This window comes from Lycium barbarum, chromosome 1 (assembly GCF_019175385.1).
Source record: "Lycium barbarum isolate Lr01 chromosome 1, ASM1917538v2, whole genome shotgun sequence".
NCBI classification, from domain to species: Eukaryota; Viridiplantae; Streptophyta; class Magnoliopsida; order Solanales; family Solanaceae; genus Lycium; species Lycium barbarum.
The window spans coordinates 142,160,805-142,232,893 of NC_083337.1; the positions used below are offsets into that span (position 1 = coordinate 142,160,805).

The following is a 72,089-nucleotide window of genomic DNA, read 5'->3' on the forward strand; positions in this document are numbered from 1 at the left end:
GGAGCGGAAAGTAGAGAAAGAGAAATTAAAAGGGATGAAGAAAGTCACTTTTGGAATGGTTAGTAACGTAAATTAAAAGGAATAATGGTTAGTCATTACGTATAATTACACAGAATAATTGACATTAATCATAAAGAATTAGGAAACCAAAATATTTACAGTTATTATGGAGAAAGGGAAAAAAAAGACAATGAGAAAGCAAAGGGACGTACTGATGAGGGTTTGAAGAGCTTTAAGATCTAATCAATATGAAGTAAATTATTCAACATTGAATGGATAAAATGAGTGATTAGTTGGAAGAAAAATAGGGAAAAATAAAGAAAAAGCCAAAAAAAGGAGAAAAAAGATAAATAGAAATGGAGGTCATAGAGAGGTGCCACATCACCTTGTCTATGCCTAGCTTTATATTATATATAGATTGGATTGGATTCAGAATTTTTAATTTCGTAGATCAGCGAATAAAAATATTTTTTTCTCTCAATTTTTTATTAAATGAAAAACGATAGAAAAAATTAAAGATCAATGATTTGAGGGATAAAAATTAAAGACTAATCTGTATAAAGAACAATCCGCGCAAAAATTGTAACTAATCGAGAATTTGGCATTTCATGACATGACCCAAACAATAATATTTGCATTTGGTTTTCAAGTTGGAATTGCTAAGTATTTTTGCACCTACTATCTTGCGGGAAAGTATTAAGAGTGGCGTATCCTAACTACTGTTAGATTATTGTGGTTAGCAGGTTATAGTTAGCTTGTATACCCTTTTTTCAATTTGTATGATGCAGTTTTTTTTAGTCTGTTCTGAACAAAACGACACATTTATATATATAATTAAAAAATAATTAAATTTAAAGTTCTTTTTACTATTCACACAAATATTTATAGCGTGTTTAGGTCATGAACTTTAAAAGACTTTCTTTCTTAAATTTAGTGCATGTAAATATTTAACTTCATCGAGTGTTCACACCAAATAAATTCAAGTACTTACTGTGGTTAGGTGATTTAATGAAGTGAAAATATAAATTAACTAACCATGAATAATTGCTAAAGACTGTGTATAAATACATATCATGCATTTATTGACTTGATGTAAATATCCGGCGCAAATAGATTTTTACTGTTAAAGCGTATCACATAAAATAGAATAGAGAGAGTAATTAACTGATTAATTATTCGCAACTTAGTTACAAGGTAGCTAGTAGTATTTTTGGGATCCAGCTCCCCTCCAATAGGGGATCTGTCCGGTTGCTGCAGTGCTACCCTAAATAAGTTACACGTGTCCTTTTAATTGTTCAATGGACCAGATTCATTTCGCTAACCCAGATATTAACTATGGTTACATATATCTCTAACTTCCATCTTTCCTTCTCAGCGCAAGTAAAACCTTTTCCTTAGCTATGCAATCTCTTTGAAAAGTAAAATAACAAGACGATGCAGACTGCTCACACAATATCACTCCTTTTCTTAACCACTATTTTCACAAAAAAAGACAATACAGTTCATCCCAAATCTCTCTATAAGAAGAGGAGAACAAATCTAAAAGATGCACTTGGGTTTAAAACATTTTAAAAATCTTAGTAAGGAGAGTGTATTCAACTACTCTAAAGCTTAGTTTTGGCAGAAATGGAGATCCGACAGAGCTTTGTTGTCTTCTTCGGTACAAAAAATTCAACTTGGAGTTTCTTAGAACTATAAAAGCCAAATAGAGGACCCAGAGAAGGCACGAAAATTGAAAAGAAGAAAAAAATGGTTGATGCACTTGGATGCAGAATTTGGGGTTTCTCATGAAATCATAATTTTTTTCTTGGGTTTTCTTTTTCTCTTATTGTATTCATAATTATATTCTTCAATTGAGACTACTCACTCCGATTCAACATTTTTCCTCTGAGATTCTCTCTATTTGTTCCAATTATTTGATTTACACAATTAAATATTGCATCTACCTGCTCTGTTTTCTGGATAAATTTGGGAGCTTGGGATGTCTATCTTGGTAGCAGCTAAAGGTAAAGGAAGAGAGGAGAGAGAATTATTGGTAACTGTAGTTAATACTCTGTATTAGTTATTGAGTTAGCAAAATGAATCTGGTCCATAAAACAATTATAAGGACACGTGTAACTTATTTAGGATAGCACTGCAGCAACTGAACGGATCCCCTACTGGAGGGGAGCCGGATCCGTATTTTTGGGTGGCAAGTACACGTGTTAAGTGCAAAAGCATTGTATAGTTCATTAATGAAGATTGAGCTCCCGTTTGCAAGAACTTCCCAAATATATTCTCCTTTTCTCTCTTCAGTTCTACTTCTCTTAGCCCTAATCTATGGTGTTTGAGATTGCAAGTTTGGGGTGTGTTTGGTGGAGGAAAATATTTTGTATGTTTGATATAATTAAAAAATTTGGAGAATATTTTCTTTGAAAGACAAGTTACTTAAAAATAAGAAAATTTGATTTTCTTGGAAAAAGTTGGAAAAATAAATTGCGCATACCATTTCACATTAATTAATTATCTTCTCCCCACGTCCCAACACATCCCGCCCCACCCCCCACAGCCCATAAGCCCCATCTCTATTACCACACACCTCCATCCCCCATCCCCCATCCCCATATTATGCTAGTCTAGATTATAACAAAATATTTTTTGTACAGTATCTTTTCCTTACTTATTGTACATCCAAAAAAAAAAAAAAAAACCGTTCCAAATTCAAGAAATTATTTTTCATAGAAAACATTTTCCTTACCAAACACAACATTAGATTTGTGTAAATTTTGAAGAAAAAAAAGACATTTCTTACTTTGTTTGTCCAAGAAATTAAAAAGAAAATGCAATTCGTCCCTTACAATTTCTAGCTACTAATTATTTATCTTCACTCTCCTCCCTCTCCTCTACAAAATTATTCTTGTTTTTACAGCTCACGTAGTCCATTTGTATTTTGACAATTATGATTTATTCAATAGTGTGATTAATTAAAATTTGTTAATTAGAGGGTGTGTTTTTTTGTAAAAAAAATATGGATGTTAATATTATTCCTCACTCGACCTGTTTTTATTAAGCACGGAGTTCAATTTTTTATTTTATCATTTTATAATTAACCCGTTATTAACTTGTCCACATTCAATATGACCAATCCATTTACTAAATACTACATGTCACATGTGGGGGCAGTGCTAGAGTAAAGTAGACAGGTTTGATCAAATTCAGTAACTTTGATTTGATACTTGTATGTCTTAAAACATATATTGAATATTCATATGTATTATAAATTCTTAATTTAGAACTCAACAATTTATTAAAATTAGAATCCACATCCTACTAGCTTCAAATAATCAAATCATGCCCCGCGTCTAAACACATGCAGGGCTATTCCTCGACATTATGTTTGTATAGCATGTTTATGTAGAAGACAAGTTCAAATTCTCTTCGTACTTTATTAGGATGTTAGCTTAAGCAATTTTTATGTGATTTAGTAGACGACTCTTAAATGAAAATGACTGGTCGGTGGTCTATTTTCATTAGCTTAGCCTTAGTACGTCCTTTTTCTTTCCACACTGTGGTTTTGAAATTGCTGATTTTTTTAGTGTTTTTGTTGACTAATCTGTTTTCCTACACGTAAACTTTGGCTTCTGTTTATTGAAAATGTTACCACTATAGTACTTAATTATGTAAGGTTCTCTCCGCGTGACACGCTAGTCATCTCCTTAAATAGCCATTTATGAGGTGTTTGGTCAAATTTTTGGGAGAAAATAAGTGCTTTTGGGGAGTAGCAGAAGCAGTTTTTCAAAAGCTAAAAAAAATAGCTTTTGTCCAAAAGCACTTTTTTGAAAAGTACTTTTGAGAAAAATACACATAGAAGCACTTTTTAAAAGCTTGACCAAACACTAATTGCTGCTCAAAAGTACTTTTTAAATTAATTGGTCAAACGCAAACTGCTTTTAGCCAAAAGTACTTTTTAAAATAAGCGGTTTTTAGAAGCTTGGCCAAACAGTATATTAGTCAATGTTCAATTCTCATTTTGTATGTATGTTGTCGCTAACATGAAATTTCACCTGGACCTACTATCGTGTCATGTTTCTCATACTCTCTTTAAATGTAATCTACTTCTTCATCACTCCAAGTTTTTCTAGCACAACACATACATGATATTAAGTTAATAATTTCAACAAAATAATTTAGACAAATACAAAATGTCTATGTTGGCTTTTAAATTTGTCACGCCGATTCAACATATGTATACAAAACATATGGAGATCAAGGTATCAAATACTGCCTTCATCAAACTGCCCGACGACGTTCATGGAAATCAAATACATCTCGAGGAGGTCTTTCTATGTTTGAGAAATACGTTACTCATAGCCCTCGAATTACGGAGAAATGTTAGGAGAGAAAAATCAAGGGAATAAACAGGTTTATACTCACAATATTCATCAATAAAATTTGTTTCTTCATATTTTGTGTGTGGTTACAATTTATTTTTCGCACATTAAAATTTTGTTGCAAACAACGATGCTATAGATTTAATTATACATAATTCTAAATATTTTAAATTGTTTTTTGTTATTGTAGGACTACTGGTAACATTATTATATGCAGAAACGGTTATCAGAAAACTGTAAATTGCATGATCAGTTAAACAGAGAATACCATGGGCTCTACATTTAGTTGCCCCATCATTTATTAATTTGACACACACTACACTCTAACAAGTAACATTTATATAGTCACGTCGTTGTGTCCTATTACCCCGACATCCCGAGTATTCTATTTACACTTCCCATTACGTGTTTTAAAAAATGAATTCTTCTTTTCGTGTTTTAGGTTTTACTCATTTGTCAAAGTAAATGCATCTTTCTCTATCACACAGCTCTTCCAAATATATTGCATAATAGTAGTTGTCATACACGATTACCTCATGGAAGAAAACTACCGCGGTGCTGCTGACTCAAGATTCAATGTTCTTGAATCTTGCGTGTCCTCAACTAATCAACTTCCTTCGGTTTGCTTAAAAGTGATAAACTTATGCCACGTGAAATAAAAGGAATAGAGAGAAAATTATTTTTGGTCACTCAATTGATGAATTTTGATTGTGGTTTGAAATAATTAACCTTTTAGGCAATTAAAATGTTTGCTTGATCTTAGAAAAGTCTAAAATACTTAACTTTTAGTCAATTAAAATATGCGCTTTTGATATTTTTATGTAGGAAATATGTTATATTTAAATTATTTTAAAAGTATATACCTTTCAAATATTCTTTGCTTTGTTTCTCTTTTTTTTTTTTTTTTTTTTTTTTTTGTCCCTCTTGCTAGTATGTCGTTATTATTTTCCTTCTAACCCTACTTTGATTTCACTCTCTTGAGCCGAAGGTCTATCGAAAGCAGTCTTTCTACCTCACAAAGGTACATAGGAATAAGATATGCGTACATCCTATCCTTTTCAGACCTCACTTGAGAGATTATACTGGATATGTTGTTTTTGTTATTGTTGTATCCCTTCAAATATTAATTAGTAAAGATACAAGTTTAACATTAAAAAAATAGATTGTTTTAGAAGTATATTAATTACCTTCAAATTAATATTGCGTAACAATACAAGTTTAGTATAATATTATGAATAAGAGGATGATGGAACGGTAACTCTGAAACATTATGAAATACTCATAAACAAAATGATCAAAATTGCACATTTTAAGTAATTAAAGATTAAATTACTTAATAGGATATTATAACGATTAGAATTAGATTGACTATTAATTTGATGAATCAAAAGTATTATTAACCCGAAGGAAAATGTCTTCTTTTTTAAATTATTACACGAGGGTAGGGAAAGAGGATTACAACGTAGGAATTTGAACCTTCACCAATAAAGTGAGAGTTAGTTCAGGTAGCCAGCCAACTGAGCTACTAGATGTTAGAAAAATAATATTTTCTATTTAATATCTCAAAAATAACATATTCTTTACTTTCTTAATATTTATTTTGTTTTAATGTCAGTCAAATATTTTATTGTTCAAAACGTTTCTGACTACATTTAATTAGCCTTAATAGCTTAGCTTTTATTATGAGAAATGTTTATTGTTGTCATATGTTAGTATTTTGACAAAGGCATATGATCATATTGAATAGGCCTTTAATGGCTTTTATTTTTGATACGTTTTAAGTCTTCAAACGTTCAGATTTTTGCTATTCCTTTGACTATAAATTCTGAAGTTTGTTCACTGAAATATAAAAAGAAAAAAAAAAAAAAAACTAAGAGATACAATTTCATCTTCTCAATTTCAATGTTATACTGGGTTTTCTACTGTTGTAAAATCTTTGTTAGATTATGGCTCATAGTTTTGTACTAGAAGAGCTTGTTGAATCCTGGGGGATACACCCATACCGGGTGAAATATCCTTAAGGACAGTGCCATTAGCATGCCTCAAGCTACGAAGAATTCTCTACAATTGTTCGTGATCAAGCATTTTCCTCAAGTGTAAAAGAAGTTCATACAAGTGTTCGTGATGAAGAAAAGTTCCTACACGTGTTCGTGATGAAATATTTTCCGTAAGATTTCCAACACTAGATCTCTACCCAAAAGAATATATCCGGTCCAACCTCCAAAACGAAATTAATGAATACATATTTTATGAGTGAAGCTTGATAAGTTTTTTCTTTTTGGTAATTGAAGTAAGTTGGTGCAGCGCTTTCACCTCTTATTTTTATTTTTTTCAAAAGACTCCTGACTGCTTGAGTCACACGTCGAAACTGAAGTTCACTGTTTATCCTTTTAGGGGTATTTCAGTAACCATAACATCAATCGTTTACACTAGCAGTAGTAGTTATCCATTGGAGGTTCAACATCCTAAGTATAGTGTTTCAATTGTAGTAGGAAAGCCGCCAATGAGAGAAACTAATTAATGAAAGTTAGGATAGGATAGCGGTAAAGAAATAAATATAGTATACAACTAAAGAAAGAGAAGTACAAGCTCACCCACTAAAGTGCCCACTTTGCTTGCAATCTCTTTTGCCATAAAGTGAAAAATAATGATGACAAGAGCATAAAACTTGCTAGAAGTTTTTAATTGCTCACTTTTACAATGTGAAATTGTCAGTGAATAGTATTAAAGAGAGCCCCATCAAATTCCCAAGAAGATCAAATATCAGGAAGAGCTTTTGGTGCTGTGGCGGAGCTAAATTTTTTATTTGAGGGTTAAAAAATGTGAAGAAATAAATACACAAATAAGCTAAAAAAAATTAATATTTATTATATATATATAAAAAATAATTTTAAACTTATATACAGAGTATAACTTTCAACCGATCCTTACATGGCTACCCCCCTGTTTTCATGCACTTGCTTGAATCAGGCGGGGCGCACATTCTGTGGCAAGTAGTGTTAGCAAATAGCAAGAGGTTCTACTTGATTTTCTTTTATTGAAAATTTAAATTGTAAAAATAGAATGAGAATAAAATTTTAATTATATATAAATCAATAAATATCTCTGAAATGAGAGCCTTTAAAAAAAAAAATTGGGCATATTTAATAAGAAGAAAACTATTTTCTACGCAAAAGATTTTGTTGAAAAATATTTTCCCGAAAAATAATTTCTTATGTTTGATACATAAACTAAAATTATTATCTCAAAAGTAAGTATATAATTTAGCCAAATATTCAGAGAGGTGTGGGTGGGGTTGGAGTGTGGGTGTGGGCAGTGGCGGAGCCACATAGAGCCGAGGGTGTTCATCCGACCCCCCTTGGCTGAAAAAAATATTATTTTTATAAGGTTAAAATTATTTTTTATGTATATAGTAGTAGATGTTGAACCCTCTTAGGCTTCTTTGTATGTTTACTATTTTATATTTTGAACCCCTCGATGGAAATCCTGACTCCGCCACTGGGTGTGGGGTGGTTGAGATGGAGTTTAAGGGGTAGGGGTGAGGATGGGTTGAAGAGTGGGGAGAAGACAATATGGAATGCTATTTTTTAAATTTAATCTCCGTTAGAAAAGTTATTTTTCTCATTTTTAAACAATTTATTTTTTTAGAGAAGATGTTTTTCAAAATTTTAACCAACCAAACATGAGAAAATTGAAAAGAAAATATTTTCCTCCATATCAAACACACCTAGAGGCGAACGGACTTTTTTTTGGGTGAAGGGAATTCAAAGTTTATTTCAGATTATTGATTCAAATCCTAAAGATGGCATTTTAGTATATATTTTTAAAATCCTCTAGTATATATTTTTGGCTCCAAAACAGCGCCATTAAAGCATTCAATTTCATAATTCTTTTGAAAATCGTTTGTAGCGCACATTGCTAGAATATTATTCAGTTATTTTGTAATGGATTTTTTCCCCATGTCTGAACGTAAAAGTGTATATATGCTTTAATAAGGTTTTGATTCTATTTCATAGATTAAACTATATATAAGACCGAATAATAATTTTTTATATGATATATTAGTGTAATTTAACCTGTTACAACAAATTCATTTATTCTGGCCGGGTTACCAATAAATTCTATAAAATAGAGTTATTTCCAATTAATTTTAACTGATCTGATTTTCTAAATTGTGTTTAGTTTTGATATATATCGGTAATGCATCTCAAAGAATAATGATAGTCAAAGGAGCACGACTTAATTGAAACACAAGCTTAATATAGTCTATTTTTTTTATAAAAGTTGAATTCCTTTTATGAAATTTCTAGCTCCGCAACTGGGACGAGATAAAATAGGCAAACATGGGTGGTCTTGTGCCCAAGCCGGTTGAAAAATGCATTTAAACTGTAAAACGTAAATATTTTTAAAGTGATGTAACAGAATCTAGATTTAATTAACGAATGAAGATCCGACTACAGTCAAAGCAACAAAACTGTTGAGCTATTTTTTCTCGTGTAAAGCGTGCATGTTTTTGTAGAGGAATTGAGCAACTTGTGATTCATATTTATGGATGAATACGCATCTCTATTTTTGAAAGGAAAAAGGAAATATGAATGTACAGTCCCACTTTATAGATATGCAATCTAATAAAGCACCGACACAATAAAGTTTGGGAGAGTACCTAACAAAGTGTATAAAAATATATGCACCAAAGGTAAGAACCTCATGGTTAATGAAGTGGTTCATAACACCACATGAGCTATAAGATCTTATGTTCAAATTTAAGCAGAGAAAAAAAAAAGTGATTTATTCTCATCTGTCAAAGTCTCGGCAAATAAATTTTTTATGTATTTGTGCTAGACATGAATTGTGTTGCATATTATGGGGGGTTTTTAAAACCGATGTAAAAAAATGGTGTAATTACTCAGTTTTTTAATTTGTTTTTGTAATTTACCTTGTAGATTAGTTGAGGCAGACATTAGTTGATCCGAACATCACAGTTATTAAAAATATATATATCAGACTATGATTATAAGGCTAGAAATGTATAAAATTCAAAATTCAAGACATGTTTTAAAATCTCTTTATAGATGGATAAAAACTTATTCGTAGCCGATATTTACACAATACCAATCTATATATAATATAAAACTATGCATAAATAAGGTGATGTGACACCTCTGTATGACCAGCATTCATATTTATCTTTTTATCTCTTTTTTTTTGCATTTTTTTCTTCATTTGTCTATATAATCTACTGATTAAATTGACTAACAGAGCCTTAAATATTTTTGGACAATAAATCCCAAGTAACAGCTATTTGAGTCAAAAATTATTACACACGTTCAGACTCCTTTGTGGAGAATAACTGCTCCATTACCTGCCAATATTAAACCTCCCCATTCATTAGGAAGTTTAAAAGTGACAACAGCTTTGTTTTGTTAGGCAAATATAAGAGGAGAAATTCCACAGCTTAATTCACTCATGTTTATTCCATATTGAGTCATGGAATGATACTGATGCTTCTTTCTATTGAGTTTTGATGCAGATTGGTACACAAACCAATCTACAAGAAGGGTGTGGAGCTTTTGTGCTGTGCCAATCTAGGGAGATGACAAATATGACGAAATTAGAGAGTGATCAGTGTACATAAGTTAATATGTGGACTTTTTGTTGATTCTGTACATACATGATAGAGGACATATGTGGACCTTTTGTTGATTCTGTACATACATGATAGAGGACTTATTCTGTTCATATCAGAAGTAATATAAAGTTAAATAACTATGGTAATTCCACAATAATTATGTGAGAAAATATGCTTTCTTCGTCATATCAAAATTATTCTCCTGTTGATTTTTTCCCTTTTTCTTATGCTTCGTTTTTTTTTTTTTTTTTTTTTTTATATTATCACAACTAAATTCTTCTCTTAATTTGGTTGCCTAAATCTATGTTGTATTCAAAGGTTCCTTCTTATTTTTTTATTTATTACGTTATTCATTGTTAATTGAGATGTAACAATCTATTTTAAAAAAGATTCTTCTTATATATGATATGATATAGCCACTTTTCTTTGGTTTCGAATGAAGTAGTTTAGATCTTCATTTTTTGTGCTATGCCTTAAAGGTACTATATCTATGATCATCTCGACCTTTAAGATATTCGTAATCCCATCTTTTATGATAATTTATAGGTGTAACTGATGAGGTATTGAAAAATAGGAGAAGCGATTTTGACAAAATTCGATTATGAAAATTTTAGGTTGGAGATGAGAAATTGGAAATAAAAATGCCGAGAAGGAGGAAGACAATTTGAAAAAGCGGAAATTGTAATAATGGTGAGAGAAAGAAGAGAACAAAAGGAATAAGGGGAAAAGAAGGCCAAAAAAAAAAAAAAAAAAATGAAGGAAGAAAAGGAGAACGTATATTTTTTGTTTGCAATAGAATGGAATTGCATCCATTATGTATTCGCTATATGATCATATTTTTCCCTTTTGCTCCCTGAAATGCTTTTATTTTTGACGAGAAAATAGACAAAAGAATATACAACCTACTAGCTATAAGAAACAATAGAACTTAAATAACTTATATTAAAAATTAATAGGAGTACATACAAATAGAGAATTTACTCGATATGTTTATATGTCAAAACTCAAGATTTATAAATTTTGTTAGTTATTGGCATGATTGATTTAAATTCGTTAGTGATTACCCAAGACCTAGGGATGAGTTGATATGGGAAAAAAAATTAAAAAATTTGTAATCTATTTTTGTGATTCAATATCAAGAAATCATACTGCAACCATCAATGATGATTATGTTTATTTTCCTATATTTTTTAAATATATCCAATTACCTTTATGCATGTGCAGCTCGAGTATAATTTTTAAATTTTGAGTTTTATATGTATATTCATCTTTCATCGAGATACAAAATTAGGCAAGTTAATATATGAAAATTACATCAGATATATCTCTATTTATAAATTCCTGGTTTTACTTCCTTTTTTCGCGATAATAGGTCATGAACAATGCATCAAACTACGAATCCCATTTATTTTGTTAATAGAAATTAATAAATTGTAAATGAAGTCTATCATTCTCATTAACTCTTTCTTTTCCTTTTTAATTTTTTTAACCGCGCAAAGTGCGGACAAATTTACTAGTAAATGTGTATAACACGTGATTGTACTTAGACTTTTAATACTTAACTGTGGTTAGATGCGACTGACTTGAGAAAATTGGAGCAAATGGAATTTAAGTCCTAGGTTGATGATGTGAAAAAGAGCTTGTTGATCACAACGGGTAGGAATTACTTTATTTCGGGGAGCTTACGAAAGATGAAGTATCAGAAAGGAAGATAGAACAACTCTTGCGTCGAAGGTCTAATAATTGGACCACCACTTACTCAAATCATATGATATTTGAAGTTTACTGTTTAATTAGAGTACTATATTTCAGACTTGATCGATTCGGTAATAGTGGGTAATTTGTCGTGGAAGTAGATAAAGAGCCGTTTGGACATGGTTTGAAACGATGGTTTGAAACCATGAGATAAAATCATATTTGGACATGCAATTTAGATTTCTTAAGTTGTATTTTTCTTATAGATATAAAAATCACAAGTTGTGAAAACTATCAAAATATTCTCAATTCTTATACAATCTTACCAAATGAGGAAGTTATAGTTCATAACAAAATTAATACGCTACTAAAAGGCCTTTCTAAAAAATACAACATCAATTAATCAAACTTTAGTTCAATAAAAAAGATAATTTAACATGAATAGTAATGTAACTACTCTTTAACATAATCCTCCACATGGTAGACATAAATAAAGGTTGGTAAATTGTTGGTGGGAGTAATTGTTAAAAATATCTACCAACTTATGAATCTTTTTTTTTTACAAAATATAAACTTATGGGTTAAGTTTTATATTTAATTTCTTTTTGAAATAACCATTGTTTGAAACCATGAGATGAAACGCATACAAAGTAAAGGGTGTGTTTTGTGTGAAGAAAATATTTTCAATTTTTCATATTTGGTTGGTCAAAATTTTTGGAAAATATTTTCTAAGAAAGCAAGTTCCTTAAAATAAGAAAAATGACTTCCCTAGTGGAATTAGGGAAAACAAGTGTTCACCCCCATAGCCCATCCATAATATCAAATAAATCATTTTTGTCTTTGGTAACTTACCAAGGGCTATAGTCATAGTGATCCTCCTATTCAACTACTTCAACCATTTCCGAGCACCTCATATCTTTTTTCGGGGCGTCCCTTTTCAATAGTTGATCCTTCCAAACGGATTCCATTTAGCCTCGACTGTTTAATAAATCTCACAGGAAATTCCAAGTTGGCTACGTCGCGTCTATGCTTACTATTTTTTCCGTTTGGGAACCTTGGAAAGTCTCATCCCACCACCTCGACACCTTACCCCCACCGTTCACCCCATAATGTTTGCCTAGATTATATATTCTAACAAAATTTCTACTTATGTACCAAACACAATAAATAAGAAAATCACATATTTTCCAAAAAATAATAACATTAGATAAAAATTTCCATGATTAAAATTTTCCTTCGTATACCAAACATACCCAAAAAGTTCAAAGTGAAGAATTTTATGTACAATATATTTTGTTTAGTACTATTTGTTTTCAAATATTTGACACTACCTGCTAGCTTCAAGATTGAAATGAGTTTTGACTAATATATCATAAATGTATTCGTTCCCCATTTTTATATTCGTATATGCCTTGTACTGTAGTATTTTTTAGCATAATTTCTAAATAATTGAATTTTAGTTTAAGAAAATGAATTTCCTCTGGAAATTATATTGGTTACAATGAACCTTGGTAAGAGAAAGGAGTCGTCAAGACTCAAGAAATTTGGTTGAAGAGAGTAATTGTTCGGTAGATGCTAAAATAGATAGTAGTACTATATAATTTATTTTAATGTGAGGTTTATTTTAAATTATATTAGTGCTAATTGTTCTTAAAGTTCTCTTTTCGAGTACAAAAAAGAATAAAGAGGCTCAATACATGAAGTCAAACCTTTTAATTTTATGGCATAAAAATGCTCTTACCATTAGCCAAGTAAAGCAAATGTGGAAAAAAAAAAGAAGTAAAGCATGTATGCTCTTGAACTATTGTAAATAGAGCAATTATATCATTCATTTAGTTTTTGGCACAAAATAGGAATTTTCTAGTTACCCAAGTGGAATATACATATATATATATATATATATATATATATATATATATATATATATATATGCCTTTCTAATTAACGACTTTCACATCAAATGTAAATTAGTATAAACTAATTTTTTTTTTAGCTTCACTTGACGTTATAAGAGCATTTTTGCCTAAAAGTAGATGAAAGACATAATTGTTCTATCTCAATAGTTCAAGGACATTTTTAGTCCTTTTCTGTTTTATTTATTATATCTTAATTCAAACATCAATTTTCTAGTCTTTTTAAAATAAAATAAGATGATTAAAAATACATAATATCATTATAAATTTTACTATAATTAAGAATATCCAGTAGAATATAAAAAGTTAAAGCTAAAAAAGTTAATTAACTTTGCAAATTTTGCAGACTAAGTTCTTCAATCATCTATTGAAACATGGTCGGAGGTGTCTATAGGGTTGTGTGGGATGGTCCGGGTTCCTCCACTTTTAATCTGAAATTTCGAGTTCAAGCTTTGGAAATTAAAAAAAATCTCGTTAGAAGTGTTGTCCGGGCCCAAAATGAATCCTGCAACGCGCTATTCGAATTTAATCTGACTCAAATGCAATTACAGGACATAAAAAATGGTCGGAGGTGTAAAACATGTGGTATGTTGAAATCAAGAATCGGAGGAATTGTGGAGAAAAAAAATTGCAGGCGCTTCTCGTCGTTCTCATTTTGTCAACCATAATAAAAGGGCGCTTTTGACATTTGAATCGAATTGAAAAAGGAAAGAGATTAGCTAGCAGCTAATTAGGGAGCCCACGAGTACCATGAGGGACATTCTTATTTTCTACAATTTAATTAATCCGAGTAACATAAATGCACAATTACTCAAATACCGTCCATCTTTTTCATCATACTGTAGCCATTTCCCCACTAGGGTTCTTAGTTGTAATTAAAGAAAACATTTAGCCTCAATATGAAACCTTATCCTCTATAAATAATCAAGCTGATCAATTCTATCCACTAGTTCACCTTTTTGTCCCCCTTTTCTCTCTCTAAAACATGCAGATCGGAACAACGCTTCCAAATCTTCATCTTTTTCGGGCAAATGCAGTTAACTTAAAGTGCAATGGTTGTCCAATATTAAACACTGCAGTTAATGCACAAACTGTAAAAACACTCTCATCATCATCATCATCATCATCTACAGAGATGACAAAAAAACACATTTCCAATCTTGAAAAGCTTCTATTAAAGACAAACCCACTTGATTCAAATTCAAACCCAGTAGTTGAACAATCCAGTAATGAGTCTTTAGAAAAAAGGAGAAGAAACTTGTTGGAAGGGCTTAATTTGGCTAATATTTGGCCTGATGAGATGAGAAAAGCTGCTGAAGAAATGTCCCCAAGGCATTTAAATAGACTAAAGAGACTATTGTCATCTAAATCAATGGAATATTCTCCTAGAAACAATCTTGCTAATCGATGGAAGGAATATCATGGTAGCAATAATTGGCTAGGTCTGCTTGATCCACTGGACGAAAATCTCCGAAGAGAATTAATTCGATACGGGGAGTTCATCCAGGCAGCTTACCACTGTTTTCATTCTGACCCCGCCACGTCAGCAGAAGAGTGTCCGTCCGAGAGACACGTGGCGTTGCCGGATAGGTCGTACAAAGTGACCAAGAGCCTCTATGCAACTTCGTCTATTGGGTTGCCTAAGTGGGTGGATGACGTGGCGCCTGATCTCGGATGGATGACTCAGAGGTCTAGTTGGATTGGTTACGTGGCGGTGTGTGATGACAGGAGTGAGATTCAAAGAATGGGGAGGAGGGATATTGTTATCGCGTTACGGGGTACTGCCACGTGTTTAGAGTGGGCGGAGAATTTTCGGGACTTGTTAGTGGAACAAAATGCCGATGATTCTGTTGAAGGAGTAGTACAGTCTAAAGTAGAATGTGGATTTTTGAGCTTGTATAAAACAAGTGGTCATCGAGTTCCGAGTTTAGCTGAATCAGTAGTTAATGAGGTGCAAAGATTGATTGAACGATACAAAGGTGAGCCTTTAAGCATCACTGTTACTGGACACAGTCTTGGTGCGGCATTATCCCTTTTAGTAGCGGATGATTTAAGTACGTGCGTACCGGATGCACCGCCCGTGGCGGTGTTTTCCTTCGGTGGCCCACGAGTAGGCAACAGAGGTTTTGCAGATCGTCTTAACGATAACAACGTTAAGGTGTTACGTATCGTGAATAATCAAGATGTGATCACTAGAGTTCCAGGCATGTTTGTGAGCGAAGCGCTCGACAAAAAGCTTAGAGAATCGGGTGCGGGTCGTGTTTTAGAGATGTTAGATTGTAGGATGCCATGGGCATACTCACACGTCGGGACTGAATTTCGAGTTGACACAAGAATGTCACCCTTTTTGAAGCCTAACGCGGATGTTGCATGTTGCCATGATTTAGAGGCGTACTTGCATTTGGTGGATGGATTTACGGCATCTGATTGTCCATTTAGGCCTAATGCCAAGAGAAGTCTTGTGAGGCTGCTAAATGAACAAAGGTCTAATTTTAAAAGACTTTACACTAGCAAGGGAAAGGATTTGACTATCAGTCTTGATAGAGAACATAATTTCCCTAGGTCTAGTTGTTTGCCTAGTCCTTCATCATGATATATATATTAGCAGGGGATGTATATTTCATGTACAAAAGAAGTAAGAGTAACAAGAAGTATATGTTTTCGACATACTTGCTTTTCTCCTTCTTTATCTTCTTCAGCTTCGAATAACTTAATTAGTATGTAGGTTTTAAGTAAAATATCACTAAATGCGCAATAAAGAAGACATGGAAAGACTAATAAACTGATTGATATGGGGGAAAACGAGTTTATGCCTTTTTTCTCTTTGAGCGAGAATATATAAGGATTAATTAATAAAAGTAATAACACCGATAAACCGGAAACTTTCCAAGTACTACCAATGTATTATGGAGTATTGCTAATGACTGGTGGATCTCATCAAATAATTTGACTGATCTCCAATTGAAAAATTTCATACTAGAGATGCATGTGAAAAATATTTATTCTATTTTCTAATGAAAAATGTGGATAGAATTTTTCAAGTGGGAGACATAAACCTTTATCCTCTTTCATGAAATTTCATAATTTATAGTATGTAGGAACTTTATACTTTTTTCTTTAATGTGCATTTTAGTTATTCCGCCTTAATTTATTTTCATATATTTAGTTGAGGATATATTCCATATTTTTCAAAAGTAAATAATTTACAACCATATATTATACATAAAAAAATCTGGAACTTAATTAAGCAACTTATATTTTGTACTATATATATTCACAATTTATTGGAGGTTAATGATAATTTTGAAATACAGATAGTACTGTATTTGTAATTGAGTCATATTAGAAGCACGCTTAAACTACACTCATTTGCACTTAATGAAGCTTTAAATCTTAATTATTTACATCTTAGTCATTGTGTGCTTGATATGTAAATAAGTGATTTTCTTACTTACTTTTTGTTATTTGGGAGTTAGCAAAAAATATTGTCCCACGAACATTTATATATAATTTAGGCAAATGGTTATGGTTAGAGTGAAATGGAGAGATTGGGAGTGGGAGGTGGAAGTGGTCTAAGTGGAGCGGGAGGGGGAAACAATGAGTGTGCAACATTATCTATGGAACTTGTTTTTCTTATTCCCAATGCCAAAGTTATTTTTCTGATTTTAAGAAATCGGTTTTCGTAAAACAATGTTTCTCAACGCATTTTGATCAATCAAACATTAAAAGATTGAAAAATATTTTTCTCTATATACAAAGCACATCTTAAGTGCTTTTGTCTTAGGTCAAAATCTTAATCATTTGAATCTCAATTAATCAAGTTTCTATTTTACAATCACTTAATGAGTTTGAATATATAGTACATTCCGAAAGATTAAGACCTATCTTTCATCACAATTATCAATCGCGCGCGATCCACATCATCAACCACCGACATTAGCACTATTGTCAACTATCAACACCACTAACTGCTATCCACGACCACACAACAATCACCACAATCAGCCAACATCACTATCAACCACCATCATGATCAGCACCATGACTACCACCTATTACTATATACTATAAGTTTTAAAGGTTACTTTATTGGTATAATATTGGATTAGTTAATATTTTATAATTTTATAATTATTAATTTTAAATGACGACAATTTTTTTAAATTTCAAAAGTTTAGAAATCAAACAATATTAATTACCTAATATTTATATCTTAATACAATTATTTAATATCCTAAGGTACGTTCAGGTTCAGATGTTAATCTTAATAAAAATAAATAGAGACTTATCATAAATCCAAAAATCTTTTGAAAACTTTTGCATAAAGTGCAAAGACCCAAGTAAAGTTGTTCCAGGAAAAGTTGCATGCATAGCCAAATTCCTCCTTCAGTTTGCTAATTATGTTTACTCAAAACGACCCTAGACTTACATATAAGACTAAGAGCATGCAACAATGATTTTATTAATTAAAAGAATAACAATTGGTTCTTTTTTCAAAGCTAGGGACCCTTTTTATACTAAAACCAAACCAGAACAGCCAAATGGCCTTTCTATGTGCATAAGTGTAATAAAGATAAACTAGTGGACCAGTTCTGCAGCTAAGTCGATAATACAGGAGAAATGTGGAATTTCAGGCAAATGAAAAATTTATCCCGGGAAATACTAACAAATTTGAAAATTTTAACATAGGTGCGCCATTATAGATTATCTAGATCCAAAAATTCTTAAGAGCCCTTCTTTTCACACTTTAACATCAGTTTTTAATCTTTGTCCGTGCTCTTGTTTGTTTGATAATAAGGTTGCCAGATGTCTAGGCAGGTAATTTCAAAAGCTCCTTAATGTTTTTGGTTTTTTCGGTTAGCAAAAAGAAATGAGACTTCTCACTGAATGATTAACTGCAGGTGTTGGATTCTGTAGACTCACTATCGCTTCCTTCTGGTATGTTTAATTTTGCCCAAAGAGTCATCTTGAATTTTCGTTCATATTAGCGGTCGTAGTATTACTCTTATAGTTTCCCGTCCTTTGATTTCTGCTACTATTTGTACTTCGGTTATAGCATTAATTTGTGGTAGTTAATGCTCATTTTCTCTGCTTAATATCCCTTTATCGTATTTTTCCATGGCTTTTTATATTGCTTTGATTTGCTTATCCTTTACCAAGAGTCTACCAGAAACAACCTCCCTACCTCCCAAGGTTGGGTAAGGTCTGCTTACACTTTACCATTCCCAACCTCCACGTTGTTGCTGTAGTCATGTAGAATGTTCCTTCCATTGTTTTTCTAATTTGGGTTTTTTTCCTTCGTTTTCTACAAATAGAGCCTCCTCATATTGGAAATTGGTTCTCAAGCTATGCGTATGAATCACTGGTTTTGAGTGGGATTGATGATTTAAAAGACACTGATGGCTCCAGAAAAATTGATGCTGGAGATGGCAGAAAAAGAAAGATAGATGATAATTCTTTGCTATGTGGTGAGAGTGTAGCTTCACAAGGAGATATCGAACTTCCATTTAAGGTAGTTGAGCTTCTGGTCTTATCTTTTAACCCTTACCTTTAGGTTTTCCCCCCTTTTTCCCACTTAAATTTGTGGAAAGAAAAATGAATTTGTTGGATTGAATCAACCCCCTCCTGATGACATGACCGTAGATAGGAGGTTTGAAGGTTGCGGATAAGGGTAGAAGGTTAGTTGGTAGTTAAGTGTTCTCTTGCTGGATAGGCTTGGTGGTCCTATGTGTACCTGCTTTCTTACTTGTAGTATTAGCACTATTCTCGTAGTTTCTTGTTTTGGGTATGTTGTTGTTGTTGGATTGAATCAACCCCCTCACGAGGAAGGGGAAAAAGAAGGAAAAATTTAACCCTGTTGTTAAAAAGTTTAAGCCATGGGGATATTATAATTACGCTATGCAGTTCCTTGTGATCATAAGGTTTGATTATATTCATAAACCCTTGCATTAGTGTCTGAATTTTGAAGAGTTTTGCTTCCACTTCTTGAGTTTAGCCTATAGTCACTTGGAGCTTTGAAAGTTGTAACAATAGTAGATTCCTTATTAAAAGTTCTAATTCATTTTTACTGAATATCATTTTCTGAGATTAGTAATATAACTTCGATAGTTGTTTCACAGGTTTGGAGAGCTTCAGATAATCTCTCATTTTCTTCTGGTAAGTTAGGCTCTTCTACATAGTATGAAGTATTGCCTACTATTGTTTTCTGGCATCTCAGTGAAAGAAGTGAAATTTAGAACCTTATACATGCTGGGAAACTAGACCAACAATTAAAGATTCCGGTTTTCTGTTTCCCTTAAATTTGCACATCAAATTTGCTCATATCAAATTCGTAGGAAGCTAACTTTCTGTCCTTATGGCAGCGCTATCAGAGCCTTTAGATACCGAGGATTGTTTCTCAAGTTATGTACCTGAAACTCCCCTATCGGCTGATAGTGATGATTTTAGAGTCCCTGAATCAATTGACATCGGTTTCAACGAGGATACTAGCTCCAGAGGATGCAAAGCAGGCATCAACAGCAAGGAGGAATATAATTCTGCTGAAAATCGAACAAATGGGAAAAGCGATAGTTTGTCTTCTGGTTTCAATGCAGCTTTGAAGGGCCTTGCTCAGTGTACAAACTTTGTTGCAGATAACAAAAGGATAGTTCAGGTATTGCTTCAATTTCTCGTTGCAAACTTTGGAATGGTATCCATGTCAATCTATTATAAAGTGCTCGGTCCTGGTGGTGGATTTGGATAGGAATGGTTTGATTTTCTCTGATTATACCTACAGGTTTCATTAGCATGTTCCCTATAGTCCTTAAAGCTCAAAATTATTTCATCACAAGTATATGTGCAATTTTGTGAGGAAAACTTGCAAAATCTTGTATGGATTGACAAAAATCAAGTCATGTACAAATGAACTCCCTTTTCAGCACAATTTGGGATTTGTTTTTGGATTGTCTCTCCTGTGTTCTCTTCCTAAACCATGATTTTCTGTACTTGTGTCTTTAGGATGTGGACTCTTCAGATGACATTTCACTTGCTTCAGGTAAGCGTGATCCTTTCATCTCCTAATATAAGAGTTTCCATTTTTTTAAGCAGGCAATGATAGTTTTTGTTAATGCTTATCTTTATTTTCCTGTATGGTCTTTATCAGAACCTCCAGACATTCGGAACTGGTTCTCTAGCTATGTTTACGAATCTCCAAATGTGGATACTATTCAAGATTCCATACTTCCAGATCATGAGAAAGAATTAGATGACAAAGTGTATAGTGGCTTTGGGGAACCTCAGAATTCGAGGAATTCATTAGGAACTGGTTTTATCCACAATGAGCATCGACCTGTCTCAAAGGTACTCTTGATCTACTTGGTTTTATATTTCAACTTATTTTCTCTTTCTCCTTTCAATCATCACTTCTTCGCGAAGTCATGATCTAGATGTAGGCTTATTGAATGCACACTCCCGAGGTAAATTTTTATGAACCTTAAGCTGTAGATCACCAAACAGGTGGAAATATAGTAAATTTTGTCTGTGAGAGACTGCACAGACCTTTTTGCGTGGAGGGGCTAGTCCCTAGTTTATACAATAAGATTACATTGAGTTACAATGAGGGATCACATAGCGGAACATACAATAAGACATAGAGAGGAACACTAAAAGATCTATTTTGGCTTTAGTTGGTAAGAGGTTTTTGAGTTGGCTGAAAGCTACTTACGCAAATAAACCATCTCATCTCCAATTCTGTTAGTTATGGAATCGTTTCTCATGCAAAGAAGGTAACTAATACTTCAACTACATAACTGAAGTTCTACCTTACCATATTGTCTTAAGTTCCCTTGGTGATACCTTTACCTTTGTAAACTTTAGGATCTGGATGCTGATGGCCCAAATAACACAGGAGTGTCCAATGAAATGTCTCTTGAAAGGATTTCTCAACATACTCCATATTACAAGACAATGCAGAACAGCAAATGTGGTTCACCAAGATACAGTGACATGGTAATTGAAGACAGTAAAACCGCTGGAGACAATTCGGAGACTATGTCCCCTCAAGAAACTAACTGCAAAGTATCCCGTATCATTAATCATTCAAGCTCCGAAGGTGAAAAATTATATCGACATGCAATTCACAGGAAGGATTCTGCAGAGAACAGCTCAAAATCTGAAGATATTGTTGAACCTGCTGATGATGTGGAATTTAAAAGTAGTTCAGAGACAAGTGTGTTAAGTCAGAAGCTATCCAAAAGGCAAGCTGAGGAAATGATGGACAAAGAAAATCATATAAATGACTTACAAGAGAATGGTTTTAGATCAACCAGAAAAGGCAGAAATAACCAAGTGCACAAGGAAAGTCCTTTGCCAAGGCCTGCTGCAGAGCAGTCTCCTTTAAGTGGGGTTACTGTTGCATCAAACTGCCACAAGCATGGTTTAACAAGAAAGGCACTTGCAGAAACAACCAACTTGAATCCTAGTGTTTTGGAGACAACAGGAAAATGGCGGTGCCCCCAGAGGACTAAGCCAAATCTTGGTCCTCCTTTAAAGCAGCTTCGACTAGAGCAATGGGTTCGTCGAGCTTAAGTCTAGTACATTATCATGAAGAGAAATATGGATATCAAGAATGGTAGAATTCAAAATGGTTGTCGTATGTTAGCTAGTGAAAGATGTGAAAACAAGTCTTGGCACAATGATAAAGTGCTCTTTTGGGTTTTGAAATAGGGAAACACTTTCTTTGCAGAAGTCTAAGGGCAAAGTTGCATCTGATGTACACTCCCCTTACCCTACGCTAGTAGGGTAATATACTTGCATAGGGTAAGGGCCTTAAGGTGTTAGTTAAAATGAAAGATGTATAAGATCCAAGGCTTCTACCTCAGACTATGAGCTTTTCGTTGTGAAGTTTGGTCTGCATTATTGAATGAAAAAAGTTTCATGTAAAATGCATGAATCTGTGAACAGGTTGATCCTCTGCAGTGAGTAAAACCACTGCGTTTGCAGAAATCTTTCTTGTTTAAATGCTTAAGATACGTTTTGCATTACTTCCATTTGTGTCTTATGTTGAACGTAAGATAGTGCAAGCACTTTAACAGGAAAAGGGATTAGTAAACTGATTCTGACTAGGTCACGGGAAGCAAGTGATCATCGATATTTGATAAAAAAAAATCAACTTAATTGAAGTAATATCATTATCATGAAATTATTTTTCTTTACATGTATAAGCTCAATGTTCGTGGTGATAAATTGAGTAAATTAGTTGATCAGCACATCAGGATTTGGGTTGGAAGGAATAAACTTCTCCTTCAGCTGCTACAAGCAACATATTGGCTTACACTGTCTCTCGCCAAATACTCCCTCCATTCCATAATAAGTGACTTTTTTAGCTCATGCACACCATTTAAGAAATTACTTACTCCTAGAAAATTATGAGTATTTTTACTAACTTACCCCTAATTAATGCTTAGAAAAAGAAAAGTTATTTAATGATTCTTAATTATAAATAAGGGTAAGTTTGAAAGAATAGGATTAATTTATTTTTGAAATCCTAAAGTGTTACTTATTTTGAAATAAAATAAAAAGCCTAAAAGGTCATTTAATATGGAATGGAGGGAGTAACACTTAAACAAACTAAATTTGTCAGCTATGTTCATTGTTATATATGTCAGCTCATACTACTTACACTTCGACAGATGTGTGCTCATAGCTTATGTGCAGCTTTTAACTAGATAGGTTGAAGTACTTCTTGGTAAGGGACGTTTCAACGTTTTATTAGGTCTACTCGACATGAATTCGAATTAGTCAAGCCAATTGGCTTCAGATACCAAACGGTTAAATTGAAAAATAAAGATAAATGGAAATGTAGATCTGCTCAAAATTCATGTAGTTACAGTTATAACTCATAAATAAAAGCATGTCATTTGAAATTTTGTAACCGAATAAATCTTTAACATACAAATTGACCAACATGCTTCTTTTGATTATAATGATGTTTACAACGAAATATATTCGAAACTCAAATGCGTCAGTTCAAAAGTATTTCTTGTTATTGTTGTAGTGCTTGTTAGAGATTTAGCAACATAAAACACTCTCGAGTGGTTTAAATTCTTCAAAATACTTTTACCTACGAATAACTCAGTTAATATATATACAGAATAAGTATTCATTTTTTTTTTTAAACTTAAGAAAAAGGAGATTTCTATATTTCAAGACTTAAATAGCGGTTAGTGCTGCAGACAGAAATGTTAAAAGTAAGTTCTTGGTTGTGTACATTTTTGGACTACCTTAAAAAAAGGCTATAAAAATTGATATATAATAATATGCATAAAAAATTGGGGTAAACAACATCGAGAATCACAAGAAATTTTGGCAAATCATTTCTTCTATTTTAATTATACAAAACCATTAATTGCAAGAAAAAAAAAGAAGAAAAAATTACAAAAAGGCACAATGGTGCATGAAAATGATAAAGCCCTTTCCCATAAGTAAGTATATATAAAGGGACACAAGGCGATCGAGGTTCAGAGACAGTAAAGTAATACAGGTGTCTAAACTGCTAAACAAAGAGGAAAAGAAGTCCCCATGGCTGAAAGTACTTCCTCTAAGAGATGGCTTCCTCTTGAAGCCAACCCTGATGTCATGAATCAGGTACCTTTTTTTTCCCCCTATCTGTTCAATTTTCATTTATAGATTTATATATATCCTCTTAGGTTTCTGATTACTGAAATTTTGACATTTCAAATAATCTTTACCATCTCAGATAATATTTAATGTTTTATTTCTCTGATTTTAACTTGGCATGACATTTAAGAAAATAAATAAGACTTTTGAATCTTGTGATCTTAAATTAAAGATACATAGAATATATCAAAATGCCCTTTAATCTTGTGGTCTTTAAACATGTCATATGGAAAGTTGGAATTAGAGAGTTGCAAAAAGGGAAGTAAGACGAGAAAATTGAAAAAGAAGGGGGTGTAAGATATATGAAAAAAGGGTAGTCAAGTAGTTGTAGTTTCATATAAAAATGGGATCGAGGGGATTGATGTTCTTGGGTGTTATTACAAGTAAAAAACAAGAAAGACGCAAATATTGGTTGAGAACTGATTTACATTTGCTAACTCAATCAACCAAGTATGTTTCCTACTATGCCATGAAGCGGTGAATGCCCTATTCGATGATGAATTAGATTTGATAATGTTTGACTTTAGTATATGAAATAACTACTAGATGGTATTTCTTAACTTGGTTGAGAAGCATTTAAACAAAATTTATATGAATGGTTCATTAATCCACGAGAGACTGAAGGAGGAGGAAAATTATATACATGAAAGTAGAAACGAAAAAAAAAATAATGAAGTTCCTGATTTACGTGCTTATTCATTGAGCAGTTTCTTTATGGTCTTGGTGTTCCACCGAATGAGGCAGAGTGCTGTGATGTTTATGGGTTAGATGAAGAGCTTCTGGAGATGGTGCCGAAGCCAGTGCTTGCTGTTTTATTTCTCTATCCTCTCACAAAACAGGTTTGTTGTTGTTTTAGTTTGATGTTAACTGGTATATGTCAATGATTTTGGTCAGCTAATTAATTTTATGCCCACTTGCGTGCAGAGTGAAGAAGAGAGAATAAAGCAAAACAGCGAAACAAAGGTGAATTGGATGACCATTTCTTTATAACCTACTCATGTTCTTTAATTCAGTGCTTCCAACTTTAGATTCTTTTTCTTGTTATTGATGAATGCTAACAGCTTGTTTCTGTTAATCAAATTATTACTTGTAGTCTCTCTTGTTTCTGGTGGCAAATAGTCAATGTTGAGCAATTACTTAATAATGTCATTGTTCCTGCTTTATTATTATGCATTCCTGATGTGAAACTTTGTCCATCACTGATCCTAGGAAGTTCCCCTTTTTTCTTTTTGAAAGAGGGAGGGGGGATTTGTAGTTGCCAGTGTTTGATCTCCTTACTATCAGTTGCCAAAGTCTTTTCTCCGACTTGGTTCTGATTATTTCTTTTGTTCCTTTTTGCTTACTTTCCTGCTGTGTACAGCATTCCCTAGTTCTTTGAACTCTGGCTTTATTTTATTGGCTGTTGTCGTAAAACTATTCCCACCTGTGAGATTTCACTGGGTATGTTGTTGTTGTTGGTGTTGTTGTGCTGTTGTAAAACCATACCAGTGTGTCTAAGCGGTCCTTTAGACAGGTTGTTTGCTAGATGAGTTTTAATAGACATTGCAAGGTCATATAATACTTGGCTGGAAACATGGACCCTTTTTTGACAGGAAACAGAAACTTTAGTTTATGTTTACATCAGTCACATAAATCAGTCATCACTACAGCATTTTTTTTTCGTCCCTTCTAAATATCTCCCAATATTTGAATAATTCAGTTATCCAGAGATACTTGATTATCTGTTTCTTCTCTATTTATTTGGCCGAATCAATGTAGCATTTGAGCGTTTTTACATTTATGCCTTATATTTGGCTTCATAATTCTTTAACTATTCTTGAGAGGCTTCTGGCAGGTGCAGGATCCCAGTAGTACAGTTTACTTCATGAAACAAACAGTGGGAAATGCATGCGGAACAATTGGCCTTCTTCATGCTATCGGAAATATCACCTCTCAGATAAAACTTAGTAAGTCATTTGATGTTCTACATATACCATGAACTGGTTCTCACCATGTAGGTTTCTACTCTTTGCATTTAATATGTAATATTAGAGGTGGGAATACTTATGAGTTTCTGGTAGTATCGTAACTGGATAGTTAAATAAGTTGTATATTACTCTGTTAAGAGCTTGATTCGTCATGCTATAATTGATGATAGTGTTAGGGGGAAAGGGTCTTAAGTCAAATCAATATCATAGTTTGAGAAATGCCTGACTGGAGATAAGATCTTGAGAATTTTGGCGGTTAGACGAAATGCTCTGAATTATGGTGATTACTCAAAGCTCTTTTATTATTGACATTCTTGTCAACTCGGAAGATATATTTTTTGTTTTATTTTTTACATGCTTACCTATATCTTTTTTTTCTTCCCTTTTTGTTGTTTTCTTTTTTCCATCTTTAACGTCCTAGTTTTTCTGTTCTTTTTTCCCCCATTCCTGACATGCCTATTTTTTGTCATTTAGTCGAGGGGTCATTCTTGGACAAGTTTTTTAAATCAACTTCAAGCATGGACCCAATGCAGGTATTAGTTTTGGCTTCATTGCATTTAGTGGCCAGTCATGTCCTTCTAGTCATCTAATGCTAGTACATTCGGTTCTAAATTTGCAGCGTGCTTTGTTCCTTGAAAACGATAGGGAAATGGAAGTTGCACATTCAGTGGCAGCTACTGCTGGTGACACTGAGGTCAGAATTGAAAAATCTATGTGTTTCTTGTATATCTCAAATAAACAGTCCTCATCCTAATTATGGTAGAAACAGCTTAGCTGTTGCTGATGTAACGAATGTTTGAGGATGAACAACTTTCTATATTTGGTTTGAGCTTTCATACATTTAGATTTCCCGGAGCTCATAGTTCTGGACATTTCTTTGTGTGTTAGCTGCTAAAACAGCCTCTTTGTCTACTCGACACTAGCGGAATAGAGTTGGTGTCTTTTAAGGCATGAAAAAATAATTTGGGTGTGTTATAGGAGGCTGGCACCTCTAAGCCTTCTGTGGCAATTGTGTGTAATACACACCAGAGTTTTTGATGGTTTGCAGTTTGTTGAAGACCAACAATCTTCTTGTTAAGCTCTGGCTTGTTTGGCATGAGAGGAATTGGGTATGTTTGGAGGCTGGTATGTACGTCTAAGCCTGGCAACTGTGTGCAACACAAACACCAGAGGTTTTGATGGTTTGGAGATTGATGACCCAGAACTTCTTCTTAGGCTCTAGCGTGTTTACTCTTCCTAAAGCTCACACTTCTGTGGATTTGTGAGCCTTTGCTCTTGCAACTGATAAATGTTACCAGGGGCTATCGCCAATAGTAGATTTTTATTTGTTTTTTATTATGCACGGCCAATATGGAGAATGTTTGAGAGTTTCGTGTGAATCTCAGTTCAAAATCTGTTAAAAATTTCATAGAAGATAGTTCTAATTTTTTTAGAATATGATTTATAGAACATGGAAAAAACACTTGCTGGCTTTATGTTAAATCCTTTTGAAGATGTGAAGCTAAATACATTGGATATAAGGCTATAAAGTCGTAAACTTCCTCTATATCAGTTTTCCCATTGAAGTGATTATCCCTTTTGTTGGTTTAACAATCCCATGAATATGACATATAAAATACATGTCGATATTTCCTTTTTGATGTTTTTCATGTGTTATATGCATCAATCTGGGTGAGTTCTTTCTGCAGGCTACTGACGATGTGAACACTCATTTCATCTGCTTCACGCTTGCTGATGGTATTTCCTTCTCCATCCCATCCCCCCAAAACCCCAACTCTCTTTCTCTCTCTCAGTTTGTGTGATCTGTAAAATTCACTTAAGCACTGTCTGCATTCTGCTTTCAAGTTAAAAAGGGAGACATTTGTCATCTGGAGTTTAAACTGAGTGCTTGAGCATTGCAAATTTTTGCTAGAGTGCTAGTATCTATTAACATGGCTTTGGTGTAGAAAGTTGTAAAGGTTCATTTACTTTTTTTGAGTATTGTTGGGAGTCAACAATAAATCCAATATTAGCTGTCTGCATGATGTGTTTTAAGGAGAGTTTATATGGAACACAGTAGCACCTGGAGGGTCTAGGATCTCCATCACTTTACATTTCACTAGCTGTAATTTTCTTGTGAAAATGTGGAAGCTTGAATTTGTGCTATAGAATCACGGGAAACCTCTTTTTCTCTCTGTTTAACAATAACAAATTAGGGAGCACTAGGAGTCAATTAATATTATGGGAGATAAAACATATTGCATCACTATTTGCTTCTGGTTCTACTTGCCATATAAATGACGACGTTATCTTTGTCCACAACTTCAATAGTATAGTGATTGTTGGCTAGACACCTCAGCTTTGCTCGACCCAACTCTTGATGGCTGAAGAATTGTAAGTCACACAAGCTTGTCACATTGCAGGAAAACTCTACGAGCTTGATGGAAGGAGGTCGGCACCTATTTCACATGGTGCATCCTCTCCAAACAGCTTATTAAAGGTAAGTAATTACGTCCATCCTCTGGGAAAAAGGAAAATGTATTTCTGTCTAAGCATCACATGATGGACTCTGATTGCTTTCTCTTGAAGTTTACTGACCGATGATAAATTAGTCCGAATAGTCAGGGTGAATGTGGTTTAATTTCCTTGTTTCACACCCGGACTAACCTTCGTGGCTTCATCGATTATAATAGGAAACTCTTCAGTACATGTGATAAGTTAGTTGCTTTCATATTGGAGGTCTTTTAGTTTTTCCCTTAATTTGCTTAAAAGATGTATATCATTTTTTAGTCTTACAGAAATAAGTTGTGATGGAGAAATTCAACATTTAAGTGATACTCTACCTGTTCAAAATTAAACGGTACTGATAATCAATGTCGAGCTACCTCTACCCCCCCTCTCTTCTGCTTCAGCATCAAGGTGTAATAGTTGTTATACAATATATGATGTTCTAACTATTTAGCTAAGCAAGTTGAAAAATAGAAGTGGCCTGTTACATTTCTTCAAAAACTAGACCTCTTCTATATGCACTGGTATTTAGGTGTGACAATGTGATGGTTGAAAATGATAAAAAGTTTAAGTAGAGTAACGTAAAATCAAATTGAGGATAGTTATTTTAGCTCTACAATCCTTTAAAATCAATTTAGAATAGCTGAGAAGAGAACACGGTGGAGCCAAAAATTCTTATAGGAAATAACAATAAGTTGGGATTAAGGTTTAGTTGTTGCTCTTACATTAAGTGTTTTTTTTTTAAAGTGAAACATTGGTATGTATTGACTTAATCAGTGTATAGGGTGCACTGAAATCATATTTACAGCAAAAGTGAGAAAACTGACCCAAAAATCTGAAAATCTAACAAGAGCCTAGGATTTCAATTATGGATTCAGTCTGCTCTAGGTAAATCTGCTCGCACCAAAAACAAAAAAGTTTGATGCAGTTCAACTTGATCTTTTGTACATCACTACTATTGTCTTCAAAGCACCTTGAATTTCTCTCTTTACATATTGTCCACCAAATGCAAGCTGGGATAATCCTCCATCTATCTCTATCCGAGGCTTCTATTCCTGCCTCCTCCCAACTATGGAGTAGACTAGTAATCCTATTTGGCATTGCCCAAACAATGCCCCTAAGATTCACAAAGATCCTCCAAAGCTGCATTGTGATCCTACAATGTAAATAGATGACTGACTGTCTTACCCTCTTCACCACACAAGTAACATCTGGAACAAAGAGAGAATTTTCTCTTTTTTAGGTTTTCTTGAGTCAGTACTGCTTCCCTTGCCAACAGCCATGTGAAACATGCAACTTTGAATGGTACCTTCACTTTCCAAATGTGCTTCCAAGGCCAAAGTTGCACCTGCTGGTTACTCTGGTTCAGAAATTTGTATGCTGTGCTCACTTTGTAAATGCCTTTGCTGTCTTCTTTCCACCACAATTTATCTGCTCCTTCTTGTGTGCCCTTAAACTCTTCTAGTAGCCTAAAGAACTCTGTCAATGTGTTGATTTCCCGGTCATTGAAGTTTCTCCTAAACTGAAGGTTCCATCCATGAGTGTCCCATATCATAGCTACTTTCTTGTGTTGGTTTACTGCCAGCCCATGAATGTCAGGAAATAATTCCTTTAGTGTTTCCCAACCATTTGTCCTCCCAAAAAGAAGTCTTGTGACCATTACTCACCTTAATGGTGGAATGGTTCCACAAGAAAGGCCAAAGAGCTCTGATGGATCTCCCGGGACTGACACCATAAGGAGTATGCACCTCCTTGGTTATCCGCTTGTTTTCTTCCCCATATTTTGCTTTGATCTTCCCCAGTATGGTTGAGGTGTATGTGAATACCTCCATAACCATTTAAGTCTTAAAGCTTTGCTCTGCAGCTTTAAATTCCTGATACCTAGTCCTCCCTGCTTCTTCCCCAATAGAACATTATCCCACTTGACTAAATGGATTTTTTTTTATCTTAATCTCCCTTCCAGAGAAAGACCCTCCTGATCTTGTCTAGTCTTTCAATCACTCCAACAGGAATGGAAAAAATAGACATCATATAGATAGGGAGTGCATCCAGAACTGAATTTATAAGTGTTGACTCTGCCTGTAGAGATCTATATTGTGACTTCCACCTGGATAGCTTCTTCTCACATTTTTCAATCACAGAGTTTCAGATATTCAAGGACTTTGATTTGGCTCCTAAAGGCATACCCAAGTAAGTAGTTGGCAGTGCCCCTACTTCTCCACCTAGAATCCTGGTCAATTCTTCCATATTATTTACACCATTAATTGAATATATGTGACTCTTCTCCAATTAATGTGTAACTCAGAAATTCCTTCAAACAATACCAGAATTGCTCTCAAAATCTTCAGTTGCTCTTCATCAGCATCACAAAAGATTAGGGTGTTTTTCAGAAGTCCGTTTATTCTGGTAAATACTTGTAAGACTATGTAACTTAGGTGCTTTTCAGAAGTCCTTTTAAACAAAAGTTGACATACTTGTATGACCGTGTAAACTTATAAGTGTTTTTTAGAAGTCTTTTTAAACAGAAGTTCCTTTCTTAGTTCCTGGTTCCGCCAATCTTCCACCATGTCTGGTCCCTTCATCTCCCCATTATGTGACTAGTTGGCTACGATGGTTGCATTTTGTGCGGGAGTCCTGTTAATCGGGAGTCGTGTTATGTTAACGTACATTGATTAAGAGCCCGTTTGGATTGACTTATAAGTTGCTTATAAGCTGTTTTCAGCTTTTTTTAGTGTTTGGCTGGCCAGCTTAAAGCCATTTTGTGCTTAAAATAAGCCAAAAAAAATAATTGGGCCCGTTTGACTTAGCTTATCTAAAGCAGCATATAAGCTATTTTCAGCTTATAAGCCAAAAAAAATAAGTTAGGCTACCCCAACTTATTTTTTTTTGGCTTATAAACTGGAAACTGTTTCCAGCTTAGCTTTTTTTTAAGCCCAGCCAAACAGGCTCTAAGTTTTAGAAATGTCTTCTTGACTATATAGCATTTCTCATCTATTTACAGGATGCAGCTAGAGTTATCCAAGAGATGATCAAGAAGAATCCAGACTCAATCACCTTCAACGTTATTGCCATTTCAAAAAGAGCTTGAACTAGTGCTAGCTAGTGCTTCTAAGCAGAGACACTTTTATGGCTGAGATTTTAGCTTTGGGCGTGTAGTGTATGAGAGCTAAATATGGTCTCGTTTCTGCTTTTTCAGTACAATGTTTCTTGTTGGTAATGCGTATATTTGCAATCTGTTTCTTATTAGAAATGAGTGCTTTCACCATTCCACGATTGGTGAATAACTCTGCTACATGGTTGCAGTAATTTCAACGCGGAACAATAATATTTGCTCAATGGTTATTTTGGTGATGGTGTAGCACACTTTCCATTGCCATAAATGAGTTCTTGTGCCCCCTACAAACATTTTTTTTTTTTTTTTTTTTTGTACTTTCGTTGGTCACAGAGCTGGAGAGAGTTGGCATCATTCTTGCAGATATCATTCCTAGCTAGAAGTTTAAAGGTATGGCCCGTTAGCAAAATCTTATACATAATTTTGGTATTATCCGTCAAATTATCAAAACCCGATGATGTCAATTTTTCCTTCAGACTACAGAATGAAGGGAATCTGATCTTGCCGTTCATTTTTTGACTACATTAGACTTCTTGCGTCAATGGTTTATTTCAACATTGCGTTTCTGTTTCCCGAGGGGGTAATAGCAAATGTAGCATGGAACTGAGAAGATTTGGATAATTGAAAAACAGACTCATTAATTAAGTGAAAGTAAATCTAGTTACAGAACCATTGATATCTACCACAAAAACAACCAACATTTACCTATCCAACCAACACGACAAGACTCACATTCTCAAACAAAACCGATTAACAACAACACAATTAAAAAGTACATGCATACATAACCAAAAAGATCTCTCCTTCAACCCTTAATCTGCTGCCCTGCTTGATGCCCCAACTGCTCAGCCTTCTCCTTCACATCATGAGCCGCATGGCCAATCTTATCCTTCGCGTAATCGATCGTGGTTGCTCCGATCGGATGCTTCCCCGTGACATATCTGTACATCCAGTAGAAAACAAAAGATGCAGTAGCTCCAAAACCACCAGAAGCCAAGAACCCAGCAAGGATCAACCCAATAGTTATAACAGCAGGTACGAGAACAGGGCTGAAAATCACCAACAAAGGGGTAGCTATAGCTAGACCGATAACGGTAGCTGCCAGCGTTAAGCCGGAAAGCACCATGAGTGAGCCACCAACGGTGACAGCAGTGGTGGTCTTGGCCACCTGACGAGAAAGCTGCTGGTCATGGCGTGGCTGCATCTGCATTCTTCTTTTCCCTTAATTTTTTTCTTCCACTTAATGAAAAGAGATTTTTGAGTTGAGAGTAGAAAAAAAGGATATAGATGAAGAATGGGAAAGCAAAGAGGAGAGGTGTTGCTAATATAGTGTTAAGAGGAGTAGATAGGGGGTTTGCATGGTTGTTACGTGTTGAGTATCTTGAATTTGCATGTAATGAGGCCTTTGTTGATTGACACGTAAGGTTTCATGCGCACACTGAAATAGAGTTTGGCTCTCTGGCATTTTGAATTATTTTGCAGGCGATTTTATCAAATGAGATAGCTCTACCTTTTTTTTTTTTTTTTTTGCAAATGTGGCACTTTTTATTCGAAGATAACGTCGATTTTTTTTTTCTCGTCCGATACGTTATCGATTTGAACTCACGTGTCATGAGCTTAATTGTAGTGGTCTGTGTCACTGTTGTCTATTTGAACTTTTCACGCTGTTTTCTTAATCAGGCGGAAAGATTATTAGATTCGTTTGGATGAATTTAAAATGTGTTTTTGAATTACGTTTCTCAGGAAAAGAGAAAAGTATGAAGTATGATCATTAATGTAACTACTATTCTCAGCCGAATATATTTTGAGAATTTGCTTTCTTTATATGTGGAGAAAATTGCAAAAGGGAAAAAAAAATGAAGGGAGTTGATGCTACTATTAATTATTCTCTATCTTAGTCTTAGAAGAATATCCCATCAGTTAATTCCTCTTGCCGAACCCATAAAGAGTTCGGAGGAATTTACCAGAAAAATGAGTTGCCCGTGTTAATACCTCTTTAATTGATAAAACTTCTTTCATCACGAAATTGTAGTTAATTCGTCATAAATAAACACATAATCAAAGATATTCACAAGGAAAAAAAAAAAAAAAAAAACCTCACAAGAAAAAAAGAAAAGAAAAACCAAGATATTAAGAGTTTTGAGTGTGTATTTGGGCCACTAGGCTTTGTAAGATATAGGGAGGGACAATTCGCAGGAATGCTCCTTATTCGGGGTGGTCTTTAATTTTTGTCCCTCAAATTGCTAGTCTTTAATTTTTTTCCTTCGTCAAGAATACCTTGAGGTTCTGGGTTTGAACTCTAGCTCAGGTATAAAAATAAAATAAAAATTTGCAAGGCAAGGCTTTTGGAAAAATCTGCTTTATGCGGCATAGGTTGCCTTATAAGGCAGACTTTTAGTTATGCCTTAAGGCAACCTATGCCGGATCCGGCATAACTTGCCGCATAAGGCAGATTTTACCAAAGCCTTGCCTGGGTTTTTTTTTTTTTACTGAGCGGGAGTTCAAATCCAGAATCTTGAGGTATTTTCGGTCACTTTTTTAAGCTTGAGGGACAAAAATTAAAGACCACCCAAAAGAAGGCCAATCCGCTCAAAAACATGAATAAACAGAGTGTGCAACCCAACAAATCATTTTTTTGTGCGGATTGCTCTTCAAAGGCACTGGTCTTTAATTTTTGTCCTTTAAATTGGCGGTTTTTAATTTTTGTCTTGCGCCTAATACCTCGAGGTTCTAGGTTCGAACCTCAATTCAGAAAAAAAAAATAAAAAAGGAATTAATTTTGCAGGGCAGAAATTTGTAGCAAAGTTAGGCCTATTCGAGCAAAAGTTAAGCCTTAAGGCAAAATTTTCACCCAAAATTAGGCCTATTAGGGCAAAAGTTAGGCCTTCAGGTAGAGGTTTGTAAAATTTCAACCAAGTAAAAAAAAAAAAAAAAATTGCCGAAGGCATAAGGCAGAGTTTTGCAAAACTCTGCCTTGCGAATCCAAACTCTACCTTGCGGTTTTTTTTTTTTGACTGAACGGGAGTTAGAACTAGAAATTAAGGAATTTTTAGCGAAAGACAAAAATTAAAGACCCCAATCAAAATCGTATATTTGCGTCTTTTACTTACTTCAAAGAGGTCTTCACTAATTCGGAAAACTTATTTATTTCGAGATGATAATGCTTTTTTTTTTTTTTTTGGCGTGAATTGTCCTTTATATGGACTGGTCTTTAATTTTGTCCCTCAAATCGCTGGTCTTTAATTTTTGTCCCTCAAATTGCTGGTCAGTAAATTTTTCCCATACTTCTCATTTAATGATAATTTGTGGTTAGATTCTATGAAATCATAAGGCAAGGTTTCATAAAAACTATGCCTATTCGGGTTAAGTTACATCTAAACTATGTCATGTCCGACATAATTCTGCAGAAATTAAGTTATTCGGCATAAGTTTATTGAAACTATGCCTATTCGGGCAAAGTGACATAGACATAGTTCTATATAGTTACTTAATTTCTACAAAACTATGCCGGACAAGGGATAGTTTCTATGTAACTTTGGCCGAATAGACATAATTTCTATGAAACCTTACCTTGCGAAATTAGGTTATAGATCCATTTTCTTTTTTCTTTTTGTGACCGTCAAGAGTATTTTCAATCACATTTTTATTACCTAAAGTGCCGAAAGATAAAAATTAAAATTTGCGATTTGATGGACAAAAATTAAAAACCACCCAAGATAGGGGCAATCGTCCGAATTGTCCTAGACAATGGGTGACAAAAGAGCGACTACCGTACCTCAAAACCAAGCAGCTAGAGTGTATAGAGGAGTTTTTGACCGTGATTTGTAACCTAACAAAGTCTCCACTTCACCTTATGGATAGCGCTTCATTAAGTGGTTTAAAATATCATAAATAATATAATATGTATAACATCTCAACAAAAGGAAATATGATATACAAAAATGCCCCTTTCAGAAAAATTACACTATTTTTTCTTATTTTGTTCGTTAAAAATATAAACGACACTTTAAAATCTGAAAATAATTAAATTTGAACTTCTTATAAGCTTTTATAGCTACATCATTGCTATGTCATGTTCACGATATCAAATTTTAAAAATCTTCTAGACTCTAATCACACAAATATTATGAACATATTTGAAATTATAGTTTCAAAAACCATTCATGCCCAATCAAGCTTATAAATCACATAGCGGAAATAGTATGTACGTACCAAGTTGATTTGGTGTTTCTTTGCGGCATTTTTGTAAAAAATCGAAATTTAAATGACCAATAGCTAGGGACTCGAAATTTTTAATAAGGGGAGTAGACAGAGTACTAAAACGGTGCTAATAAAATTGCGAAGGACATACCAAATCTCACTAGAGGAGAATTAAGATAGCTCTTTTCATCATTTGAAGCAATAATATGATTAGGTAAAGTGTATAATATGCCCACAATCTCATAAAGTGTATTTTATTATATGATGAAGCTTGTGGTGTCTTCTCCAATAATTCATTCTTTAACAACTTTAATATACATTTAGCTGCTAAACCAAACATGTCTGCTAATATTACCTCAGTATCCTCTTGACATGACTAAAATTTCCCAATTTTGGCTTTGTGGTGATGATTTGACTGAGGATAAGTTCGTAATTTTAAGGAAAGTGGGACACACGTACATATACAGATATTCTCCAGACTCAGCACACGTGCAAGGTGCAACCCTGCCTCAAATTGGGCTTTTTATTATTTTTCCGACAAGTTGGGCTTTTTTATCTTTTCCAACAACTTGGCTCTGTTTTATTAATTTTAAAAAAAGTAAAAATGATACCATTTGACTAGATATGGAATTAGAAATAAATAAAAACTAATGAAATTTATGGTCCAAACCAAGCCTTAGATAAATGTGATTGTAAATCATCTCATAAAGTAGTAGTTTGTTTTTAAATATAGAAATGTACTCCCTTCGGATCAAAAAGAGTATCCACTAGCTCCAAAAAAAAAAAGGTAATTTGACTAAACTATCACTAATAAATAGGTATTGAGATTTGATCACATAACAATTAATAGGAAAATTTTTTAAAAAATAAGGTTAATTCTTTCTTGATTTGATAAGTTAACACTCTTTATGACCCAAAAAAAAGTTAAGTGGACATTTTTTTTTTATCCGGATGGAATAATATTAATCTTGAGACAAACTAAAGAAGAAACAGAAGGAGTATTAGCAACGAGATTCTGTGGTTTTAAGAGATTCGATTAACGGTTAATCACATGTTAACCAGCTAAGCCAATCACATGGGCCAGATATGTGAGGCCCATTAATCTCACGAATATCCATGCAAAGCTGACCCACCGACATATTACAGGTCCTCTTTTTCTTGGCAATGGTTGCACATGCTCCATTGCACGTGCGGGCATCAACGGCCGACAGTCTGATTTATTCCTGATGAACGGCTGAGATGGATCGTAGGAACATCAATTTAAAGATTAAAGGGTAATCCTGATTTATTGGTCATAAGGTGAAAAGTTAGAACAGAAAAAGGAAGTGTTGAGGAATCAAGATCAACTCATTTTGTCATGGTAATTGGTAAGTATAGTAAAATTATACTCCATTCGTCTCATATTACCAAAAATATTTGTCTCAAATTATTTATCAATTTATAAAATCAAGATTGAATTAATTAAATTTTTCCCACCTTACCCTTAATATTTAACGTTTTTTTTAAAATTATTAATATTGATTAGAATACAATTTATTGGAGAGAGATTAGGATAAGATAGTAAAAATACACATTTATGAAAAAGAAAGTGTTGAGGAATCAAGAATTCAAGATCAACTCATTTTGTCAGGGTAAGTATAGTTAAATTATATTATCAATATACATAACTTGATTTTTTTATTTTAATTCATGATTGTGGTAGTAGCAGGATTTACAATTATTTACCATTTATACAATAAGCAAGTGTTATATAAATTTCACCCATAAGTTTGGATGAAAATAATTCATAACTTCGAGATTTTAAGAGTACTATTAACTTGTTTTAAAGCCTAAATAGACAGGATGTTATTGAGATTGGAACTTGTAAATTTACTATTCCAATTGTGATAAAACTTGTTCTATTGTTCTTCATTTATTTAATCTTGTATTTTGCATTAAATGTGTTTCTGTAAAACAAATTTATGTTGACAGACAAATAATGCCTGAAGGCACTCTAAAATAATGACTAGGCAATGATGAAATGATTGTGGATAGTATAGTAAGCAATTATTTGAGCTGACCATTGACCAGATCCAGGGGTTAGTTTGACTGAACGTGTGGTGTACACGTATGCTTCATGTGTTTTCTTCCAGTATTTGGGGCTGTTAAGGAATGATGGTATGCCATGTAGGATGCACATGAACCTGCTCAGAATTTATAAATAATTGTTCTTAAGCAACTTGATAATTAAATAAATAAGTATAAGAGATGAATTTCGTAAAAGAAGAAGTAATATACAGGAGAAAATAGTTGGTGGAGAAGAGACATATATATGGGAATTTCATTTAATTTGCCCCTTCATTCGTTCTCCACCATTTGGTGCTTTACATTACTAAAAAAAAACTCTATTTTCTCACTAGTTGCTCACTGAAAAATATTCAGAGACTATTTTCAGAAGGAAGAATCTAAATAGTAATTTTTTCACATGGAAAAATTATGAAATTTTCTATCATTTCAATGGGAATCTGTTTCTCATATGCATTTTTCTAATGATCTGGTTCGATGGGAATGAAGTGAGAAAATCATGTTTTATATCACAAATTTCTCATTGAATGTTGGTGGGAAAAACCTCTATTTCTAGCCGCGTTAATTTCCGTAAAAAAACTATTAATTTGACAATGATGACAATCAATTTATGGTTTGTTTTACATTTGTTTTGAAAACTAAATCAAACTAAATCATGATGATTACATCAATAGGTCCCATGTATAATCACGAGCTACTCATATTATGTGATAATGTCTTGTATACATTTCCTTTTGCCTTTTACGTTTTTGAAGCACGGCTCAGGAACATAATTAAATACTCCGTAGATACGTTTACATTATATCAGTATTTAATTCTTGTATGTTTTTGCTTTTGGAAACTTGGATAGTTCGGGGAATGATGAGTGCTTAGAAAAGGTTAGTCAACTTGAGGAATTTTCAATAATTGTTTAATATTCCTACCTAGCTAGAGTGTCGTTGTAAGTGCCAACTTAATTATAATGATGAGACAGCAAGAGATTTGTTGAATGAAATTTACAATAATCATGTGCATCCTACACATGAAAATCCGGAATAAAGTGACTAATTAAAAATTGCCTGTCAAATCATGTTCCTGTCGGAAAACAAATCTTAAAAAGTGGCTCTCTATTTAATTATTTTCTCGATGTAGTTTTCTGTCTCGAACAAATTTCACTTTTCTATTTTTTCTTTCTCAAACTTACCCCTTTATAATTTAACTTTAGAACCATCTCTAAAGGCATTTGGTCAAATTGTAATCAGTCTATCTTATTTAAATCAAAGTTAAATTCATAGATAGCTCGCATTTAGATATTTAGCTAAAAATGGCATGCGAAAACTCTTTAATTCTTGAGAAGTTGCGCAAAAGCCTTGCACAGTGCAAGGACATACTTAGAAGTAAGAACTAACCAGTCAAGTTATAGAGCAATAATTAATATACATATATGAATACATATACGTTTTTTCGGGCAAATAAAAATTGCATCCGAATACTATACCAGAGAACAAAAAGGGGCCAAAAGATAGAGTAAGTTACTAATTAAGGGAGTACTTATTTATTCTTAGTGCATTCTGATTTCCTCCTTTTTCTTTTTAGGTAGGAAAAGTTTTTTTTTTGCAGTCAGCAAATCTAATGCTTATGTTCACGAGATTAGTTAAGCGACTAGTTGTTTGAGTAATATCCCTGCCCATATAGAATTAAATCTTAAAAATGGGCTATAAGTTGAAGATCACTTTAACATGGGCTATATTGAGTTGAGCTAAAATCAACCCAATGTAAAATTATCTTGAGCCCAACCCATAAAATTTTCGACGGATTGGGCGGGCAATCATTTTTGGGCCAAATTTGACACCCCTAATTGAGTCGGGCAATTCGCAGAATTGTCCTTCTTTTAGGGTGGTCTTTAAATTTTGCCCTTCGGCTAAACCCCATGGGTTTCAGGTTCGAACCCCCACACAGTCGAAATTTTAAAAAAAATTCGCAAGGCAGAATTTAAATTTCGCTATGCCCCCATCGGCATACACTTGTGAAGGAATTACCAAAGTTATGCCGGACCCGGCATACTTATGCCAAGTCTGCCTATAAGGCATAAGTATGCCGGGTCCGGCATAAAAGTTTGCCCATTAAAAGTATGCCCCCACCGGCATAAACTTGTTAAGGAATTACCAAACTTATGCCGGACCCGACATACTTATGCCTTATGGGCAGACTTGGCATAAGTATGCCGGGTCCGGCATAACTTTGGTAATTCCTTCACAAGTTTATGCCGGTGGAGGCATACTTTTAATGGGGAAACTTTTATAGTATGCCACATAAGGCGGAATTTTTCCTTAAGGCATAACTAAAAGTTTGCCTTATAAGGCAAAGTCTATACCTTAAAAAAAGGTTCTGCCTTATGGGGCATACTTTTGGTTATGCCTTAATTAAAAGTTTGCCTCATAAGGCATAGTTCCTTAAGGAAAAGTTATGTCCCCTCCGGCATAACTTTAGTTTTTCCTTAAGGACTTTATGCCGGATTCGGCATACACTCCCCCCAGCCCTGCCTTGCGAAATTATTTTTTTATTTTATGCCTGAGCGGGAGTTCGAACCCAGAACCTCAGGTATCCAAGCGAAGGGCAAAATTTAAAGACCACAAATATGAGGGGTAAAATTTAAAGACCAGCCCAAAAGAAGGGCAATCCGTGCAAAAAAATGAATTGAGTCTAACGGTTCTAGGTATGTGATGGAAACTAATGCTAATGATTAGTAATACTATACGATAATACTAGTGAATAGAGCGGTGATAAAAAATGTCATATTTTTGTAGAAAATTTTAAGTGATCATCGACTTAATAATTTTAAGATCAGATCATATTAAGTGAAATTAAGCAAAATGACTCGGTGGAGGACAAGATGAGGGAAGCGAGACTGAGATGGTTCAAACATGTGAAAAGATGCATGGATGCTTCAGTGCGGAGGTGTGAGATGTTGGCTATGGATGATTTCAGGAGAGGTAGAGGTAGGCCGAAGAAGTATTGGGGAAACGTGATTAGACAGGACATGGATCAGCTCCAGCTCATCGAGGACATGACCATAGATAGGAGGTTACGGAGGACACAAATTAGCATAGTAGGCTAGTAGATAGTTGAGCGTTGCCGTGGTATTATTTTTGTAGTTTCTTGTCCTTTGATTTATGTTATGCTCTAGTTTTTCGTCTACTTCGATTATTGTATGATTTTATAGCAATTGTGTTGTTGTTCCTTTTTCAGACTGCTTTTTGTTATTATTTGATGTTTCTTTAGTTTTGTTATTTCTTGTTCCGCATTGTTTTTGTTTGCTTTTCTTTGAACCTATGGTCTATGAGAAACAATCTCTCTACATCTCAAAATGAGGTAAAATCTGCATACACTTTACCCTTTCAGATTTTATTTGTGAAATTACACTAGGTATGCTATTGTTGTAAACAAATGACCTAATGAATGATGGTAAAAGAAGGGGATGCAAGAAGAAAGCACATGGTGAGGACCTCGTTAAGACCCATCCTCGTCGAGACATCATAATGGTTCATCTTTCAATGCCGAAATATGAGTTGGGCAATATAGTTGAGGGGAAGATGTATTAACGGACACATGGGACAACTAATTGGGACACCCTTTCCTCGTTCTCCCCGACATCTTGTCGCCTCACACTGGCCCTTTCATCATATTGAATTCATTCATCATTTTCTTGGATACTTTAATGCTTACTTTATTCAAGACCTCTAATTGACTACCTACTTGTAATAATAAAAATCTATAATGGTGTTTCTTTCTTTCTTTTGGTAGCAATGGTGTTTCGATTTGCCGAGATACTAATGTACTTGTTCGCGGCCCACGCCTCTTTCTAGCTAGTAACTAGGGCCAAGTTATCGTTGGCGAACGATAGAAGATAATTTCAATAATATACTTTTCAGCCTAAAATATTATAGGCCAAAGTGATGGACTTCTGAATTTGTCCTCATTTTTTATTTAGATCCCCCAACTGAATTCCGAACATAAGATAAACTGTGCCATTTGAACAGCTTGTGCCAGCTGGGCACACGCGTGAAGCTCACTGCTTTAAACAGAGCGTGAGAGAGCAATTTTTTTCTTTTTTAAAATTTTTAATCATTAAAAATTAATTTTAACAAAAACTCTATTTTAAAATCTTTTTAGATAATTAAAAAAAATTGAAAAACCCAACCCATCCTCTCCGATAGCCCACTTCGCCGCCGCCGCTTTCTTTTTTAAAATTTTTAATCATTAAAAATTAATTTTAATAAAAACTCTATTTTAAAATCTATTTAAATAATTAAAAAAAATTGAAAAACCCAATCCATCCTCTCCGATAGCCCACTTCACCGCCGCCACTGCCGCCCTGCCTCCTCCGCCGTCGCCGCTGCTGCTCCACTTCAAAATCTATTTAAACAAATCTCCGACGAAAAACGACACCATTCTTTTAATTATTTAAATAAATTTTGAAGCGGCGGCGGAGGTGGGGGCGGCGGAGGCAGCAGCGGCAGTGGCGGCGGTAAAGTGGGATATCAGAGAGGATGGTTGGGTTTTTCAGTTTTTTTTTTAAATTATTTAAATAGATTTTAAATTTTTTTTTTTTTTTTTTTTTGTTGACATGGCTTTTTTTTTTTTTTTTTTTTTTGAAACAGGTAACATGACATGACTTATTTTTATTGTTCTATTTTTCCATGTCACAGCAAGTGAGTTGCACGCGGGTGCCCAGCTGACACGAGGTGTTCAAATTACACAGTTTATCTTATGTTCGAGGGTTCAGATGGTCAACGTTTCAGTTAGGGGGTCTAAATGGAAAATCAGGACAAGTTCAGGGGTCCATCTATGACTTTGGCCAATATTATATTCGCGTAGTCATATTTTTAATTTACACATGCATTGCTACCTTTTTTTAACAGTACATACGATATACAATATCATACAACATTATACATTTATTGTAGATAATATATTAACCTTTTATAAAAGTGTATAATAATATATAAAAGGGCCATTTCGGATAAATATTTTCTCCAAATAGACATAAAGTGTTATTTTCCCCATTTAATAGGCCTTTGGATATAGAAATTGTGATATTTGGAAAAGAAATATTTGAAAATTGATTTACGCTAGAATATGCATTTAACTTTAAGAAAATTGAACTTTTGAGACTAGAAAACAAATTTCATTTGAAAAGCTAATCAAAACTACGTTTTAAAACTTGTAACTCACTTTCAAAAAGAGTTTCAAAAAATCAGTTCAATGTATACCAAACACTGTTTTGATTTTTTTTTTTTTTTTTTGAAAAACAGAGTGATAATTTGGTATATGTTTCTTTTTTCTTAATTTTGAACATTTCTTGTGAAAATTGTTAGTTCGTCACTTTGAGTTCCTAGTAGCAGATTAAAAAATAATGCTAATTAAGTTGTGCATAAAAAAAAAAAAAAAAAAAACTAATACTACTATCTTGAAACTCCACCTGTTTGACCAGGCCGAGTGGGCCAGCCTTCATATATGATGGACACTTTACTTGTTGTGAGTCCACCACTTGGAGAGGAATTTAAGAAATGAATGATGCTTTGGAGTTTGGACCCCTCCTTTTGGCCATGAGAATAATTCAGTTTTCTTGGGATTTTTTTTTTTTTTATCTTTATTTGAAAATCAGTGTTTGACTATAAAAATTTTAAATATAATTTTAAATTATATTTGAAATTTAAAAAACACCTAAAACTCAATTTTCAATTTCAGTTTTGAATCATGCATTTTTTTTTTTGAAGTTTTACCCTATTTTTTTTTTTAATTAAAATGACCTCATTTATAACAGTCACCAAAGTGTTGCATGCTCCACTACCCATTACCAATATTCTAAACTTTATAGAAAAAACTTGACACTCTTTGGGAGTTGATCAGTTTGGAAAAAACAATAAGCATTAGAGTTAACAAATATGGTTTTGATATATTGCATAAAATAATAAGGATTAGGTAATGTGGTTTGGATAGAGGAATAAAGTAATAAGAATGGCAAATTCAGGTAAATTAATCAAGCGATTTTGCTAGTTTTTTAAAATTAGGCGGTATAAATCATATTTCATGTTTTTTAGAAAAAGTACATTCAAACAATCAAATATTCTTTCCAAAAAATATAACCAAACACAACTCCATCTTCAACTCCAACTTTAAAAATTTCAATAAAGTAAAAATAATGGTTTCTATAGCCAAACGCCTACTTAGAATCTTCCAATTATTAATATTGAAAGATGCAAACCACTATGATTATTGAATAGATTGAAAATTAGAACTAATTAATGCTAAATTCCTCCTCAGATATTTTGGGAAAGTGACTTCTGTTAAAATTTATTTTTCTTCTGTTTTATGATTTAATTAGTGGTAAAAATATTTACTTCCTTTTTGGCTAGGAATATTCTAGAACATTTAGTTTACTTCTAAGTCTAGTCACTGCATTAATTACAAAATATTTAGTTTTCTTTTAGTTTAGTATCATAAGGAAAATAGTATATTTTATTTTATTTTATTCTCTTTATTTCTCTATAAATAAAGATGTAGTATTTTATTTTTCAATGCAAGAAACAATTCAAGAATCAATACAAAGAGTTTTAGTTTATTCTCTCTTCAATTTTCTCTCTAGTTTTTATTTATTCCATAACAGTGGTATCAGAGCCAGATTCATTCATCTCAATAGATATGTGATTTCATTGAAGAGGAACGACTTTCAACCACTTTAAACCATTTTTCAACCCAATTTTAACCCTTGCTTTTATTTTTAACGCAGGGCTCATTTTTTAACCCGTGCTCACTTTCAATGCACCGGGCTCCAATAATTTTAACCCGTGTTCACTCTCAACGCACCAGGCTCCAATTTTTAATCAATACCAATTTTTAACCAATACTTGTTTTAATCCATACAAATTTTATCCATACCTATTTTGAACCATGTCAAGCATCAATATATCTTTGAATGCGCTCCACAAATTTTCATTGATGAAAAGTGAAAACCATCACAATTGTCCAGTGAAGATGAAGTTAAAAGATAATTTTACACGACTTTCAAGAAGAAGGAGAAGAATCAATCTTGAAACTCTAATTGGATACACCAACCTGAGTTTTAGGGGGAATGTTAAAATTTATTTTTCTTCTGCTTTATGATTTAATTAGTGGTAAAAATATTTACTTCCTTTTTGGCTAGGAATATTCTAGAACATTTAGTTTCTTTCTAAGTCTAGTTACTATATTAATTATAAAATATTTAGTTTCCTTTTAGTTTAGTATCATAAGGAACATAATATATATATTTTCTTTTGTTTTATTCTCTTTATTTCTCTATAAATAGAGATGTAGTCTTTTATTTTTCAATGCAAGAAACAATTCAAGAATCAATACAAAGAGTTTTAGTTTATTCTCTCTTCAATTTTCTCTCTAGTTTTTATTTATTCCATAACAACTTCTAAACTAATTTACTTTCTCATAATTATTGTACGATAATATGTTTCTGGACTACTGTGAGCAAGAATCTGGTACCATTTCATTTTTTAGAAAGAATTCAGAAACTTTTGCTTCTTTTGAAAAGGAAAATCTAAAAGGTTTAGGTTTTAGGTAAGAGCAAAAAGTTTGGTGCACTACTTATTAATGAAGGGAAGTTAGCTGCAATTGTAAAGGCATAAAGTAGGATTTAGTTTTCGTTACATTGCCAAGTCTTTGATGTGTGAAAACACACTATAAACAGTAAACAATACTCTTGTGTCTTGTAAAATCAGTTAGGTAAAGGTGAAGTGTCATATGAATAACTAAATTGTTTCATCATCATATATCATATATGTGCATAAGATATGTTAAAGCTCTGCGGTCTTGTCTCTTCACTATGATACTTGACATCCTTTGTGTTTTCATATCAGTTTTATTAAATCTCTTTTTTATTGATTTTGTTCTACCTTTTCTCGTTTCTCTTTTTTTTTTTTTTTTTTTGGGAAAGTTTAATGAATTAACGCTTCTATGCCCAAGATATATAATAGTATTATGTAGATGTCTTTAGATGCTTATACAGAGTGCGTCGCCGCAACAAATAAAGTTGGTTTGATAATGTAAAAATACATTGTATTATTAATAATATATACTCTTATAACTTAAACTCCATTTATTATGACGTTGAATGATTTTCGATATTGCAACAAATGTAGTATCTCTAGGTAAACTTTCATTGAGAAATATCGTTAAGTATTCAAATGAACGAAAATAAATCTAAATTACCTTGGGATAAACCAAGTGGAATTATCTTGCTCCAAAGCGTTGCCAATCATACGTATGAAAAGACACGAGCATTGACATTTTCTTCTTTACTATTTCCTCTTATTCATTTTTTTTCCTCATCCGGTGTTCGGTATTCACATTGGGGCCCGACTGAATCCGAATTCTTGCCGGATAATTCCACATTGGGGGGAAAAACACTCCATAACAATGGTGACCCAGTACCCAAAGGGGCTCGATCTCAAGACTTCTTGATTAAGGATGAATTAGTACCAACCACTATACACCACAACCCTGGTTGGTATTTCCTCTTATTCATATTATCTGTTTGGTTAAAAATTTTGTACGCTTTTTGAGAAAATATTAGTAAAATTTTAATAATTAAATATTTATTCAAATTATCATTTATTTTTTTCTTAAATGTTTTATTTAATCAATACTTCACTAATTTGGGCAATGCTGGTAGATTAATATATTCTTTCTAATTAGTTTAAAACATTAAAAATTAAGTTAAATTTATTAAAACTGCTAATATTTATAATCAGCAAAATACTAATCTTTTAACGATTGGATTGCAACGGTCACGAGTGGTTAAAATGAATCTGAGATACAGATGACCCACAGCTGTTTGTATGAATTATTATTGGAATCATGCATACTGCATAGTTATCACTTATCACTAAATAAACAATAATGTGAAACTCTAAAAATAGGATAGTGATAATTAGGTCATGTTACGTTGTCTCCTTATTCGATTTCACGTGGACAAACCTTGTGATTGTAATATTCCTAAGCTAAGGAAAGGAGGGGGTGGCATCCTAACTTCCTAAGTAACTACAACTAATTTTAGAAGGATATTTGTAGGATAGATAAATAATTTATTTAAATATCAAATGTTAAATATTTGTAAAAATTTATTTTTTTAAACTAAATCAGTAAATAGTACCTAAAGAGTTTCAAAATAGAAGGAATATTATACACTTTCCCGTCCCAATTTATGAGCCTGCAATTTGATTAGACATAAAGTAAAAAAAAACAATGAGTTTTCTTGTCATAAGTGATAATGTGATACAAAATTATACTCCTTCCATTTCATAATAAGTGGTGTTTTAGGTTTTTCATTTTATTTCAAAATAAATGGTGTTTTAGAATTTCAAGACCAATTGAATCAAGAATCATTAAATAGTTTTTTTTAGACATTAATTAAGAATAAATTAGTAAAAACACTCATAATTTTTAGGAATAAACAATTTCTTAAGTGGCTTGCATAAGCTAAAAACCACGTATTATGGAATGGAGGGAGTTGTAATCATTATTATGCAATGTCAATAAACAACTCCTTTTTTGCCCCAAAGAGATACCGAAAGGGATATTATTGAGAGTAAATAAAATTTAAATTAAGTCAAAACACATATATAAGAATATATTACTACTTGTTTAGAATAAGATTTTAAAAGATATATCTGATCAGGTGGACAGATCTATGTAAAACGCTGACGGACATGGCTATGAAAATTAGTTCTTTCTTCTGGCTTTTCAGTTTTTATTTATTATTTAATACTCTCTTTAAAATTCCGATTAATTAATTTTGAATTTATACTTTCTTTATTTAAGTAGAAAAAAATATTTTTCTATTCTCAAAATTCAAACTCAAACCTATAGTTGAAACTTGACAATTAAGAAATCATATCTATTACACCATAATTTCAGTGTTAAAAAACACACATGAACTCTCATTTTTGAGAGTTTCATTTCTTAATTATCAGTTATTCTCTTTTTTTTTTTTTAACTTATCATCATCTATGTATTAAAATTCTCAAAGTTGATTACAACTATCAATTGTTTTCTTTTTCTAACTGATGATTGGTCCACATGAGTTCTCCACAGTTCGGGAGTAATCAATTTTAAATGTATTTTAATATATAGATAATGATAATTCAGGGTAAAAGAAAAACAGCTAAACAGTTTAAGTGTGAAACTCTAAAACAATGATAGCTCAATTTTTTTTTTTAATTATTATCTCTTCATTGATGAATATAATAACATGGAATAGAAACAAATGAATGGTCGTTTGAGTTCAAATGATTGTAGGGAGAGGTGGGTGTCGTGCAATGGAGAGACAAGAGGACACGCACGGCTGCATGCAACCATGGACCCACATTTCCCAGGGGATAATGTTACAAGATTTTATAATTTTATAAAAGTCATAAGAATAAAATGATTTTTTAATTAATTAATAAAATAACAATATCACATAAATTAAAAGACATAACATAAATCGTATATACTAATATTATAAATAAATTTTATATTATTTAATTTATTATAAATTTATTTTGCTTATTGATTATTTTTTTCTTTCTCATCTATATGACATTAACTTGTAACAAAGTTAACTATAAAAAGAAATTATCATCTCTGAATATAAAAATAGTTACTCCCTCCGTCTCAATTTATGTGATACAATTTCAATTTCGAGAGTCAAACTTCTTTATACAATTTTTAAGTATTTTTGAAAAAAAATTACATATTAAAAATTACATAAAAAATATTATACATCAGAATATTAACAATTTAAAATATTTAAAGGACATGCAATAAATGTCAGTTAATTTTTTTTATTCGACTCTCAAGTTTGAACGGTATCACATAAATTAAGTAGAGTATTTCTTTAGACAGGTCTAAGAAAAAAAAAATGTGGAAAGAGGAAATACCAGGAGCATTATATTGTAGCTGAAAAAAATGAGTCTGTCAATAAAACTCAGTGCTAAAATAAATAAAAGAGGGGCATGGATATGTGAAAGCATGTGTAAGCCAGCACAACAGGTTTGGTCCACGTGAGTTCTGGGACAAAGCAAACTCCTTTCGAAAGAGAAAAAGAAGGTGGGCGACTGATGGGATTCGTTTTATTTTTACTTTGCAATTTGCAAAGGCTTTTCCTACTGGTAGTATTTTCATTGCCACGTGAACTCCACTTTCATATGTCTCCATGCACTCATGGCCCCAATCTCTTTTTAACCTTATCTAATCATTTGCCTTTGGCTTCGCTTAACCAATCTCTTATTATCAGCTGGTTGATATCACATTCTTTTGTAGTTTTGTTTTGTCAATTATGTTCGATTCGGATTTCCTATCAATACCTCTTTTTCACACCCAAAAAAAAAAAAATTAAAGGAAGGAAATTTCAGGACGATTGCGTTTGAACTTGCGGTTCTTTAACGGATATATACTACCCTAGTAATTTGTAGGCTAAACGTAATGTTAAAATGTGTGTTTTACATGTGCTTATTACTTGAGCCACTTGACTTCGCAGAGTTGGAATGAGAATTAAAGTTTATTTGTCAAAATTTACCATAATCAAACTCATATCATGTTAGAGAGAGCATTTTTTTACTACTTAATTATATTCTCAGCACGCCTCTTCAGTCCTCAGCACGCCTCTTCAGTCCTCATGTGTTGGTCTGTTCTTTTCATGGAAGTACGTGAAAATTACTTTAGATAACGAATGACAGTGAGATTCTGTTACATCCGCGTTTTCATACATCAAGTACGTCGTAAGTCAATTGACGTAAGCTCAGAAATGTGATCATCCTTGAAATTATACAAAGTAAGTTAATCATGATACCTTGGAGGTTACAAAGATTTAAGATCATGATTAGCAAGTACCAAGAGGGTTGGAAGGTTTAGAAGTTAAACGAATCAAAGAAAATAAGTTTTGTCGAAAGTCGGCAAGATTGAAAATGTTATAACCCGTACTTTTGGGATAATACTAGGAGTGTTTACCATGCTAAGAAGGTCATTTTATGAGGTAATTTTAGTCGTATGATAGTCGTGTGTTAAGTTTTGAAGTCAAGCGAGTTGTAAAAGAGTCGACAAAAGTCTTCACAAGTTACGTTCATAAGTTTGCTTAAATTTGGGTCAGATGTCACTGAGCTTTTCTTCTAATCTACTTGGAGTTATGGGGTGATCCACCCACCAAATTGAAGGTCTACAAGTCTAGTTTCCAACACATTAAACTGTTCGTCGATACGACATCGAAGTAGAGAGATATTCGCGTTTTTCGCGAGACTGCGAAAGCAGCTCCCCCCGGGACCCACTTAGGTGGTGGATGTTTATCCACCTATTTAAACCGGTGCCGAGGCCATTTCAGGTCATTTTTCGACCAAAACTCATTCCTTACAACTTCTAAGAGCTCTCCAAAGGTTCCCCCACTATCCAATAGTGATTTCCACAAGTTTACACGACAACTTTGCGTTCGGAAAGATCGTAGCACAAGTAGAACTCTTCCTTCGTTAGTAGTTGTTGATATAGAATATTTCTTCACCTTGAAGTAAGGTTTAAACGAGATGATTCGTGACACTTGAGGTAAGGGTTCTCTTCTTCTTCTTCTTCTTCTTCTTCTTCTTCTTCTTCTTCTTCTTGAGCTTAATGGAGCTTTAGATGTGCTAAAAAGCTATGAAAGTGCAAATATATGTTGCTATGTTGAAGTTGAGTTAAGGATGTTGTTATATAACGTTTGGGAGGCTAGATATATAGTTGTTGACTGTTTCTGTTGTTGTTATGAAATTGGATAATTAAGGAAAACGGGGGAGATGCTGTCCAAATTGCCGTAGAACGAGCTTGTCGATATCGTGTGGTATGGGACTGTTTTGAATAAATGGTTATGATGTGTTGTGGCTGGAAATTGGTATAATAGCTTGGATATGATGTTGTTCTTATGTTTTTGCTTTTGATAAGAGTTTGAGGAAGTAAGAAAGGATTTAAAGCTATAGTTTTTTAATCGTAAACCGAGCTTGTCGCTCATTGTGTTGTTCCTTGAGTTGGAGGTTGCTTCAAGGTGAATTAAGCCCAAGATAGGGGTTATTCGTGTGATGTAAGGAAATATTCTAGCCCACTATCGTGTATAAGAATTAGTTTAAGTCTACGGAAGGTTAGATGGGTGAGGAACATGTTAGATATCGACTAGAAGTCAAAAACTGAATATTGAGAGCTAAGGTGCTATTTTGTTGATTGTTTGAGCTTGGTATGATGCTGAGAATGTATTGTAAGTTGTTGTGTGTGTTGTTGTTGTTGTTTAGACTTGGGAAAGTGAAGAAATTAAGGGGAGATACTGCCTGATTTTGTATAAGTGAGTTTGCGCTCGTCGGCTATCGTTTTGTTCCTTATGTTAAAATAAAGGTTGCGTTTCCATCTTGTAGAGCAGCGTATTGGTGAGTCGCTTGCGGAATTGTCAAGGACGACTATGGTTGAAGGTATGTAAAGCCTATCCTTCCTTATTTGTTTGGCATGATTCCTAACGAGTCTCGACCAAGTGCACAAAGAGGTGCCACTCATAGAGATTCCATGTCGATGTCATTTCATGATATTCGTATAGTAGTTTCCCTCGTCCGGAGTTCTCTTTTAGTTAGCCTTGTTGGTCATGTAGCTAGTAGATGGAAGTGAGATTGTAGAGTCAATGGAAGTGAGATTGTAGAGTCAATAGAAGTATACAGTTTCCTTTGGGGCTATGTTATTCTTGCATTGGGGCTTATGATGTTTGCCTTCGGGGCTATGATAGTTGCTTTCGGGGCTATGATGTTTGCCTTCAGGGCTATTGGCCATACAGATGCCTTCGGGGCTATACAGACGCGCGCTTGCCTTCTGGGCTTTGATTGTATATACAGACTGTCTTCGGGGCTACATCGAGTGCCTTCGGGGCTAATCATGCATGTCTAGATGCCGTATACGAGGCTAAGTAGTTGATATCGTATGATTAGTTATTAGACGTCAAAGGCAGGTGATACGCTCAAATTGCACCTATTAATGGCGTAAAGCAGACGTTGTCAAATATAGTAACCCAAACAAGGCTGGGTTCGAATCCCACAGGGAATATGGAGAGAAAAGGGTACTAATTGTATGCGATACTAGTCTTTAAAGGCTTTAATCCTATACCGAATATTTTGAAAAGATATTGGTTTGGAATAGCTATTTTGAATTGTTTAGAATTTGTTTAGATTTTGAGAACCAAATTTGTGTCCCCGCGATGATTAGATGTTATGCTATGGGTGTCAATATAATATATTTCTAATGGGTCGAGGTTATGTTTGTGCCCTTGATCAAGTCGTTGGGACTACCGTTTGACGGTCAGAGTCAGAGGGTTCATCCCTAAGAGTAAGGGTTGTTTGACCCCGACCTCGCCCTTTTCTGGGACCACCACCCCGCTTGACTGGATTCTTTAGAGGCATACCTGAGAACAGAACACACTTCATTGTTAAGACAACCATAGAAACATAATAGAATCGGATAAAAGTACAAGACATGCGATAACGCTAAAGCTGCTAGTGGTCCATCGATGTGCTACAAGAGTCGTCGAACAGATCGACGGAGCGTCGAAGTTCCCGTTGAATTGATCGACGCGTCGTCGATTTCATCGTCGATCTCTTGTGAGCCACTGGACATTTCGACTAAAAGACGGTGAGAAAGACGCCCCGTCGATCGATTCGTCGATCTCTTGTTAGCCACTGGAAATTTCAACTGAAAGACGGTGGGAAAGATGCCCCGTCGATCGATTCGACGGGTCGTCGAATCCACCGCCGATGTTGTTTTTGTCAACAACTTTTGGTAAGGCTCATTTGACGTTGAGTAGGATGGTCCGTCGATTGAATCGACGGGCCGTCGAACTGAGCGTCGAATGTTTCCGCATGCTAAAACTACAGATCCCATACACTTCTTTGGCCGATGTGCCAATCATCACGTATTTTGGGGTTACTCAGACTTCACCCTATGTTGGCTTGGGTTAGACTAGGGAAAACATTTGGCGGGCAAAACAACTCGATGGTCGTAATACCCTCCAAGCCACCGTGACACACAATGCCATACTTTGGCATTTCATCGAACAGTTGGTGGGCAAAACAACAACAACCTCATGAATGAGTTGTGTTTGTCGTAATGCTCTCCGACTCAGCTAAAGATCAATGACCTAACCACCACAAACAAACCAACAAACCACCCCCAACAAAAAATATGAGCATACTAGGAAAAAATAAACCAATAAAATGATGCAAAAACAAGGAAAACAATAAAAAATAAGCAAAACAAGCCATGAAATGCAAAAACAAACAACACAAGGGAGCACACAATCCAGTAAGTCACATACCTTGAAATAGAATGAATATGATTTCAATTTTTTAGAATGGAAAAACACCCGAAGAAGCACACACAAAGAGGGACAGAGTAGTAGGGCGGGGGGGGGGGGGGGGGGGGGGAGTGGCGGTTGTGGGGTGGTGAATGAAAGGGGGATGTGGGTGGGGTAACGGTTATGGAGAGGGGGAGAGGTGGAGAAAGAGAGAGAGAGAGAGCGAGCGAGCGAGAGAAAGAAAGACGTTATATATAATAAAAATTTAAGAAGTGGAACGGACGTGGGTTATAAACCCACGTTTCTGAACCGTTGTGGTAAAAAGACGGAGCGTCGATTAATTCGACGGTCCGTCGAGTGAACACCCCCCTCCGTCGTTTTTTTTTATATAAATGAAAAAGAGAGAAGAACGCCCGTCGAACTGACCGTCGATTAGTTCGTCGGAGAGTCAAACCTGTTGTCGAATTTCCATTATTTCCAGTGACCAATATTTCAGGCGATCCACTCGACGGTGCATTCGACGTTTCGTCGATCAGATCGACGGTCCGTCAAACGTGTCGTGTAACTGCTGTCCTGGCAATTTCTGGGTTCAACACTTAGGTTCTTCAACACATCAACAAACATTAAAACGTAACAGAAAATAAAGGAAACACAAAATTTAAACTACTTATAACGCATTAAATGTGGGTTGCCTCCCACACAATGCTTGGTTTAACGTCACGACTCGACGTGATACCTCAATTTCCAGTTCAGGAACCGTATTTCAAACGATACCTATCAACCACCTTACCATTATCAATACACCAATGGTAATGCTTTACTCTTTGTGCATTCACTTTTAAAGTTCGAGTGCCATCTTCGGTTTTTACCTCAATGACACTTCCATTTGGGGAAACACTTGCGATTTCAAACGGACCTGACTATCGAGACTTTAACTTGCCCGGAAAGAACTTTAGGCGCGAATTGTATAACAAGACCAAGTCCTTCGGCTGAAAATCCCTTTTGAGGATCTTCGAGTCATGATAGTATTTCATCTTTTCCTTGTACAGTGTTGCACTTTCAAGGCATTGTACCTAAATTCATCCATCTCGTTGATTTGAAACAACCTCAGCTTTGTTGCTTCATGCCAATCCATGTTCAGCTTCTTCAATGCCCAAAGGGCCTTATGCTCAAGTTCAATAGGCAAATGACATGCCTTCCCAAATACCAACTTATACAGTGAAGTCCCAATAGGCGTTTTGAACGCCGTGTGATATGCCCATAAAGCATCATCCAACTTTTTGGACCAGTCAGTGCGATTCACATTGACCATCTTTGCCAAGATGTTTTATATCTCTCTGTTGGAGACTTCAACCTGACCACTCGTCTGAGGATGATAGGGAGTGGCAACCCTGTGATGCACGCCATATTTTTCAAGAAGATCAGCAAATGGTTTGTTGCAGAAATGAGAACCACTATCACTAATAATAGCTCTAGGAGTGCCAAATCTAGTAAAGATGTTACTTTTTAGAAAGGCATTGACTCTCCTACCATCATTTTGGTAGGCAAGGCCACCGCCTCCACCCACTTGGAGACATAATCCACCGCAACAAGAATATATTTCAGGCCATAGGAGCTCACGAAGGGCCCCATAAAATCAATGCCCCATACATCAAAGAGCTCCACCTCTAGCACAAAATTCATCGGTGTTTCATGCTTCCGACCTATTGTGCCCTGGCGTTGGCATTTATCACAAGAACGTGCCAACATATTCGCATCACGATAGATGGCTGGCCAATAGTAGCCACACTCTAGCACCTTAGCTGCAGTTCTATTTCCACTGTGATGCCCACCAACTAGAGAATCATGACAAGCCTTCAAAATATCTATCACCTCAGATTTAGCCACACATCTTCTGATCATATTGTCAGCACAAGTCCTGAATAAGTAAGGCTCATCCCAATAATACTGTCGACAATCTCTCAAGAATTTCTTCTTTTGATATGCCTTCAAATCTTCAGGAACAATGCCAGTTACCAAATAATTGGCAATATCGGCATACCATGGTGCCACATCATTGGAGATTACCAAGACTCTTTCATCCAAAAAAGTGTCATCAATATCCAGCACATCATCCGGTCTCCCCGGTGCTTCAAGTTTGGAGAAATGGCCAGCTACTTGATTTTCTGACCCTTTTCGGTCTTTGACTTCAAAGTCAAATTCTTATAGCAACAACACCCATCTTATCAACCGAGGCTTAGCATACTTTTTAGCCATCAAGTAGCGTAAGGCAGCATGGTTTGTGTGGACTACTACCTTGGCACCCAATAAATAAGCTCGGAACTTTTCAAAGGCATAAACAATAGCAAGTAGTTCCTGCTCCGTTACTGTATAGTTTAGTTGAGCTCCATTCAGTGTTTTGCTGGCATAATAAATTGGGTGCAAGATTTTGTTGAACCGCTGACCAAGCACAGCGCCAATTGCAAGACCACTAGCGTCACACATTAATTCAAAGGGCAACGACCAATCCGGGGACACAACAATAGGTGCGGAGGTTAATTTCAGCTTCAACTCGTCGAAAGCCTTGATGCACTTCTCATCAAAATTGAATTTGGACTCTTTTTCCAAGAGTTTGCACATTGGGTTTGCAATTTTGGAGAAGTCTTTGATAAATCTTCTATAGAATCCGGCGTATCCCAAGAAACTCCGAACTCCTTTTACTGAAATGGGTGGAGGGAGTTTTGAAATCACATCGATTTTGGCCTGATCAACCTCAATCCCTCTTTCGGAAATCTTATGGCCAAGGACAATTCCCTCCTTTACCATGAAATGACACTTTTCCCAGTTGAGAACGAGGTTTGTCTCCTCACACCTTTGTAGTACCCGATCAAGATGGTCTAAATATTCATCGAATGAATCTCCCACCACAGAGAAGTCATCCATTAAGACTTCAAGAAAGTTTTCAACCATGTCAGAGAATATGGACATCATGCATCGTTGGAAAGTAGCTGGGGCATTGCAAAGACCAAATGGCATTCGACTGAAAGCGAATGTCCCATAGGGACAAGTGAAAGTAGTTTTTTCTTGGTCTTCCAATGCAATGTTGATTTGGTTGTAACTTGATTACCCATCCAAGAAACAATAATAAGACCTTCCAGCTAGCCGATCAAGCATTTGATCAATAAAAGGCATAGGGAAATGATCTTTGCAAGATGTAGTGTTCGGCTTTCGGTAGTCCATACATACTCTCCAATCAATGACAATTTTTGTCGGAATCAACTCATTTTTAGAGTTAGGGACAACAGTGATGCCCCCTTTCTTTGGCACACACTGGACTGGACTTACCCATGGACTGTTGGCAATCGGGTAAACAACCCCAACATCTAGCCACTTAATAATCTCTTTCTTTACCACCTCTTGCATCGGTGGATTTAATCTTCTATGATGCTCAACACTTGGTGAACTTTCCTCCTCCAACTGAATTCGGTGCTCACAAATTCCGGAGGGAATCCCCCGGATGTCTGCAATAGTCCAACCCAAAGCTCTTAAATGCTTTCTGAAAACTGCGTTGAGTCTTTGAGTTTGGCCCTTATTCAGAAGTGATAACACAATAACTGGAAGTGTGGCATTTGCTCCAAGAAACTCATATTTAAGATGAGATGGAAGTTGCTTGAGTTCCAACTTCGGTGGCTCAATAATTGATGGTTTTGCTGGAGGAGTTGTTCGTTTCTCTAGATCAAGAGACAATTTTCTTGGGCCCATAAGAGTAAGATCCCAGACCGGTGAGTGAATTCACTGTCTCAATATATCCCTCCATATCTTCTGCATCAAAGTTCACCAAGATGGCCGATAATGCTTCACCCAAGCATTCTTCCTCCATTTTGAATTCTACCGCTTCATCCACCACATCAACAAAATTAATGACTGAAATACTTTGATAAAGACTAGGTAATTTCATACCCTTGCTGGCGTGAAAAGTCACCTCCTCATCGTTCACCCGGAACTTGATTTCATTCTTCTCGGAATCCATAAGAGCCCTCCCTGTCGCAAGGAAAGGTCTCCCCAGAATAATAGGAATTTCTTCATCAATAGCACAGTCAAGAATCACGAAATCTGCCGGTAGTAGGAATTCCCCGATTTGAACAAGCATATCATTAACTACCCCTACTGACTTTTTATTGATCTGTCAGCCATCTGCAACCTCATGGTAGTTGGCCTTGGCATCCCTAATCCCGATCTCTTGAAAATCTCAAGGGGCATAAGATTTATGCTAGCCCCGTTATCACACAAAGCCTTAGCAAAATCCTACTGCCCTATGGTGCATGGAATGGTGAATGCTCCAGGATCTTCCCTTTTTTGCACTGTGGTCTTGGAAATAATGTCACTAACGCGATGAGTGATACCCACAGTGTCGTGTTTCAATGGATTCTTCTTCTTTGTTAAGAGATCCTTCAAATACTTAGCAAACCCAGGCATTTCTTGGACAGCGTCCATGAAAGGAATGTTCATCGTCAACTGCTTGAGTTGATCATAAAATCGCAAGCACTTGTCATCTTCTGTTTTCCTCACTAGCCTTTGAGGAAAAGGCGATGAATATTTGAACAATTGGCTCAAAGGGCGTAGAGCGCCAGAAAGTTTTGCCTTCCTCTTTTCCTGTTTTTCTGCTTGTGCCTTGAGATTATCAAGATTCTGCTCCTCTTCAGCTATAATAGGGACTTCCTCCTCTGTTTCTTCCTCCACAATAACATCAGATATATCAGGTTGCGCTTCTTCTTCAACAATTGGCTCAAAGTCAATCACCTTTTTATCAGCACCTTGAAGTATTTTTCCACTTCGGGTGCTAATAGCAGCCACATGCTCCACAGAGTTTACCCCATTACCTTTCGGATTTAGAACTGTATCACTTGGTAGTTGTCCACGTTGAGGAGTATGCACTTCTCTGGAAAGGTCTCTGAATTACGATTCAAGCTTCTGAATGGAAGCTGAATGAGATAGTTGAACCTGAGACATTCCCTTGATTGTGCTCTCTGTTCTGTCCTGATTCATTAGCATTTTCTGCATCATACTTTTCAGCTTTGCAGAATCATCTGGCGCATTACTAGCAGAGTTGCTAGCTGAATTGTCTCTCCATTGTTGGGAATTTGATGCTTGCCCCTTTAATGGAATGTAGGGGTTCGAGCTCTTGTTGCCATAATTATTGTTATTGTAATTCCCTTGATTTGGATTTCCCTGATCATTTCTGCTATAATTGTTCCCTTGAAATTGGTGTTGAGGATTTTGCCATGGGTGATGACCCGGATCTTAATAATCTTGCCTTTGATAACCCCCTTGAGATTTGTTGACATAATTAACGTCTTCATACTGTTGTTGCCCATCTTGGTACATCCCCTCAGGGACTTGATACATTCTCTGTGGATGAGGTGGCAACTCCTCAACAACATTTACCCCCTGTGCATCCTTTTGTGCCAATTTCTTTGATAATAGATCCACCGTGGTTTGCAATTGAGCAAAGGCATGATCTCTCTCTTGGTTTTCTTTTGCAACAACAGCTAGTGATGGACTACCATAAGAGAGACTCTCACTATCAGTTAAATGCCAAACTTGATTGTGGGTGGTGAGTTTATCAAGCAAACGGGTGATAACGATAAGTGACTTGTCCATGAAGCATCCTCCTGCGGCAGTATTGACAACAATCTGATTCATTGTATCTAAGCCCTTGTAGAATTTCTCCTTGAGAATAGCATCCGGAAACCCGTGAATTGGAGATTGAGCTAGATAATACTTGAACCGCTCCCATGCCGAATATAGTTGTTCCCCTGGGGTGCTGGTTCACCATAAACAGCAAACAAGGTGTGATGGAATAGAAAAAGTTGAAAAGAAGAGTACGCACAATCAGTAATTTCTAAACCGTATTCCCCGGCAACGACGCCAAAATTTGATACGCTCAAATTACACCTATTAATGGCGTAAAGCGGATGTTGTCAAATATAGTAACCCAAACAAGGTTGGGGTCGAATCCCACAGGGAATATGGAGAGAAAGGGGTACTAATTGTATGCGATACTAGTCTTTAAAGGCTTTAATTCTATTCCGAATATTTTGAAAAGAGATTTGGTTTGGAATAGCTATTTTGAAGTGTTTAGAATTCGTTTATATTTTGAGAACCAAAGTTGTGTCCCCGCGATGATTAGATGTTATGCTATGGGTGTCAATATGATATATTTCTAATGGGTCGAGGTTATGTATGCACTTAATCTTTCTAATATTTTCCAATAGTTATAAAGTATATCTTTTCATGATTTTCCCAAATACAGAAAAGTTATAAATAAGGTTGATTAAATATGCCAAGTAGAACTCATCTTATCCCTAAGCGAGTTCATTAAACGAGGGTTAGCGCCCCGAGTCCTTGTTATATTATTTCAAATCACACCCTAGTTCATCTTTCCAAATAAACTAGGGTTTGTGCATGAACAAGTGTTTGCAACCACTTATAGAACAATGAATACGAGAAATAATAAAACACATCACAACCCATTATATATATATATATATATATATATATATATATACAATGTTAGATACCCATTACATAGCACCCATCATTTGGGTCCACAACTTTAATTAAAGAAACTACTCACACATTATGGTCTCAAAAGTAGTAAGCAATAAATGAGACATAAAGCTTACAGAGTGTAATAAAGATGATGGAAAAATGGAATCTTGTTGTCTTCACTAAGCTCCAAAAGGGGAGTATTCAATGCTCAACCACCAAAGGAACTTTTTAAGTGGTTATAATAAAATATGGATGCAAAGAAAAACCTAAAATGTTCTTTAAATAGGCTCCAAAAACGTACAACAGAAACTGACAAAATTGCCCTCGATAGCGACATCGACGGACCGTCGATCATTCGACGATCCGTCAATTTCTGCGTCCTTTGTACCTTCAGCAATGTGTTCCATTCGACGGTGTCGTCGACCAGTTCGACGCTCCGTCGAGTATTTCGTCTTTTTCTCCTCTTGTTGAGAGATCCTGCTTGACGACACAAACGACGAAACGTCGATCAGTTCGACGCTTCGTCGATGCCTCCATCCTTTTTCGTCTTCAACTTTGTCATCACTGGAAAATCGAGCTTATAGACGCTTTAAAGGACGGTTCGTCGGCTGATCGACGGAACGTCGATTCTTCATTTCTGGCCAATTTTTCCTTTGTTCTTTGATTTTTTTGCTTTTGGGCCATTGTTTTCCTAAAACACAACAAAACATATTAACGAGCACCAGACTTACTTGAAAACAACCAAATTTCATAGTAAAAAGGCGTCGAATGTGCCAAAAATCTGCGGCACATCAGCAGGTAAGTTGTAACATCCCATACCTTAGCGTTAGGATGCATCTTAGTAAAACCGTATGAGTTGGAAAGGATTAAGGTTGTACATGAGGTGATGGATATAAGACCCCGTAAGTTTGACGAATTTCGAAACCGTTATATATCGCCTTGATATGGTATTTTCTTTTAATTGAAACATTGTGTAAAAGTTTGATAAATATGATTTTATATAGTTATTCATATTGCTACTTTTTGGATATGTTTAAATTATATATATGACACGAGGAAGTTTATAAATGTGATTTTATTTGTTTAGGAATAAAAATGTAATTTTTCTCATAAAGTATTTTATATTATTTAGTACATAGTATATTATATATCGGATAAGTATTGTATTAACTAGTATGTTATATTACTAGTCTAGTGAAGCTCGTGCTGAGCCCGGGCCCAAAATCAAGATAATGATGCACTTCATGATGATTTTGATTGGAAAAATAATAATTTGCGTACGTTTCTTAGGCACAACTCTTTTAAAATGATCACTTTTAAATCATGTATTATTATTAGTTAAGTTTTTGATCACATATTTAGATATTTACTAAAAGAATAGTTATAAGAAAGCAAGTTTGCTAGGGATAAACAACTATCAAAGAGACGGAGATAACTCGATATTTAGTAACATAATTTAAAGTATGCAAAATGATTTCAAACTGAGTATAATTAAAAATTGAAAAGGATCTTTTAATATTTTATGAATTTGTGAGCATATAATTTCTAGTTAGAAGTTGGAATAGCATGTTTTGCTATTCATTGATTAACTACTCATAATTTCATATGACAATGATTTATGCTAAAACAAATATGGCGATTGAAGTCTAGATTTAGATGAAATTTAAAATAAATTGAATTCATTGAAACAAATTTTAAGAATTGATTTAGTTTGTCATTAACTCATTCATGCATTAATCTTAAAAGAAAATTCCCTTGCTCAAGCAATTAAGGATTACATGATTTCTGACAAATTAAATTGTTTGCAAGAAAATAAGGATGTGATTATCAATATTTAATAATTATGGCGGGATTGAGGAGTTGATCACTTGGTAAGCATCTTTTCCTCTTTTCTATCCCACTTAATTAAGCAAATTGAATAAAATTTAAAGGTTCTTTTTCTTTTATTTTTCACGATTTTAATATTAATTGTTAAATAGTTTTAAAATTTTCTATTGTATAGTTGTGTTAAATCATTAAATTTAACTTTATATTTTGAGATTTGTTTTTACTAAAAATAAGATCAAGAAAAATATAATGGTAATTTAAGAGTTACTAAAGAAATTGATCGACAGAGTACTCTTCCAGTACCAAATGAGTTCTTCAAAGTTATTATCATCTCCATTTTAGATTATCTTTGTGCATAGCTATTTTTATTAGATGACATCATTATTATTTACAGCCTTTTTAGCATTTTTAAAGGGCTCAAAATTGATTATATTGACCAAATTGATTGTGTCAACCTAAGTAAAAATGAAATAAAGAAGGGGCAAAAATAAGACCTAGAAAAAATATATGCTATCAAAAAGGGTTGAAGTATCTTGATTTATTGAAACATACTTTGGTACATGAAGTAATAAGTAGCAACTCTAAAGACAATTTGAAAGAGCAAAATAATTTAATTGGGTCAATCAAATAATTACAATGTAACTAAGTATTACAAAACTCATTACATTGCCCCTTATATATTTATCCAATAGTAATTATTTGATTGTAAAAGTTGAAGAGGGACAACAACGTCCAGATGGCAGCAAGTTAAAGATCGCTAGATGAGTATTGAAAAGAGATTAATTTTAGGTGTATTATTATAATTTATTATACAGTCACTTTCTGCGGACAAACTGGAGGAAGTAAGAGATATATATTGAGTGGGACCCATAGAGGGTATCTCTTTGAAGAGATATACAAGAACTTGGTACTTTCTTTGTTTTCTGCTCAAGAAAAACGTAAGAATTTTGTAACTTTGTATTTATTTTGGACGAGAAAAAAATGGTGTGTTCTTCGGGAGCTTAAGCCAACAATTTATTTTTCTCTTTCTACTTATAACTACGAACTGCCGCATCAATTTAAAGGTTTCACTCTGCACAAATTTCTCTCAAGGTTTTTAAAGTAAACTGAAGGTTTCTTCGTAATGAAGTAAGGCGGAGGGAAGCTTTTATGAAAGCGAACCAAGTACAATTCCTCGTCTATGACCTTTTATGAGCTCATATGAATGTCAAAGGTATGTATTTGTTGAAGAATTCACGGGACGATGATCAGAAGCTGTGAGTTCAAGTTGTAATAGTGTTATAAAGTGTTTATGGGTTATTTTCTTATGGTATGGAGATCGGTGGGGGTGTGGTAGCTCGTGTAGAGCTTCTTTGTTGTTAAAAGGAGGTCGGGTGTGGAGTACACCATTGTATATAGCCTCGGGAGCTCATCGCTCTTTGATTGCTTAACGATAGTGTTAGTGTAGATGTAGTATTTAGTTTGGTTGTTGTGTTGATATTAGCCGTCTTAAACAGGTTGAGTATATATTGGAAGGATTGACTCATTGTGGTCATCCGAAGGTCAAATGTAAGGCTATTCCTTGACTCGCCGCTATGGCATGACGTGTGTTGGTTGCTTCTTATATGGACCATGAATGTCTAAAGCTTATGGATGTATTGCCTCCACGTTGTAAGTCCTGTGAGTCTCTTAAGAAATGATTATATGTCAATACTCAGCATTGATCAAGCGTTTTACTCATAGAGTCAAGTTCCAAATTGTTATGATGGGATTAGAGGTTATTTAAGTATGATGATGTTAATAGCATACAAGTAGAATGAAAGAGGTTATAGAGCATTGTCGAGGATGAATAACATGTAAGGTAAATGATGTCATGCGGCCAATGTCTAAGAAAGTGGCACGAGGTATGAAACGTACGTAATGTAAGGTGAATAGGTTGGCAGAACCCAGGTTGCCTCTATTGAGTCATAGAGCGTCTTTCAGAATGAGTCAAACTAATACAGAGATACACCAGCCTTTACGAGAGTCTAGTAGTCGATGGGATTAATGCGTAAGTAAAGAGGAGCCAAGATGTTATAGTTAAGTATGATCCTCCCAGAGGGCGAGATGAATTAAAAAGCTAGAATATGAGGCTGTCGAGTACCGAATGAGAATCATAGAACGTTAGCGTGTAAGTTCTTATTTCATCTCTCGACATATAGCCGAGTCGTGTGTCGTTCCTTACCATGAATGCTACAGAGCACAGAAAAGACAGTTTTCACCCGTATGCAGTTACTCTTCGCACGTACTCCTATATGTATGACATTCAGTTCCAGGTGGTTATGCAGAATCCTTCGAGCCTAGTAAGAAGGGTAGTTTCTGTTATGTAAACAGGATATATATCCTAAGTATGTTAGGGAATCAGTCCTACAGATGATCAATTTTATAAGAAACAAGTTAAGTATTTCCAAAAGCTAATAATCAAAGATCCCATAATGCTTATAATGTATGCGTTAGGTATGTTATGTAAGAATCCAGTTGCATTGCGTCATGTTCATTGCATGCTCAGAAATGATATGCCCTAAGGACGGACTATGAAACGCATATGCGCACAGTTATGCACTTGCCTACGGTGCTATCTATTCATACTTTTGCCTTCGGGGCTATTCAATTATACACGTGCCTTTGGGGATATATAAATGCGTGCTTGCCTTCGGGGCTATACATATATAGTTGCCTTCAGGTCTACACATATACAAATGGTTCCTATGGACGGGCCATGAAACGCATAGGTGCTGCCTCGAGCATTTCATATGTATTGCATCGCATTGATATCGTATGTTGCATTCCTTTTGCCAAGTATGGCTTACAGGTTTTATAGAAAGTAAAGAAAGAATATAATGAACAGTGATCCCAAGTATTACAATGAACGATCACAGAACGACGCTCCAAATAGTGACCCAAAGTTATCATCAGAAGACTCTAAAGAAGATTCATAAAGACAGAAGTACAGTAAGACTTAATCTGGGTGTCCATAGAGAGTTACAGGGCCTTTAGTCATTGATTGTTCTTCTGTTGCTCCTTACTCAGCTTCAGTTTATTGTATATGTTTCATGCTAGCCTTGCGTACTCGGTACAATCTTTCTGTACTGACGTCCCTTAGCCGGGGGCGATGCATTTGTTTATGTTTCACATTGCATGTTCAGGTCTACTGAATGGCAAACGTGCATTCTAGATGGTATATATGTTCCGCGAGATGGTGTTAAGCTCCATTTCTTCCTGGAGCTGAGTCAGGTCTTGTACTTTATGCATAAAAATTATGGGGTAAGTCGGGGCCCTGTACCGACAGCATGTCAGTTGTACAATTTCAGTTATCCTAAAGGGTTTATAGACGTCTGTGGTTAGGTTCAGTCATGTATAGGTTTTATGTTCAGTTATACAGACAAAGAATCTTATAGATCATGTTTACAGATTTTCGGGCTTTATTATATCATGTTCCTCCAGTATAGGTTCATAGTAGACGCATGTAGAATGTAGTCCGTCCCAGTTGAGACTGGGGCGTGACATAAGTGCAGCCGGATTCTTTATTAACTCTTCATTTTATGTTCAGTTATCTTATATTTCATTTTAGTATTAGTTTCAGTCGTCTTACATACTTGGTACATTATTTCGTACTGACGTCCCTTTTTCTGGGACATTGTGTTCGTGCCCCAGGTTCAGATAGGCAGCTGGAGAGATCGACCCAGTAGATTTGACGAGTACCAGCCAGCGTGGTAAGCTCCATGTGATTCGGAGTTACCCAGTCCAAAGTTTTGTGTATGTATAGATGATGGGTAGGTCGGGGTCCTGTCCCGACCATAGTACACTCATTACTCTTTAGAGGCTTGTAGACCTATCCTGTATGTTATGTATGTCAGTGTGGCGGCCTCGTCGGCCTGCACAGGTTTATACATATACATTTTGGGTGTGCTTACCCTTTAGACGAGATTGATGTTATGTTCAGATGATTCAGGATACGGCCGTGGTTGGTATTATCTGTTTGTAGGTAGGCCTCGTCGGCCTAAGTTAAGGGTTAGCCCTCCAGAGTCATAGTTATAGAGTGGTACGCTCGGGCTGAGTATGGCACCGGGTGCCGGCCACGCCTCCCCAGAATTGGGGCGTGACAGATTCAATGTCATGACCCATGCCTGCTCAGACACCAGGTTGAAGTGTGAGACTATCTTATCTAAAAACTTAAATTGTTAAAAAGAATACACTTTTAATACTTAATTGTATTCTCAATAATTTTTTTTTAATATAAACATATAATTTGAGGAAAAATGCTTTTGAGTTTGTCCGAACTATAAGTAATACTCTATCCCCGGCTCTGACAATAATAAGTTACTCTCATCCCAATTTATTTGATATAATTTCTTGTTTACTCTATCCGAAAAAAGAATGAAACATTTCTATATTTAAAAATAATCTAACTTACAACTTCCTTTATTACCCGTAATGAAATGAGTTACAGTCACATAAGCATCTATGACTTGTTTTAGGCCACAAGTTTAAAAAATTTTCCTTTTATTTCTTAAATTCCATACCTAATTAATTTATATCACATAAATTGAGGCGGAGGAAATAGTAAGTTATTTTTACATCAATTTTAGATGACAAGAAATGCCATCGCATCATTGCATGGCATCCCACAAAAGGCAAGCGACTAGTTTCTCCGTACTCCCTTTTCTCCCTTGTTTAAACTGGTGGAGGAAAATGAGATGGAGAGAGGTATTCCCAAAAGATAAGAGGGACCAAGCTGGACATGGTTTTGGGACCCACTTAATCGTAAAGAATCATCTATTATGAGAGCCAATTATTTTCCCTCATCATTTGATTTGATTTGATGGCACTCTAATATAATATCTCAAGAGATTATAATTACACAGATGAAATGACATTGAAGTTGAGAGTTTTGTCTTCGCAAAAGTTGAGGAACTGCACCCCCAATTTATCCCTACTTGCTCCATAATTTGTTACTACTTAGAAAAACACACAATGTCAATCCACCTACAATCTTAGGTTTCCGGGTGAATGCTGAGTTCTTTTACCTATAACATCTAAGCCAAAATTTTGACTATTCCTTTTGCATGATTACTTTCTTTTCTCATATTTTATAATTTAAAACTTGCTCAACTCAGCTTATAGAGCTACTATTTTTCTCTCCCAGTTTAGCATATGGAGTTATATTTCTTCGTATTTACTCATTAACCTGTTAAGTCTAATTTATTCTCCTATACTTTTGGCTCACCCGTGTTTTGATCCTCTTCTCTTTACTAGGAGAAAAGGAGACAATTTTTTTTATTCCATGTGTAAACCTCAGAATCAAGTGTTAAAGAAATGCTCACGTCTCTTGTTAATTGAGTTTTCAAAGGGATATTGTACAATGTTTTGGGCGTTAACATATATCAGGTACTTTACATTATTATCTTCGTTATAGGTTCTTTCACATTGTTTCCTTTGTTTTCTTATTCGGATCTGAGAGGATCGAATTAATGAGTCTGGAACCAAAATGACCCAAAAAAAGTCAAAGTGAACCAAAATACTTCAAGAAAAAAAACTGGTACCAAAGTATCATAACGCAGTAACTTACTGCGTTAAAGAACTTAACCGTAAGGACAAGGTTAAGTCCAATAGCGCAGTAATTTACTGCGCTATGCTGACGTGTTTAACGCAGGTAAGTCCTTTGTTAAACAACTCCATAAAACTATGGCAGAACCTGCAAACTTCTCCATTCTCATCTCCTCAATTTCACTCCTTTGCCCACAATTTAGCCCCCCATAGATCATGTCTCAAAACTCCAAAGCGCCGTTTTATGCTGTAGAACCCGACGTTTGTAATTGCGGTTTTTATTGTCTTCTCAACACATCAAGGACCCCTGAAAATCCCGGCCGTCATTTTTGGCATTGTAAAAAGCCTGAAGCAAGTTTATTTTGCAAGTTTTTATAGTTTTTTTTGTCACACTGTCTACATTTTCTACTTTATAAAATTTATTTTTTATTTGTTATTTTATTAGGCAAATGGTGGGTGCACATATTTTTTGTGGGAAGACGAAGTTCCCGTGGATAAAACGGTGGTGGCGAAGTTTAAGAAGGCACCCAGTGGTGGAGATACCGCGACTTCACGAAACAATGTAAATACCGTGAAGTTTGCTTTGCAGTGTCAACTTAGGGAAGCTCTAGAAAAAACTGAACTTCTACGCATGTTGCTAAAAGAATCCGAAGAGAAAAAGAACTTTTTCAAGGATAATCTTAGAGACTCTCAACGCGAGACAAATGCTTCGAAAGATAAACTGAAATTTTGGAGGATGATTTGTGGCCTCCTGTTGTTGTTTGTAGTTTTCAACCGTTTTATTGTCGGTTAGGTTTATTATTTCCTATGTATTTTGTTTTTATTTTTAGTTGTTGTTCTTTTTATGTATTATGTATTTCTATGACTTTTTATGTATTATGTATTTTTTTTCTCTTTTTAATGTATTATGTAATTGGCACTTTTTATGCACTACTTTCTTTGTGTTTTGGAAAAAAAATTGAGTATATAATTTTATGTATATGATGCTTGTCAATTCTAATAAGAAAGTAAATAATAGAGTATAAGAATAAATAAAAAACTAAACATACTAATATACTTCAAATTAACTACATCATCATAAATTAAAAATATAATTAAATCAAAATATTCTTAATCATCAGAATTGAAGTTGTCAATATCGTCCTCAGAAAAAAAAATCATGGGTTTCTTAAGACAGCACTTCTTTCTGTAGATGTTAGTTTCTACCCGTTGATGATGCTTGTTCTTCAGCCAACTTGAGCATGTAAAATCTGCAACGTCGTTATCACGACCCGACTAGGGGGCCATGACGGGTACGCAGAGCTGACTACCGAGCACCACTCATACTGCTAGCCATCATACTTATTCTTATGCTCATAATCATAGGGAAAAGCAATTTCGCTTTGAAACATATTTACCTTTATATCATAAGCCCTTCGGCTATCAAAATAATATATATATATATATATATATATATATATATATATATATATATATATATATATATATATATATTGAGGAAAATCATGAGACCATAATACCCACACATACGTATCTACGAGCCTCTACTAGAGTACTAAACATGTGGATAGGACAGGACCCCGTCGTGCCCAAAATATATGTACACCAAAAATACTGTCTCAAAGTAGCACCTCCGCAATAATGGAGGGCTCCTGTAAATCTGCTGATAGCTCATATGGATCTGCACCATCTCCCTGTCTACCTGTGGGCATGAAAACAACGTCCAAAGAAAAGGACGTCAGTACGAACATTGTACTGAGTATGTAAGGCATAAGCAATAATAATACGTCAATGAAATAAGGAGGCATCAAGTAAGGAGCAACCTGTAACTAACTGCCAATTATGATAGAAATAATGCATGCTGACTTACTTCATGATCATCATCATATCATATATGCATATATGTATAAGCTTCCCGATCATATAGGTACGGTGTGATAATTATTAGCCCGCGTCTAGGCCTCCCGCCTCCGGGGTACCATCTCATGCCGCCCACTAGTGGTGTCTGCTCATGCCATCTAAACATGGTGTATACGCTGCCCGCCTTGCGGTGTCTGCCCGGACATATAGGCACGGTGTAATATCATCATCATATACTTATCATGAATCATGCATAAAACTCAGGACAACTGTACATCTATCGGGGTGACGTAAGGTCGTGAACCCCCGATTTCATTATGGAGCATTCATAAGCATTCTGCCTCACCTTGAAGGAATTAGCATATAAGGTGAGTGTAGCACAATGAACAACATGGAAGGATCATAATTAGGATCATTAGCTTTATAGGAGCATCATATCATGGGATTTAGAATCTTTAGGCTTAGTCTCATCATCATCATTATCATGCTCATAACGTTTCTCTTATCTTTATCTCATATGAGGCTCTTTATGAACATAGACTCATAAATTCCGGAATGTAAGAAGGTCATGGAGAATAAGGGAAAATCATGTCATAAGATTCATACCTTAGAAATAAGGGACTAGCCTCACATACCTTTTCGTTTAGCTACTCTATCGCTTGAACGTTCTCCTCCAATGTTCACGTTTCTACCTTCTAGAGAGTTCATATTAAAATTAGCTAATCAATCACATGACATGCTTAACTAAAGCTAGAGAAAATTGAGCAGAATTTCCTTTGTTTATACAACTTTCTCCATATCATATATCAACTCCCAAACATCTATAATAGCATTCACAATATCATAAGCAATAATCTCTATCCACCTACATTATCCACAATTCCTAATTTCACTTCCAATCATCCATAACAATGGTCATAGTACATTACTACATTTATTCACATATAATGTTTATCCAACGTTATCAATATCATTTATAACATAATTATAATCACAACATATCAAGAATCATGATTCATATCAAGCTACTACTCCACAATGTCACCACTTTCATGCTTGTAACTCATTTTCTATCTCCTTTCATAATCCAAGTCTTTCAACCTCTCAATACCTTAAACATCATGGAATGATCATAAAACTTACCTTAGATAGTGTGGGAATGAGCCTTGAATGGAAATACTTTACTTGATCCAAAACCCTAGTTCACTTCCAATGGGATTTCTTGCCTTGGATGAACCCTAATGAGTTTCTTACACTTGATTCTCTTGGTTTGATGAGGTTGATCATGAATTTCTCTTGAGCTCTTGTGGAAGAAGTGTGGAGAGATTTCTAGAGGGTTCTTGAGGTGTAGAGTGAAAATGAAATGAAATAAATGAACTTGGGGTCCTCTTATTTAAAACATAAAATCTGTCCCGACATGAACATACAAACCAACATACGGTCCGTATCTTTTATATGGACCGTATGTATGACCGTATCTTTGGTCCAGTGAAAGTCCCCATTCTGGGCAGAACATACGGCCTAACATACGGCCAGTATGTTTTATACGGTCCGTATGTTGGACCGTATTTTGCCTAGCTTCCCGAAATTCGTTCTCGTCGACTCGTTTGATCTCCAATCCTTATGGAACCTTCTTAACACTTGTTTAGCAGTTCATTATCAGTCTAAGGGACGTTATAAATCTTCGTTAAGACATCATCAAGTCATCCTTAACTTGGTACTTTTTGAATCCTTTATGATACACACCGTATACCTCACCTTCCTTGACGAACTTTGTTCTCTTACCTCGAATGCCTTTGAAATCTCAATTAGAATCATTAAATACTATTTATCGCTCATTGAAACATCGTATACTTTGTGCCCTTCGTTAGTCCATTTACCGCGCAACGACGTGAAATTTTTCCGAGGTGTAAAAGTCGTGTTAGCATTCGGTTGTTCTTTTCCCTAATCCTCTATATCGCAACCTCGCAAGAATCTTGATCAATTTGAGGCATGCTCAATGAAAATCTCTTTGGGATTGGAGCGTTGAGATTTTCCAAGTCACGAACAAGACGTTGTGATTCAGCGTACCTTTATGCCCATTCACGACGTAAACCAAAATAATATTCACGTGGATCTGAAAATTTCAGCTTACGAAAATCGTCATTACGCTCTATTAAATGGTGGGGCTTCAAATCATCTAGCAGGAATTCGCCGTTATCGGTTGAGGCTGAACCGGAATAGTTGCTATGATTTGAGCTGTCATCACCACTGCTATTCAGATCCTTTGGAAAGAATACCGACCAATCTTTATTTCTACTATTCGACATTGAATTTTTAGTAGTTTACTAAGTAGCGAAAGGCTACTTAAATAGGTATCAAACTCAATAGGTTGTGGGATCATGACTATGACCCCACTTACTTTATTTAAAATAAATATTAATAATATCATGGAGAATAATCGCCATCGGACAACTCACAGTCCGAGTCCCCCTTGGATGTGACAAATCCATTTCTACTAAATCCAGCCCTAATGCAACGTATATTCATTCGGTTGTTCTCTTCGCGAAAATGATTAAGAGCAAAATTCAACTCTTGTGAAGTGTCACGAGGCATTGATGTAGCACGAAATTTTTGGCGTTTAAGTCCTATTGCCCTCATGTTTTGTTCCAGTGGTGCTGCCTCTCTAACACGCCAATTCCACTCATCTGTCATTGTATTGTTGTCACGTTGATTGTATCTCTCATTCGAGTTATTCGAGTATTCAAAATCTTCACCCAATTCTCATGTCTTGCCCATTGCTTCGAATATGTCTCCTGGTGAGAAGAGAATGATGTAATATGACTAATATTTTCAAATTGGTTAAAAAATGACATAAT

General features: G+C 34.8%; 4 protein-coding genes and 1 long non-coding RNA gene across 5 annotated transcripts; 4 read left to right on the plus strand and 1 right to left on the minus strand.

Annotated features, from left to right (window-relative positions):
• Positions 1-14,543: 14,543 nt before the first annotated feature.
• LOC132640926 (phospholipase A1-Ibeta2, chloroplastic-like) lies at positions 14,544-16,274 on the plus strand. The gene has a single exon (XM_060357737.1). It carries the CDS (start codon positions 14,593-14,595, stop codon positions 16,198-16,200), a length of 1,608 nt encoding a protein of 535 aa, XP_060213720.1. The 5' UTR covers positions 14,544-14,592; the 3' UTR covers positions 16,201-16,274.
• Positions 16,275-18,280: 2,006 nt separating this feature from the next.
• LOC132640937 (uncharacterized) lies at positions 18,281-22,464 on the plus strand. Its single transcript, XM_060357745.1, has 8 exons — positions 18,281-18,425; positions 18,509-18,545; positions 18,923-19,119; positions 19,727-19,763; positions 19,970-20,259; positions 20,604-20,640; positions 20,749-20,945; positions 21,462-22,464. Exons 1-8 carry the CDS (start codon positions 18,414-18,416, stop codon positions 22,170-22,172), a joined length of 1,518 nt encoding a protein of 505 aa, XP_060213728.1. The 5' UTR covers positions 18,281-18,413; the 3' UTR covers positions 22,173-22,464.
• A 1,607-nt stretch (positions 22,465-24,071) lies between these two features.
• On the plus strand, positions 24,072-32,100 carry LOC132640947 (ubiquitin carboxyl-terminal hydrolase 3-like). Its single transcript, XM_060357757.1, has 9 exons — positions 24,072-24,230; positions 24,971-25,102; positions 25,188-25,226; positions 26,098-26,209; positions 26,705-26,763; positions 26,850-26,924; positions 27,919-27,967; positions 28,633-28,709; positions 31,719-32,100. The coding sequence occupies exons 1-9, from the start codon at positions 24,165-24,167 to the stop codon at positions 31,803-31,805; spliced, it is 696 nt and encodes a 231-aa protein (XP_060213740.1). The 5' UTR covers positions 24,072-24,164; the 3' UTR covers positions 31,806-32,100.
• A 347-nt stretch (positions 32,101-32,447) lies between these two features.
• LOC132640956 (oleosin L-like) lies at positions 32,448-33,134 on the minus strand. The gene has a single exon (XM_060357767.1). It carries the CDS (start codon positions 33,037-33,039, stop codon positions 32,635-32,637), a length of 405 nt encoding a protein of 134 aa, XP_060213750.1. The 5' UTR covers positions 33,040-33,134; the 3' UTR covers positions 32,448-32,634.
• Positions 33,135-62,651: 29,517 nt separating this feature from the next.
• On the plus strand, positions 62,652-65,775 carry LOC132610319 (uncharacterized). The gene is made up of 2 exons (XR_009571120.1): positions 62,652-63,019; positions 65,479-65,775. It is a non-coding gene; the product is annotated as an uncharacterized LOC132610319 (long non-coding RNA).
• The last annotated feature ends 6,314 nt before the right edge of the window (positions 65,776-72,089 follow it).

Coding starts and splice junctions, on each gene's coding strand:
- LOC132640947 (XM_060357757.1), top strand. CDS start 24,165: ATGGCTGAAAGTACTTCCTCTAAGAGATGGCTTCCTCTTGAAGCCAAC. Junction 25,227..26,097: donor AGCAAAACAGCGAAACAAAG/GTGAATTGGATG, acceptor GGCTTCTGGCAG/GTGCAGGATCCCAGTAGTAC. Junction 26,764..26,849: donor CAAGCATGGACCCAATGCAG/GTATTAGTTTTG, acceptor CTAAATTTGCAG/CGTGCTTTGTTCCTTGAAAA.
- LOC132640937 (XM_060357745.1), top strand. Junction 20,260..20,603: donor ATAACAAAAGGATAGTTCAG/GTATTGCTTCAA, acceptor TTGTGTCTTTAG/GATGTGGACTCTTCAGATGA. Junction 20,641..20,748: donor TGACATTTCACTTGCTTCAG/GTAAGCGTGATC, acceptor GGTCTTTATCAG/AACCTCCAGACATTCGGAAC.
- LOC132640956 (XM_060357767.1), bottom strand. CDS start 33,039: ATGCAGATGCAGCCACGCCATGACCAGCAGCTTTCTCGTCAGGTGGCC.
- LOC132640926 (XM_060357737.1), top strand. CDS start 14,593: ATGCAGATCGGAACAACGCTTCCAAATCTTCATCTTTTTCGGGCAAAT.